The following is a 72,089-nucleotide window of genomic DNA, read 5'->3' on the forward strand; positions in this document are numbered from 1 at the left end:
CCACAACTGAATCTGGTGTAAACTCAACCTTTTTCCCATTCCCATAGTGAGTGATTTGGTAGATGGAGAGAAGGTTGGTAGACAAGTTAGGAACATAGAGAACATTTTCAAAAGTTCCATCATCCATGTCAACTGAACCTTTCCGTTCAACCTCTACTTGTGTATCATCACCTATGTAAATGTGAGGTACCTTAGATGGCTCCAATGAAGAAAACTGCTCCTTTGTAGAACCCATGTGATATGAGGCACCCGAGTCAAGTATCCATTGATGTGAAGAACCTGTTGTAGCCACAAATGCTTGCCCTTTTCCCTTAGAATGTGAGGAAGAGGAAGAAGATGAATCCTTCTTTGTGTAGGCGGATGGCAAGTTGATGTTGTTTTTCTTAAGAAGATTAGTTAACTCATCAACTTGCTTTGTGTGGCATCGATGCTCATCATGACCATACTTCTTGCAATATGCACAAGTTGGTTTATCCTTCTTAGGTGGTGTCCCCTTCTTGGAAGAGGATGGAAAATCGCCTTGTGAAGGAGAAGATGATTGTCCTTTTTCCAGTTGTGGCTTAGACTTGGAGTGCTTCTTCTTCTTGTTGGAATCTTTGCCTTGACTTCCTTGATTCCCTTGATTAGCCACCAAAGCCTTGGACTTTGAAGACTTGAGAAGTCCCATGTTCAACAACTTAGATTGTTCCAATATCAACATTTCTGTGAAAGCATCAAATGAAGGCATAACATAGGAACTCCCCACTGTCAAACGATGAGTTTGGAAGCTAGACACAAATGCTACATATTCTAGTGCAAGCTTGTCCAACAAGTTTAATATCAACTGAGCATCCTTTTTGTCAATTCCACAATCCTTAAGCTTTGCTCTTAGCTCATTTGCTTTGGTGACATAATCTTGGATTGTATCAAAACTCTTGGGATCCAAGTTGGTGAGCTCATTGTCAATTTTGTAACCTCTGATTTCATCAACTTGACCATACAATTTCTGAAACATATCCCAAGCCTCTTTTATTGTTGTACACTTCTCAATGTGAAAAATGAGGTCATCTGATACATACTTGCGTAAAGTTCCAAGAGCCATGCAATTATTAGTGAGCCATTCTAACTGAGCATTAGGATCAGCCTTAGGATCAGGTGGTGCTACTATTGTTCCATCTATGTAATGCATGAGACCTTTTTCCATTAATTTGCTCCATACTTTAATTTTCCATGATGCATAATTATGTGGAGTTAAAGGTGTAAATTTATGAGGACTCATTGCAACAAAAAATGAAAGAGCACAAGGAAAGAGAGGCACAATCACACAAGACACCCCCCTAAATTCACTCAATCAAAGAACCCCCCAAAAGTGATGATTTGACACTTTATACTTAGTGCGTATACAATGGACCACTTGCAAAAAATGACAAAGTGGGCTTCTGATTTCAATTTTACAACTGCCTCAATAAGGCCAAAAGAGACTCAAATTAATAATGCAAGAGATCTAAACTAAGATCCAAGCAAATTACAAGTACCAAATAAGCCAAATAAGACCAATATCTAATAGTACAACTTCTACTCAAAATCTCTGAAATCTGATCATAGATTATGAAAGTAGATGAAAAAACATGCACTTTAAAAAAAAATGACACTTGAAAAGGAGGTTGTATGAGCTTAAACGAGGCCTTTGAAGTTGTAGAATTGGGGATTGGACAGGTACAGCTGAGAGAATCCAAAAATTCTGAAAAACCTGTGCATCAAAACCAGAAAATAACCACACCACTGCGAAGAGCACGAAAAATTAGCCCAAATAAAAAAAATTGCACCCAAAAAGGAGCAAAATTGAGCAAGTTATGAGCCTCCAAAGTTGGCCCAAAAACCCAAATAGCTCAATGAAGAGGGGTCTATGAATTTCCAAAAAACTGACTAGGCGCTGACTGGGCGCCGACTGTGCAAAAAAGTCAGGTGGCGCTGATTGTGCAAAAAAAAGGTGGCATTGACTGTTGGCGTTCGCCGGAAATCTGCCAGTCTGTTCTCGGAAAAGTTTGACGTCGGCCAGAAAATTTTGGTGGTAGCCGGAAAATTTTGGCGGTGGCCAGATGGTTGCCTGAGGGCCGGTGGTGGCTGCCGGAGAGCCGGCGGGAGGCACCGGCGGCAGGGTCGAGAGGTCCGGGTGGCAGGTAGAACTCCCGGGAGTTGGAGCTGGGCGGCACGGGAGCTGGGCAGCACCTACAGACTGCACAGGTGGCGAGCGGAGCGGGCGACGCGCAGACTGGGCGAGCGGCGAGTGCGGCGGGCTGAGTAGTGCCGCTCCGCGGGTTGCTACTGGCGGTGGCCGCTGGGCGGTGACTGCTAGGGCTGTTGCAGGTTGCGATGGCCGGAGACTGCACGGAGGAGACTGCCTACAAAAAAAGATACAACAGGATAGGGTGGGGGTCTACGAACCCCAAAAAAAACAATTTTTTTTTTACTAATCCCCTTCGCCTTTTCGTATTTTTATTTTTATTTTTTTATTTATTTTTCCTCAAAATAAACTTTTCAAAACTGGAAAAAATTTTCAGAAAAAAAATAATTTTTTTTTTAGATCCAAAAATTTCGTATCGTACCGTATCGCCCAACTTGGGCAAAAGATTCCTCCACCCCCAAAAGTCGATTTTCGCCAAAAATGGTCGAATTTATACTCGATTTTAATGGAAACGGCCTCCCAAACACAATGGTGAGGTCAAAAATGCTCTAAGATGCCTCCAAAAAATGCTTGTTCCTCAGATCCGAAAATAGAAGCCTTCTAAAATGTCTCCAAAAACCAATCAATGAAGCCCCAATGGCTCTGATACCATGTAGGATTTTGCCAATATCAAGGGCACAATGAAAAGCATAAAAAGAGAGACAATAGAATCACAAGAACAAACTGTATTCTCATCAATATGCAAAATGATCAACTGGATTAACCAATACAATGAATATAGGCCTGCTTATATAGGCAAGGCCATATGGATGTACGAGCACACAATCATGACATGTGGCTCAATGAGAAACAAGGGTAGGTAAAAAATATTAGGGGTAGGTAGGAGAAATAATATAATATTCCACAAGAGGTGGATGACCCACCGAATGTGGAGTGTAACAGCAAAACAAGACCACAAAAGGTGGACTTTCTCCTACAAGCTCTATCCCTATGTGCACACTTCCCTAAGTGTCTCAAATCTAAACTACGAAGAAATGTATTATCCTAAGTTAACTTAAGTAAAGTGTAATAATATCCATAATGAATATTTATTTACACCAACATATTGCAATGGGCTTTGTCCTATAATGCATGATAGGGTTCTTTGATATATTGATTGCACTTGAGTTATCACACATGATGGGAATAGTATATGAAAACTCTACTTGAATGTCCTTCAGTGTCTTCTTCATCCATAACACTTGTGAGCAACATGTAGCGGCTGCAATGTACTCCGCTTCAACAGTTGATAATAAAATGGATTGTTGCTTCTTGCTATGTCATGACACTAACCTGTCTCCAAGGAAGAAAGCTCCACCACTAGTGCTCTTCTTGTCATCTACACATCCTGCCCAATCTGCATCAGTATAGGCTTGTAAAGTGAAATCTCCTTTCTTTGGGTACCATAAGCCATAAGTAAGAGTCCCCTGCAGATACTTGAATATTCTCCTAATTGCATTGATATGTGATTTCTTAGGAGCTGCTTGGAATCTTGCAATTATGCACACAACTTGAACTATATCAGGACTTGATGTTGTAAGATACTATAGGCTTCCAATCATTGATCTATAAAAGTTCTTATCTACACTAGGTGACTCATCATCTTTGCTTAACTTGCATCATGTCACCATGGAAGTGCTAACCGGTTTTCTATCTTCCATTTCAAATTTCTTCAACATGTCTTTAGCATACTTGGTTTGAAAAATGAATGTGCCTTTATTTTGCTTTGATATTTGCAAACCAAGAAAATATGATAACTCTCCAAGCATGGACATCTCAAACTCTAACTGCATTTGATCAACAAATTCTTTGCATAGAGTATCTTTATTGCCTACAAAGATTATGTCATCTACATATACCACAACTATGATCATGTGGTCTCCATCCACCTTAATGTACAAGTTTCTATTAGCATTTGCCTTTCTAAAACCTTGCTGATGGAGACACTTATCCAGTCTTGAATACCATGCCCTTGGGGCCTGTTTCAATCCATACAATGCCTTTTTCAACCTGTAGACAAAGTTCTCATCTTCATGTAGTTGAAACCCTTCAGGTTATTCTATGTAGACCTATTCCTCAAGATAGCCATTCAAGAACACATTTGACATCCATTTGATATACTTTGTATCCCTTGTATGCTGAAAATGTCAAAAACATTCTGATTGCTTCAAGTCTTGCAATTGGTGCAAATGTCTTCTCAAAGTCTATCCCTGCAACTTGAGCATATCCCTTACACACAAGCCTTTCTTTGTTTCTTATCATTTTGCATTCATTCATTTTGTTCCTATAAACCCATTTAGTTCCAATGACATTTTTGTCAACGGGTCTAGGAACCAATTTCCATGTTTTGTTCTTTTCAATCTGCTGCAACTCTTCCTCCATAGCCTTCAACCACTTTTCACTCTAGTTGGCCTCATCATATGTTTTGGGTTCCATCTTAATCATAAGGCAGAAGTTTAGTTGTTCATTATTTCTTTCTCTCCTTCTTGTTTGCACACCTTCATTCTTGTTGCCAATTATCTGATCTTCAGGGTGATTCTTTTGCACATATATGTTTGGAGCTTTGCTTGATGCTTCTTCTTCATGTTCATTTTTAGATTGCTCTTCATCTTCAACATATGGTACTTCAATCTGATTTACTGTGGTTTGTTTACCTTTATGTAAATCTTCATCAATTCTCATGTGTACACTTTCAACCACTTTCTTCAACCTTTTGTTAAAACACTTGTAGGCCTTGTTGTGAGTGGAGTATCCCGAGAAGATACCTTCATCACATCTAGATTCAAAGCTTCCTAATCCATCTTCATCTCTTTTGATGAAGCATTTGATGCCAAACACCTTGAAATACTTGACTGAGGGTCTCCTATCATACCATAGTTCATAAGGTGTCATATTGCTATTCACCCTTAGTTGTACTCTGTTTAAGGTGTATACAACTGTGTGAACTAATTATTTCCAATAGACATCAGGTAGATTGACTTCATTTAACATTGTCCTTGTCATCTCTTTGAATTTTCTATTCTTCCTTTCCACAACACCATTTTGTTGTTGTAGTGTCCTAGGGGTTGAATATTGTCTTTTGATTTCATGCCTCTCATAGTAGTCTTCAAACTCATTTGATGTAAACTCACCTCCACGACCTGACCTCACGCACTTCAGCTTGTATCCACTTTCCTTCTCAACCATTTTCTTGAAGACCTTGAATCTCTCAAATTCTTGTGACTTGTTGTGCAAGAAGGTAACCCATGTCATCCTTGAAAAATCATTTATAAGCACCATAAAATATTTTTCACCATTGAGTGCTCTTGTCTTGGTTGGCCCACATAAATCAGTATGCACAAGTTTTAGTGGCCTCGTAGTTGAGTATTCTTTTATCTTGAAGCTCACTTTAAGTTGTTTTCCTCTTTGGCACTCATCACAAAAAGTACTTGCAGGTTTGATAATCTGTGGTATGTGCCTAACATACCCTCTCTTGCTTACCTTAACTAGGTTGTGAAAATTGATATGTCCTAGCCTTCTATGCCACAACTAGCTCTCATCAACTTGTCCCATCATGCACTGAGATTCAAAGTATTCTTTCAGATTGTATACATTACCATAAATCCTTTTACCTTCTGCAACAAGTTGACCATTACTTTTTTTTTTAATTTCATATCCCTTTGAATCAAATGTAAACTTATATCCTTTGTCACACATTTGACTCACACTTAGGAGATTGTGTTTTAAACTGTCAACATAGTAAACATCATGAGCTATTAGCTTGCCATCAATGTTTAGTGTACCTTTACCCTTGATTTTGATTGATGAGTTGTCTCCAAGCCTCATTGAACTACCATTCCAATCTTCAAGTTTAATAAATTTCTTCGTGTCACCAGTCATGTGGTTGGATCAACCACTGTCTACTACCCACAAATTTTTCCCTTCAACATGTAGGGCAGTTTGAACAATCAAATTTGACTCAACCTTGTCTTTTTCGTTTTCTACCAAAACTTGTTTTGATTGTTTCTTGCTCTCTATTGTTGTTTCTTGATCTGGATTGACTCTTGGTTCCAAGGTTGACACTACTTTCTTTCGCTTAGTAGTCTGAAGCTTACAGTGTTTTGCAATGTGGCCCAAGTTTTGACAATGATAACATTTAACATTTACATTGAATGATGAATTTGAAAAACTATTGCAGGAGTGAGATACATTTCTCCTACATTCATAACTCCTATGACCATACCCATTACAATGATAACAAACAACATTCATATCCATAAGAGCAGCAAATTGATTTCTACTTTCAAAACTTGGTGGAGACCTATGCATAAGCTTACAGTCAACAATTCTATGACCATAAGTATTACATTTATAGCAGTAGCCATGGAATTGAGGTACATACCAATCATTGTTGAAGTTGTTTCTCATTGGTATCCTTGGAGCAGCATAGTTTGGTTTTCTTGAGCTCTTCCTTCTTGTATCCTTGAATTTTCTTTTGGGATCAACATGCCGGTTCATTGATAGATTCTTTGTAGCAGCAACATATGTCTTCTTCTCATTCGGCTTGCTGACTATGAATGTTTGTTTGACTTCACTTTCACTTGAAGAGGTGAAGTGTATCTCCTCGCCTGATGAATATTTATTGTTAGAACATTGTCCCTTTTCAAATCCAACTCCATTGATGTCCTTGTTGTGCTTCTGCTTACTTAACATTTTGTCTAATGCTTTAGTGTTGCCATCATATGTAATTTTCAAGTTGAGTTCATCTTTATTCTTTTCCAATTCTCCTCTTAAATTTACTAGATCTTCTTCCAATTTTTGACACTCCTTATCCTTCCTTTCTAAATTTAATTTTGTTACTTCATACATCCTCTTTGCTTCTTCCAACTAGATTCTCAAATCAGAAATTATTGTCTTTGACTCCTCAAATGATTTGTTTAGTAGATCTTATTCTTTAGCAACAACATTCTTGTACTTTTTATATTCTTTTCTCACTTTTCTAAGTTTTTCTAGTATACTCACAAGTTCACCTCCAAGGTCTACTTCAACTTCAACTTCCTCTTCTTCATCATCAGAAATATGTTCATCAAATAACTCTTCTTGTGCCATAAAGAGATTGACTTCTTTTTCACCTTCACTACAACAATCTTCAAAGACACTTTCTTCATTAGAGGCATCATCTTAAAATGTGTAAAGACTGCTTTTTCTTCTAAAATTTTATCTCCTTGGCTTATAAGAATTATTCATCTTTTCCTTGCCAAAAGCCTTCATGTCTTTCTTTTCATCTTCATTCTTTTCTCCATAAGGGCACTTAGATGCAAAGTGTCCAGTCTTGCCACAATTGAAACATTTGAAAGACAACTTACCTTTGTACTTTCTTGAACCTCTTTTGAGCTTCCTTGTCAAGTTTTCTACAACAGTATCAGAGTCATTTTCATCCTCATTTGTAGCTTGTTCTTTTCCTTTTTGTGTGGTATTGAAGGCAACATCTCTCTTTTAAGTTTCTCCACTTATTGTTCTCATCTCATAGGCTGACAGAGAGCCAAATAGTTCATCCATAGAGAAGGTGGTCAGATCCTTAGCTTCTTCAATGTCAGAGACTTTGGTGTCATACTTTGGATTGAGAGACCCGAGTACCTTTTTGACAATAACTTCATCTTTGACTTCTTCTCCGAGTCCTCTAATGGTATTTACAATTTCATCTACTCTTTGAATGTATTAAGCTATTTTCTCTTCTTCCTTCATTTTTAGTGCTTCAAAATGACCTCTGAGATTTTGCAGTTTGGCCTCCTTTACTTTGATATCGCTTTCATAGATTTTTTGTAGCTTGTCCCAAGTATCTTTTACTGAAGTGCAGTGCATGACTTTGAGAAACTCTATATCAAACATGCCACTTAAGATAGCATTCTTAGCTTTTGCATTGTTCTCGTATTCCCATTTAGCATAAGGATCAGTAGTAGGAGTGGATGGAACTGTATATCCATTCTTTATTGACATCCAAACATCAAATCCAAGGGAATAAAAATATGTCTCCATTCTTCTACTCCAAAAGGCATAATTTGTGCCATCAAACATAGGTTCTCTAGAAGAGGATTCATTTTTGGCCATTGTGTTCAGAAGACAGGATCTACCCAAGCTAGAGGAAATTTTACCTAAAGGGAACCTAGGGCTCTGATACCAATTGAAGAACACAAATGAACACTGAGAGGGGGGTGAATCAATGTGAAAATACTAAAACTACAAATTAATTAAGAACACACACACACACAAATCAAACCACAACATCAAATTTATGAGAAAAACCCACAGTGGGGAAAAACCTCGGTAAGAAATGCTGCTGAAGTCTAGTGCTACAATCCAACCTCATAGTGAAAAACATATTACAATGTTTAGGGCACCAACCCAAGGAGAACCAACCCTTAATTTTATGAGCACCTACTCAAAGGATAACCTAACCCTGCTTTGAGCATCCACTCAGAGATTTACAATAATTATCAAAGTTTACAATGCAGTGATAAAACCTTGTTACAAATGAGTTTTGTACACTTAACAAATTTCTCATATCTTGAGAATGAATTTCTATGCCTGTTGAAGTTCTTCCTCTGTTTCTTTTTCTTCCTCTGTCTCGTTGTCTTCTTCTCTCTGCTACAACTTCACCTTACAAAATACTTTGTTCTTGCTCTCTCTACTTCTATAGATTTTCTCTTGGCAGCGACAACACACTATCTACCCTTCACTCTTACAGTCGACTAGTTGAGATATTTTTATTTCCACCACTATCTTTGTCTCAATGACCCTACTTTTGTCAAAATCACATTTTCTATCATGCACAATCAACTCTACATAGAAGAATGTTTTTCCCTCCAAATCTACAATTTAAAATTAATTCATTTTTCTCTTTAGGATTCGGTCTATAGCAGATTGGATTTTCTTTCTTGGATCGACCATCTGCATTAAATGGCTTCTCTGATTTTCTAAAATTTCTCTGTACTGGGTTGCTATATTTTGCAAACTTAATCTATCTAACAGATTTGATTCCGTCTTTATCGATTACCTCGAGCCCTTCAACCATCTGCAACTGATTCACCATTAATGCCTTCTCCATCCTCTATCCACCTACCCTGAAAAGATCGACAACTACCATACTTAAATCCATCATTACCAACTTTTGGATATCAGATATTCTCATTGACAAGCTAGGGAGCCACATCTCTCCCTTTTTATTGTCCAGTTTACTCGGTCAAAGTCGGTCAGCTTCTACATAAAACACTGTGACTATCGAAAAGAACATATGTCATCAAAAGTCTTCTTAATTGACATCCAAGTCACCCGATCAACCTTGGAACCTTGGTCAACTGCCATGTGGACTATTAGGCTGCATCGAATTCCATATTGTGACTAACTTTCGTGTTATGCGCATCACAGATATGTTTGTGGGATAGCGGGAGTCACTAACTTCTCTCCTCGTTAGCCCGCATCATCATTCTCAAACCCATTTTGCCTGTTTGGGATGGCGGGATGCACCATCATTTTGTTTTTTACTTACCTTTCAAGATCATCATTTTGTCTCTTTCAATGGTGCGGGATAGCGGGATCCTGAACAACTTCGCTTTTGTTTCCCCGCAGGCACTTTGGAAATCCTTCTTACCTATTGCGGGATAGCGAGAGTCTCCTTCTGCTTTCTCTTACCCTGCATGACCATTTCTCTCCAAACTCCATCGTTTTGGGATGGCGGGGAGTCTTTTTCCACTTTTCTTTATCTTACTCCACATGCCCACTGGCTCTTTCTTCCTCCATCTGTGCATGCTGCAAAAAATTGGGACACCAAAAAGGTCTCTTCCACTCGCCCACGTGATGCATTTTGGTCCACCAATTGTTGTCGTGGAACGATGGGTAGTCAGATGTCTTTATCCGTGGGCCTATTGGATTCCACTTGCTTCAGCTAAACTTGTCGCGGAATAGTGGACATTCACATAGATTTTCCCACGTGCCCGTGAGGTCACCGTTTCCTCACGGGTTCCAGTTGGGGAATGGCGGGGGGCCTCAAATCTCTTATCTCGTGCTCCCACAAATAGATTTGTTCCTTGCTTGTTCACACCACTGACTTGTGGGGGCCACATAACGCACAACCTTCTTGTTATGCACACCTTCTTGACATCGATAATCTTTGTGTTATGCAACTTTTCAATCCTTAACCTTCATGTTATGTGATCCTTCTGCAACTTGCAACTGTTTGACCTAGTTGACCTAGTTGACATGAATGACAACATTTGCCAACAATGGTAGGTTAGCAAATTTGTTGAATTGAGGGTGTTAGAATTAATCATTTTTTCTATCATAGATTTTTAGCTATTAATTCCTAGAGTCATACAGTTAAATTTATTTATTAGCTTATATATATAAAGTAAGTCTAGAGATAGGGGAAGAGCAAGAGCACTAGTTACAGTTCATGTTCTATTCACTCTTTATACACCCAACCCCCCAATTACTAACTTTAAAAAAACTAGAAAACAAATAACTAAAAGTCATTAATAAATTTTACATGTACCAATAGCCGCTCATTTTATAGCATTTTTGGACCATAATTGGTCCATCTGTATACCTTTATTGGTATCCATAGTGAACGACTAGTGGGGCATTCGTGCATAAGTATTGGCAATTTTAAGTGCATGGTTATTGGGGCATCTCTAAGTAGGTATCAGGTGACACTTTGAAATGTGTACTCTTCGACCTTTGAGCGCATAACAGATCCCACAATGTGCATAGTTACTACCTAGAAGCCAAAACAATAGCCATAAGCGATTTAAGTCGCATGCAAAGACAACAAAAAAAACCATCAAAATTTGATGTACCATTTAGAATTTGTGGGTGTGTGAAATTAGATATAATGACTATTGATATGCTTTCCCCCATCAAAGCTTTAATTTTTTAATTTAATAAAGTTAAATTATTTAAAAAATAAAGATTCTTGATGGATGCATGGGTCAAGGGTCTTGACTATTAGGAATATCAATCATGAGACATGCAAATTAAGGAGGTGAGATTTGAAAGATATCGAGAAGGAATCATGAATTCAGTTAGAGAGAGGGTGAAATACAAATAGAGCCAACATGAAAACTTTGGAAGGAATTTGCTAAGTATCGAGAATAGGGAGTGGGGAGACCATGCAAGAATTCACTTACATATGGATTACTTTATTTTGAAGTTTTAGGGATCTGAGATAAACAAAGAATAGAAAATAAAAGAGAACAAAATCAAGAGAGACATGAATTAAGGCAAGTATACATGAATACAAAAGAGAAGACTTCATATCATTGTGAAATTAACAATCTTGAAATTAAAAAATGCATATCTAGAACTACTACCTCAAACCCTACATGCATGTAGAAACCAAATAGACCTAACATAGGAAATGCTTGAACACTTTATAAAATAATTACATAATGAAGAAATCATGGCCCACAAAATTTTTATACATATGTTCTTGTAAAACATTTTTCAGAGCATGCTTTAATATTATATAAGCTCTTCTAGAAATTGTTTGCTAAAATTGTAAACTCTAAACATTGTTAGCAATAAAATAATATCTAAAAATTTGGTTTACTGTCTAATTAGCTTTAAGGTTAGGGTTGAATATGGTTTAGTGTTAGAGGTATGGTTTGATTTGGTCTAGAGTTAGGGTTGAATTAGGTTTAGTGTAAACTTAGGGTACAATTTAATTCAAGGTTAGTTTTAGGTTTTGATTTGGCTTAATGTTAGGGAAAGGGTTCAATTTGATTTAAGATTTACATTAAATTTTCTTTAGGGTTAGGTCTCAATTTAGTTTAGTATTTGATTAGATTTAGGGTTAGGGTTTTCTTTGGTTTAGGGTAAGGGTTCAATTTGGCTTAGGTTTTATGGTTCATTTGCCTTAGTGTTGGGGTTTAATTTGGTTTAGTTTTAAGGTTATACTACAATTTGGTTTAGGGTTAGCATTCAATTTGGTTCATTGTGGTTAGGGTTTAAATAGGTTTATGGGTACCATGGTTAAATTGGTTTAAGATTTGGGTTCAATCTATTTTAGGTTTAGGGTTTTGTTGGTAAACAGATTTGTTGCTTTAAGAAACTTTCTTGAAAAACTCTGTTTTGCCCTATAATTAGCAACAAAGCGTTTACAACAGTTGAAGAATCACAAAGAAATGGTAATTCTTCTCTGCGTTTGAGAGGGGCAGCTCCCTCGTATAATGGGGGTATTTGGATTTTTCAAAAATTTAAAGAACGAACAATAAAGAAAGATTGAACGCCATATAAGGTATGAATCTAGTTTAAAATAAATTCCATATAATCAAGTTTGAGATACCACAACTTGAAATAAACTTCTTCACATTCAATGTTAAAAGGGAAAGCATTAGGTAATCATCAATCAAACATAAGAACATTGACAATAACCCATGAGAATAAGTTGAACACACATCCAAATTGATCTCTATTGCTTAATTGCTTGAATAACACTATCCAAGTCTCTTATACAAAGCTTGTGAAAAAGTGGAATCCCTACATTGAATAATAATGAGGTATATATAGGTGAAGTCGTAACCACCTGAGGTAACTACCCTAACCACATTTATAACTACTTTATAACTTCCTCAACTACTTGAAATAACTTCCTCAACTTTGGAAGAAATAACTACTTAGAAAAACTACCCAAAATGAGAACTTAGGATAACTACCTCATCCAAAGCTTAGAAAAACTACCCCTTACAAATAAGTTAGGATTGACCTAACTTTCACAAAAGAAAAGCCCAAATTCTAACTTTAATTACAATAAGTGACTTAGGTCACTTTTACAAAGATCAACTTGAAACATTAAACCATTAAAGTTAGGACCAATGTAAGGTACTTATCCATCTCCATCTTCTTTATTGATCTTCGTGACCGTCTCATCATCTATTCATATTTATTGACATCAAAAAGTAGTTTTTGCCAACAAATATTCTTCAAGTACATATGTGCTTCAACTATCCCGTTAAGCATATTTGGCTTCCATGAATACACATTCTTCCAGAAACCAAGGAGTCTTGCATCAATGTGACTAACTTATTTCAAAATACTGCATATTTTGTTCACATTTCCCCATAACCATCTTGACATGACATTAAGTGAGAAGAGTTGAATGTCTTCACTAAATGATAAATTTATATAGATCTATACATTCTTTCTCGCATTCTGTCAATCCTTCCTGCACTTCTTTTTACCTCCACATCAGCAAGGTTCTGGAAATTTACTGGGATTTTTTTTTGACATATCTGCTCATAAGCTTTTAAATTCATTCTAACATGTCTTTTGTGTGCAACCTGCTATTATTTCATTTTTCTCCAAGAGATGACATCTTTTGGAGGCATTTGTCAAATGGATATTTTGCTATGCAAATTCTTTCACGGCTTGCAGTCATGTCGGTTAAAGCATTTTAAATTATAATATCAAATGAATTTCTATTATCCGGCGTTCTTCGGTGGGTGTCCATACCATGCAGTCTTGCCTTTAAGCCATTTTGAGAATATAAAATATATAGGCATACATATCAGTAGAGAAGACAACTCTAAGGCTCCTCGTACCGAGTAAAAGGATCAACTATTGGAAAATACCAATAGTTCATTGTTAGCACAATTTTATTCCATGAGCATGAAATAATGTTTCTCTCAAGCATCCTTTTGAATAATTCATGATGCCATGTCTATGTTTGTCTTTCTACCCAGATATCGACCAATGCCTCTCCTTTACTTTGTATGCTTGCGTGACAATGTTGATTGCTAGGAGATGGTTAAAACTAACATCTTTCATAGGCGATTTAAGGAGTATCGATAATGTTTAACTCTTTGTTCTCCCTCTTCATCGACGTTATGGGATGTGTGAGAATCTTAACTTTGGCAACCTAGGAAGAGTTACCAACTTGTTGACGATGACCAATATGCCGCCTTGAAATCTTTTCTTTGCCTTGTCTATACTTACATTCTTTCCTTGTGCTCTAACTGGCGTCCATATGTTGTCTCAAATCTCCTGTTTCTACTGCAATCATTATGTTTCATTCTTTAATGAAAACGGTATCTTTGAGGCACTCTATCAAATAATTCAGATGATGCTTTGATGAATGTTGAAGCGCTATTGCAAAACTCCCGTTTTAGCAAAGGCGGAAGGATGCTAGCTGAGGTTACGGAATTTTTCTTTACACCCGCCAAGTGCATCGACTTGAAAATTTCAAAAGACTTTCTTTTCACAGACCGATTTGTGCATATCCTGCAATCTTTGCTTGTCATGAGACCACATTTATTTGATGTTTTTCCTTTGAAGATGCTTTAGTGAATGACCATACATTGTTGTGAAGAGCCCTACGAAATTGTTGGGAAACATGACATTACTCCTGCAAATTGCATTTTTTTTTTTTTGAAAGTTTCAAAATCTTTTTCAACATTTCCATTTTGTGCAGTCTGCAACTCAAACAGCTCATTCATTTTGTCTATGTTCTTCCACACTTTGCATGCATATTGGCCAAGGTGATAGAAACTAAATCATTCGATGATGGATGTTCTCAACCTACTCTGAACTCTAGCATTAGCGTAGATAGAGAGTTTGCAGAGGCGTGAGTGGATACCATGGCTTGCACTCCTAGAACGTCATGAGACCACATTCCTTCGATGATCATATCAAACAGTTCACATTCCTTGGCTATTCCTTCCGATTTTGTATCGTTCGAAACTTCCATTTTTGCACTGGCGGAGAGGAATGCTGGCAGAAGTTGTTGAATTTGGGCTTTACACCTGAAAATTGCATTTGCCTGAAAGTTGCTAAAGCATTTTTGCCAAGTTCATTTTGTGCATATCATGTCGTCCTTGACACATGAGATGGCATCTTCTTTTGAGGCATTCCGCAAATGGCTTAGGCACTTTGTCTATAGCTTCTCATTTTGCATGCATATCTACCATGGCATTTCCAAGTGTAAAATCTCATTGAAATCTTCCACTATATTAGACGTCTCACATGCAGTGAAGGTTATCTATTTTCTTTGAGTACTGAGGTGTACCATGAGAGGTCATTTCTTTGAGACATCCTATCAAACATTTCAAATGCATTACCATCGCTTCAATGCATGTCCATAGCTGTTATGAGGCTCCCATTTTTGTGCTGTCAAAGAAAATGGAGACAAAGATTGTAGAGCTCGGCTTCGCAACTGTTGCTTTAAATTTTCCTGATGGTTACCAAGTTGTTTTTACTGAGTGCATGCAGTTTCAAAGCAATATAAGAATCGGTTATAATAACTAACTCTTTCTTGAAGAATGCATATGTGCATTCAGAAGCTTGCACAACTTTTCTCAATCATGGATGAAATAATAACGACCTTTTCGCTTAAGAATGCATCAGCTCTTTGGCAACTTGATAAAATTGTCAATAAATGAGTTAGAATAACTAACTTTGAGAGTGCATCGGTGTTTTTCTATACTTTACAAGGTTGGCAATCTTACAAATATTACTTCATTTATCGTCCACATCTTCAGTCAATTAGTGACTTTTGAAAATGCTACAACTTGCCAATGATATTAATGAGTTGATATTTTGGTAACTTTGGAATATTGAGAAATTTTTTAAGTGAAACTTTGAAAATATGTCTCATATAAGTATATTGGCTTCTTTAGAAAATAAGCCAACTTGCCGATGAAGACTTTATCATTGAAAGTGTTTGAACAAACTTGGCCAACTTGTCAAATCTTCGATGAATGAGCTTTAACAACTAAGTTTTCACGAATGGAATGCATGGGTATTTTAACTTGTATTGACAACACTCATCAATAATGAATATTACTTTGGCAAGTAGGAAAGAAGGATAATAAATCATAATTTATTTTTTTCATTTTAAAACCCCTCATTTATAACTTCTTCGGCCATGAGATTATTAGTTCAAGGATTTTAGCACAAAAAGTTTAAAGTTTGACCTAAAAATTTTAAATTTTACTGTTAAAAATGGAGCTAACAGGTTTAATTTATTTGATGGTTAGAGTTCAATTTGGTTTAGTGTTAGTGTCAAGAATAGATATATAATTAGAGTTAGGGTTGGCATTAAAACACTAGACCTAATTTAATAAGGGTTACAGTTAAATCTGGTTTATTGTTTTATTAATTTTAAAGTTAGGGTTCAATTTAGTTTAAAGTTTAATCAAGTTTACAGTTAGGGTTGAATTTTGATTAGTTTAGGCTTAGGGTTTGATTTAGTTCAAGTTATGGTTAATTTTTTTTAGTGTTAGGGTTAGGGTAGAATTTTGTTTATTGTCAAGGTTTAATTTAGTTTATTGTTATAATTAAGACATAATTTAGTTTAGACTTAGGATTAGGGTTCAATTTGTTTTAGGGTACATTTTGTGTTAGGGTTTTATAAGAGTTATAATTCAATACAGATATTGGATTAACATCAAGGTATAATTAAATTTAGGGTTAGTGTTCAATTTAGTTTAATGTTAGGATCAAGATTATATACATAATTAGGGTTAGGTTTAGTATTAAAACACTAAGCCTAATTTAATAAGGGTTAGGATTTAATCTAGTCTACTAATTTAGTAAGGTTTATTGTTAGGGTTCAATTAGGTTTATTATAAGGGTTATGACACAATTTGGTTAAGGGTTAGTGTTAAGGTTCAATTTGGTTAAGAGTTGGGGTTATGATTCAGTTTGTCTTAGGGTTAGGATTCAATTTGGTTTAGTGTTATGATTAGGGTTTTATTTTGGTTTAAGATTAAGTTTAATTTTGTTTAAGAGTTGGGGTTTAATATGGTTTATGGTTAAGGTTCAATTTGTTTTAGTATTTAATTAGATTTATGGTAAGTGTGAAATTTGGTTTATTCTTAGGATCAAGGTTCAATTTGGTATAGGGTTAGGCTTTAACTTGGATTAATGTTCATTTAAGTTTAGTGTTAGGGTTCAATTCATTTAAGATTTGGGTTTGATTTGTTTAAGAATTAATTTTGTTTATGGTTAGGGTTCATTTATTTTATTGTTAGGGTAAATATTAGATATAAAATTAGAGTTAACATTGTGATTACCATAATTTAATAATGGTTATAGTTAAATTTGGCTTATTATTTAACAATGTTTAAATTTAAGATTCAATTTGGTTTACTATTTTATCTAGGGCTCAATTTTGTTTAGTGTAAGTATCCTAACTCTAAACCTAATTGATTACTATTCCTAATGCTTATTAATGATAACCCTAATTGAACCTTAACTCTAATCTTAATCCTAATTAAACCTTGATTAAACCCTCAAACTAGTTGAACTCTAATTATAACTTTGAACCCTAATTAAATGTTGATTGAAGCCTAAGCCTACCCCTAATTAAAATGTGACACTAACCTTAATTAACATATATGTTTATTACACAAACCTTAATAACACATAATGGTATATGATTAATTAGGGTTAATGATATGCATAATTTATTTAATAAGTGTTTGCATTCAATATAGTTTAGAGTTAAATTAGGTTTAGTTTTATAGTTCAATTTCTAGGTTTAGTGTTTAATTTGATTTATGGTAGGTGTTGAATTTAGTTTAGTGTTATGGTCAAGGTTAAATTTGGTATATGGTTAGACTTCAATTTAGTTTAATGTTCAACTATGTTTAGAGTTAAGGTTTAATTTGGTTTAGGGTTAGGCTTTAATAGAGTTTAATGTTAAGGTTAGGATTCCATTTAGTTTAGGGTTAGTATTAAGATAAATAATTTATAAGGTTTAGAGTTCAATTTGGTTTACGATTAAAATTAGGGTAATGATGGTTCCCTAAAAATAAATGGGCCCATTCAAGTATAGCATGTGAAACTTAAGATTGGGTAAAATTTAACTTTAATAAGACATTGGATTGAATAATAATAATAATAATAATAATAATAGTAATAATAATAATAATAATAATAAAATAATAATAATAATAATAATAATAATAATAATAATAATTAGGGTATCATGAGCTATCTATTACAAGGCGGCGTTCCATGAAGACATCTTGCAGTTAGGGTTTGTTTGTTATTAAATCTGTCTAAACCCTAACCAGAAGATCTATAGGAATAATAGCAGAAAGAGAGGGCATGACTGTGGGGAAGCACAGGTATGGAGTCGAATGTGGAGGGGAATAAGGCACGGCTGCGAAACTAGGGCACGACTGCGGGGAAGCATAGATTTGTCTTCTCAGTTTATTTGTATTTTTTTGAACCCATCGAGACTATTCAGCGTTGCGTTGAGGACTCTGTTTTTGGACCTAGAACCAGTTTTGGGTGAACATGAATAATATTCTCCAGAGGTGCACGAAGATTTTCCTGGAGATGTCATGATTGTTGTATGAAGATCGACATAACTTGTCTTTTGCAGTATTAGACAAGGACATGATTAAATAATCTTTCTGATCTACACTTGACACATATGACGCTTGGATTAACCTATCTTATATACAAAAATACCTAAAATTCTAGTTTCATGGAGGAAGCAATTATCAAAGTTGCGAAAGGGGTGGCCAAAGGGAAGCCTAGGGCACAGCTGCGGGGAAGCATTAGAATCGGGTTATGAAAAATGTGGAAGAATAGACAAGACACACAAACCGTTTGACAGAATGCCTCAAACAAAAGGCTTTAGAATGGCCATGGATTGTTTAAGCAACAGAAACTAGGCAGCCAATACAGATCACAAGGACACACAGAGGATGGCGGATGCTGGCATCCAGGGATATTCGAAGAAACCCCTAGGAATGGCGAACAGGCAGATGCGATGGGCAGATGTGCCATTTGACGATCATGATTTGGCTCAATTACAAACTTCTGATCATTCTCCTCAATGGGTTGTCAAGGATGGTCGCTGGCGTGACTTGGCTTATGACAAATTCCTCCCGGCTTCGTCATATTTTTGCAAATTTACAGGTAATTTTGTTCTAAAACCTTCGCGTTCTTATTATAAATCTTCTATTCCCAAGGCATTAATATTTCAGGGCATTCTGGGTCTTCATCCTGTTGATCACCCAAAGAATCCTTTTAAGCATTTTCATTCCTTTTTTGGTTCTTAAAAACCTAGGAAGCATAGATATGTTTTGCCTCAACCACCATTCGACATCTGTGATGGCTCCCCGCGTCCTGATGGTTTTTCCCCATTAGCTTCTTCTGGATCTCCCTCCCAGGATTGTAATCCTTCCCCCCCATCTTATGTCACCTGGCCAAATAACACTTTGGTTTCAAACCCTCACTTCCTTTCTTCCCCGAATGACATTCATGTTGCTAAACGAGCTCCCTTCCATCCAAATCCACTTCCCCATAACTCTCCCTCTGCATTTTCCAATTCGATAAGGGGCAATCCGCATTCTTCTGTGCAGTATAAGGTTATATTCCCCAATTACATGATTTGGGACTCTGTGAAGTTATTGCGCTCTACTGCCCTCATTGGTAAGATTCTTTCTCCGGTTTCTTTTGGTAAATTGTTAACATGGGAAAAGTCTAATTGGGATGGTATGAAGGATTTATTTCTGTTTGATAAAGATTCTCTATATTTCATTGTGATTTTCAATTCTGAAAAAGTATAGGGATTGTGTGCATAGATTTAAAGGGTGGTTTTGTTTTGGGATAGGAATTTTTACCTATGCTTGGTCTCCTCATTTTGATATTCAATTGGCGAAGCCACAGTTTATGCCCTTCTAGGTAACTTTTCTGGGTCTTCCTTTGGAGTATCGTGATATGTATATGGTTGAAATCTTGGCAAACAAATTGGGCATTTTTATTAAGCATGATTTAGTTCCTTTCGAACGAACTCATCTTCCAGTTAGGGTTTGTTTGTTATTAAATCTGTCTAAACCCATTCCCTCTAATATTACTATTTGTTCCAAATATGGTGCATGGATTCAACCTGTGGTGATTCAAGATTCGATCGCTAGTCATTCTTGTGCTCCGTTACTTGGCCATTTCACCTCTCAATGTTGTGGTGATTTTGATGCACCTTTACAAGTTTGTTCAGATTTTTCATCTGATTTTCGCCAATGTTCCCTTTTTAAAAGTAAGGATCGTCAATCTTTAAAGGATCATAATGTTAAGGATTCTGCTCCTTTACCTCTTTCTGTTACATCTCTCATTCCTTTTTCTGGATATACAGTATGTGATGTGCCTTTGATGGATTTTACTTTTCTCTACTCTCTGGTCGTGTTCTTCTTTGTTTTGTCTGCCATTTGTCGGTTTTGTTTTGTTAAGTTTCTTCCTAGTCCTTTCAAGGATTATTGGTCTTCTGAATTTCGTTCTGAACCTTTTATGTTCTCCTGTGCGAGTTTTTTTCAAATTTCTTGTCCTTCGGTTCCGTTTCCAAAATTGTTGTTACCTTCGAATGGTTGCACAAATCATTGCTCTATTAATTCTTCTCCTCGTTCTTCTTTTGTGGGTCTAGCGGATGATACCAAAATTGTTCATAGTTTGATTTTTGATAGTGATTCTTTTTTGCCCATTCCAAGGTCTCCTTCTTCTCTTTCCATTTCTGAAGAGAAGATTCAGTTTATTGCTTCAGATATTTTATTTTTAGTTTCTTCTGATCTATTCGATGAGATTGTTGCAAAGGAATTTCCTGAATTTTCTTTTTCTTCTGCTTCTTCCTCTTTGGGGCCTGTCCATGATGGTTGTCATGTTTCCTCTTCTCAGCCAAATTCAGTTGAAGGTGTGGATACGAATCTTATTGATAGTCCTTCTTCAACTGTTTCTAATGTGTATGGATTTGATTTCTCTCAGAAGCTAGCCTTGGAGCAATCTCCTTCTGTTTCCCCCCTATTGTTAAAACTCCTAAGAAGAGGGGTCGAAAACCAAAATTGGCTAAAATCAAGGAGGAGATTGCGGCTGGTATTCGATCCACTATTGTAGAGAAATTTTCTTCCCATGTCAAAACAAGGAGGGCATGTTGCTCTCCTTGTGATAAATGAGGATTTTATCTTGGAATGTCAGGGGCTTAAATGCCCGTGACAAAAGGGAAAGGAACAAGAAATTTCTTGATTCTTCAAAAGCGGACATCATCTTATTGCAAGAGTCTAAGCTTTCTCAGGATTCTTTTGATAACATTATTTCTAAATGGTCCCTTTGGAAAGTTGTTCGTGTTCCTTCTTTGGGTGTTTTTGGTGGTCTTATAACTTTATGGAATCCTAAATCAGTCAAAGTTGAGATGTTATCTTTTGCTTCTCATTGGCAGCTGTTAAAGGTTGATTGGTTTGAAGTCTCTTTTGTTCTGTTTAATATTTATGGTTCGACTTCTCCTTCAGATAGAACCGACTTATGGGATTCCTTATTTGAATTGTTTTTACAATATGATGATTTTTTTATTGTTCTTGGGGGTGATTTTAATGCTCTCCTTTCCTCGAACGAAAAAAGAGGGGGTAATCCTACAGCTCAGAAGGTTATTAATGACTTTTCTTCCTTTGTACAAAACGGTGCATTATTCGATATTTTCCCTTCTAATGGTTCTTTCACTTGGACTAATAGGAGATCTAAATGCCAGATTGCCTCTCGGCTTGACAAATTTCTTATTTCCCTAAACCTACGTTTGAGCAACTTTTCCTTTTTTTCTGAGATTCTTACCTCCTCAGATTCTGACCATTTCCCAATTTTGCTCAATTTTGATAAATTGGATCATGTTCCCTTTGTTAGACCTTCTTTTAATTTTGAGAAAATGTGGTTCACTCATCCTCATCTTCTTTCTTTATTAAATAAATGGTGGATAAGTGCTCCGTTTTGCAAAGGTACTAAGATGTTCCAGTTTTATTCCAAACTGAAATTTGTGAAATCTCAAATTATGGCTTAGAATAAATTGGTCTTGAAGAATATTTTTCATGAAAAAGAGGCAGTTGCCAATGATTTGAAGGTTGTTAATGAGGAGATTATTAGACATGGCACTAATTCCTCCACTAATGATGCTCAAAAGAAATTGCAAGCTTACTAGGAGATCCTTTGCTCCTGGGTTGAAATCTATTGGCAACAAGAGTCTCGTGAGGTTTGGCTTAAAGAAGGTGACAGGAATACTGCCTTTTTTCAAGCTGAAGCCAAGCTTAAAAGAGCTGCTTCTACAATTTTTAGTATTAAGGATTCTAAGTTTGGTTATGTCCTTAATTTAGATCAACAGACTAGAGAGGAGAGGGTGTCTTTTTTTAAGGAATTGTTATCTCCTTCTTTTTCTTCTTCCTCCATGGATCATCATGTGGATTTGATTTTAGATTCTATCCCCTCCCTTGTTTCCCATGATGATAATGACTTTCTTATGAGGCCTTTTTCTTTATATGAGCTTCATTCTGCTATTTTTTCCATGGCCCCTGACAAAGCTCCAGGTCCTGATGGGTTTACTATCTCGTTCTTTCAGAAATGTTGTGATTTTATTGGTTTTGACTTATTAATGGCTTTGGAAGAGTCTAGGAGGGGTGGGTATATCCTTAGAAAGTTTAACATCACTTATATTGCCCTTATCCCAAAATCTAAGAATCCCCAAACTTTTGCTGAATTTAGACCCATTTCTTTGTGCAACTCTATTTACAAAATATTCACCAAGGCTATTTATTTAAAACTTAAAATTCTCCTTCCTCATATCATCTCTCCCCAACAAGGAGGTTTTATTCCAGGCCGGGAAACTCATGAGGGAGCAATTGTTGCTCATGAAACTTTACATTCCATAAATTCGTCCAATATCCTAGCTTTTATGGTCAAACTTGATATGATGAAGGCTTATGGTAAAGTTTGTTGGGCTTTTTTGCTCAAAGTTTTGAGAAAATTTGGTTTCTCTGAAAGTTGGTGCAAATGGATCAAGAGTTGTATTTCTACTGCTTCATTTTCTGTCATCATTAATGGAGCTCCCTCTGGATACTTTTCTTCAACCCAAGGTGTTAGACAAGGAGATCCTTTATCTCCTTTCTTATTTATCATTATGGCATAAGCTTTTAGTCAATTGGTTATTAAGCAAAGGGATCCAGGATTTTGGCAAGGGGTATTAATTCCTAACTCTGATATGTCAATCACTCATAACCTTTTGGCCGATGATACACTTTTATTTGGGTCTTCTTCTATTCAAGAGGCTACTCATATTAAATTTATTTTGGATACTTATACTACTGGATCTGGCCAACAGATTAGCCCCCATAAATCCAAGATCTTCATTTTTAATACTCCTCAGTTGGTGGCTGATAGACTTGTAAATATCTTAGGTTTCCCAATAGACTCTCTTCCTTCTACCTATTTGGGGATTCCTTTATTTATGGGATTTGCTAAGTCTTCTATTTGGAATTCGGTTATTGAGACTTAAATCTCGTATTTCTGCTTGGAAGGCTAGGTGGTTGTCTCTTTTAGGTAGGATACTTCTCATTAAAATGGTCCTATCTACCATTCCCAATTACTATATCTCAGTTCTTCAAGCTCCCAGATCAGTCATCTCCCAAATTGAAAAGATTATTCGATCTTTTTCTTTGGAAAAACAACATGACAGAAGATAAAAAGATTCCACTGATTTCTTTGACTAAGATGTCTCTTTCCAAGCAAGTTGGTGGTGCTGGGATTCATGACTTATCTAAAAGAAATAGGGCTTTTGGGGGCAAACTAGTTTGGTCTATGTATACTAAGCCCCAATCTTTGTGGTGCCAAATCATGCAGGCTAAGTATTTGGATTCCCAGAATCCTGCTAGGATCTTCATAATTTCTAATCCTCCACAAGGGTCTGCTATTTGGAACTTTATGATCTCATGTAGGGAAGTGGTCTCTAATTTTCTCTCTTGGCAGGTCCATTCAGGGGAGGATATTCTTTTTTGGAAAGACTCCTGGAATGGATTTCCCCCTCTTTCGCAGCATGATTCTCTTGCTTCTGTTTCAGTTGTTCTTTCTCAATCATGGGGAGTTAGATTGGTTGATTATGTAGATAGTGTTGATCTGTTTTCTCAGAAGGTCTCATTGAAGGATCCCTCTACTCTGCCATTGTCCTTGCAGGAAATTCAAAATTTTAAATCTGTTTTGCAAGACCGAGTGGCTTTCCTTTCTAACATCAAAGGTCAACTTATTTGGTGCCCTTCTAAATTGGGAAACTACTTTGTTAAAGAAGGATATTTTGCTATTCAGCAAATGGCCAATCAAAATGCTCCTCAGTGTGCCTTTTTGTTCTGTTGGAATAATTCAGTATTACCTAAAGTTGGTGTTTTTTCCTGGGTCATGCTGCAAAATAGAATTTTGACTAGTGATCATTTAGTCAGATTTAATATTGCAGCCTCCTTTTCTTGCGTCTTATGTGGTAAAGCTCTTGAAGATGTCAATCATCTTTTTCTTCATTGTGAGTTTGCGAGTAGTTGTTGGCATTTTGTCCTCCAAAAGTTATCTCTTTCATTCCCTTTACTTTATCTTTATGGGACATGTTTCAGTCTTGGCCAATTTTGTATTCATCTTCTCTATTTGCTTGTTTGTGGTTTATAATTCCCTCTTCAGTCATATGGGCCATTTGGTGGGAAAGAAACAAGCGCATTTTTAGATGTGACTCATCGGATTTATCGGTTGTTCTTGGGATTTTGGAAAGAAGTGTTATTGAGCAAGTTAATGCTCATGTCCAGAAATATTTTAACATGAATTCAAAGTTCTCTTCTTGGGACAATTTTATGATCTCTTCTTGGAAAAGTATCATTATTCCTGTATCACCTGCCTTTCCAAGGATTCAGAAAATACTTGTAGACAGAAATTCCATAAAATGGCATCCTTCTAATGCCCCTTTTTGTAAATTGAATTTTGATGGATCCTCCCGTGGAAATCCTGGTGATTTAGGAATAGGGATAGTTTTTCATGATCATTTGGGTTCTTTATTAGCATTAAAAGCTATGCCAATTTCTCCTAGCACAAATAATATGGCCAAGGCTTGTGCTCTTTTAGAAGGTCTTGTTATGGCTAAGGATTGGAATTTCAAATACCTTCATATTGAAGGTGATTCAGCTATTCTCATTAATGCTTGCAAGGCAAGAAAAGCTGATAATTGGCATTTTCGGTATATTCTTGAACAAATATGGACTCTTCTTGATATGTTTGAGCACCTCATCATTTCACATGTTTATCGTGAAGGTAATGCATTGGCTGATTGCCTCGCTAATATGGGTTGTGACAAAACTATTATTGATTCCTCTCGATTGGGGGGTGATTTGATGAGCTTCCCAAACCTATTAATTATAGCCTGTAGAGAGTTGAGGATTTAATCTTTCTTATTATATGATTGCATGATTATACGAGTTGATATTCTCTTCTCTTGGTGAGGTATTTCTTTTCATAATTCCATTTGGTTTTGATTTAAGGTACTTTGCTATACTTGATCATCACTTGGCATTCATTAATGATGAGTTGGTTGTTATTGATGTTGTTCGTGTGTTTGGTACTCTCTTCTGGTGTGAAATATGGAGATTTTTATTTTCAGATTGGGAATCCGTCCTTCATATGTCATTTAAAGTTTGACGTAGCATTGTTTTCATGATTATCTCTGTACGTCGCTTCTTTTGGTTTGTTAGTTTTTTTATGATATATCTCCTCTTTCTTTTCATTTACGACATAAAAATTTTGGGCTTCATTTCTCTCTAGCATTTCCGCATTCACCTCTTCTCCTCTGGCATTTGTCTATAATGGTAGACCACAGATCTCATGTCATTGGTGTCAGTCATGTTTTGGAACCTTGTGTTTCTTGTAAATTCTCTGCGTTCTGTAGTATATATATATATTTTGGTTGCAGTTTGTTTTTTGGTGTAGGGGCTTGTCAATTTTGATTGCAGGAGTTCTTTGTTGCAAGGCCTTCAAGATATCCCAAGAACTTATTTTGTAAATAAGCTTGCATGCTCCTATTCTGTAAAACGAGCTTGCATGCTCCTCTATGTAAATGAGTCTGCATGCTCCTTTGTTGATCTCTATTTTGTAACTAGCTTTGGCTAGAGGATTGTTCACTACTTCTCTTCTATAATCATGTTGATGAGTAATGACCAGAGTTTTTCTTGTTGGTTTTTTTCTTGGGGAGCTCAGTTTGAACCAATTTTTAAATATATTGTAAAAAATATTTATTATTAATAAAATATATCAAGTGGCATTGCCACCTTGCCAAAATAATAATAATAATAATAATAATAATAATAATAATAATAATAATAATAATAATAATAATAATAATAATAATAATAATAATAATAATAAATGTCAATGAGCCTTGATCTATTGGTTAATTTTAATGGTTCTTAATGAGCCCACCAAGAATGAAGTCTTGTCGAGTGCATGGCTCAGATATATTGAATAGGGATAGGGATCATGAGGTCAAGATCATGTAGTTCATGAAATAAGCTTCTTTCAATTTGAATGCATATTGAAAAGGCTTCGTTGAAGATGGTTTTTCTCTTCAATCAACTTCAAATTTAAGTGCAATTTCTTTTTTGAGGCACTTGGTCTTTTCTTCCTTTTAGGTATGGATTTTGATAGATTTAACTAAATTTTTTTTTTTTTTCTTTTAAATATAATTTAAACACAATACAAAAAGTGTAAAGTATCAGATAACCACAATGACCAACCGATGCAAGAGAGAAAAAGTAAGAGTACAATCATGGTACATCCTAGCCACCGAATACCAACACAATCTACAAAAATGATACATATATAACTATGACATACTACAACAATGCTTTGTTAACCATAAGAAATCTCCCCATCAGGAGAAATAGAGTCACCAACAATCTCTATCAATGCAAGTCCATCCTTGTGGACCCTTTTTCCAAAGCAGTTCCTTACCCCATAGAATGGGGTCAAAAAACAAGTGAAGGACTAGCTCTTCCATTGGAAGATCTTGAGTTTGCTATTGTACCTCATGTCTCTTCTAGTAATTGAGCTCTCTGACAAAATTATCAAGCCCAAACTCGAAAGGGGATCTCTCATTGGTCCACCTGGTCCACAAGAAGCCATGTGAAATCTCCCAGCTGAAAACTCTAACTGAACCATCCTAAAGAAACCTCTCAAATTTCCCCCTAGAAAGTCTCATGACGTCTGTAACCTGCATATCAATTTCATAGATGATGAGTCTCCTCAGAGACTTAGTAAGAAATCTATACTTTCCACTAAACACATTATTATTCCTGAATTTCCAAATTAGCCACAGTATTTCAATAGAAAAAATAGACCAAAAAACATTAGCATCTTTCTTAAGGCTTGAGACATAACCAATAATAATCTCAGAAACATGTATATTATCACCAATGAGCATACCAAAAATGTTCCATACTTCCTTAGCAAATAGGCATTCCAAAAAAATATGCTCAATAGTTGCGGGCAACCTACATGAAGAACAAATAGTGGGTTCTCCATTAGGTATCCTAGTGGGAGGTCTATGAAGGAAGCACTTCCTATAGGAAGCACTGTGATTCATATTCCAATAGGGGTTAACATGTGAGAAGATGGATTCATCATCAACGTGAAACATATAGATAGACTTGGCTTTAATACTAGGTAACAAAGACCCATCAAGCCACTTGCAAGATACAAATCTGGAGTTACTAATAGTACACAGTTCAGCAAGGGAAAGAGGGGCACTCCCTAAGAACAATGTAGGTCTTCTAGTGGGTAATGGGTATACCATAATTCTGCATAATATTCAATACCTCTCTTCAAATCTTCATTGGTCAACATCTCAAAGCTCAAGAACATGACCAATCAACAACTATCAAGAGGAAAGATAACTTGTGGAGCATCAAATCATGAACCATCTGAAATAAAGATACACAAGATCATACAAAACAATAATCCAAAGTCTCAGCACAAGATCTGATCATATCAGAATATACCGGAGGAAATGCCGGATTTTGCAAAATAGTGATCAACAAAACCAAACTACAAAACCGGAATAAAAACTCTTCCCAAAATCTCTGGAATAACTCACAGGAATATGTTGACATTAATGACAACAACATATTCTAGAAGCAACAATGATCAACCAAATCCAACAAACTCCCCAATAATCCAACAATCTCCCCCTTTGGCATTGATGGCAACATATGAATGTGAAAAATAGTCAATGCAAAGAAAGAAGATATCACCAACAAACTCCCCCTAAGATCAAGATAGATAAAGTAGTTTTTCACATGATCTCTCTCCCCCTTTGACAGCAATGTCAAAGATCACCAAAATAGAAAATCAAACTCTCTCCCAAAATAGAAACATGAACTTGTCTCCCCCTGGGACACACAACCAGATCAACAGACTACTCCAGCAGAGGAGCATCACTAACTCATCAATCCGAATAAAATAATAAGGCTCTGAATTCCACTGGATCGATGCAACTCAATGCATCTAATTCTCATCAAGAGGGGTGGATACCCCTAACTTGTCTCTCAAATAGACAAATGTATCTGCAGGCAAAGACTCGGTGAAAATATCAACAATTTGTTCCTTTGTAGATACATATTCCAGCTTCACCTTCTATTCACTGACTTTCTCTCTCAAGTAATTATATTTGATTGATATATGCTTAGTATTTGAATGTTGCACCGGATTCTTAGACATGTTTATAGCACTAGAATTATCACAGTATATAACAGTAGGCTCATCATAAATAACTCTGATATCTTTCAACATTTGCTTCATCCAAACTATCTGAGTGCAATTACTTGCAGCAACAATGTACTCAACTTCAACAGTAGATAAAGATACTTAATCGTGTTTCTTGCTAGCCCATGAAACCAAATTCTTATCTAAAAAGAATTCTCCACTGGTAGTACTCTTTCGGTCATTAACATCACCAGCCCAATCTACATCAGTGTAAGAACACAACATGAAATCATCATTGTTTGGATACCATAAACCATAATCCTCAGTTCCCTTTAGATATTTGAATATTCTTTTAACAACAGTGACATGACTCTTCTTCGGATCAACTTGATATCTAGCAACCATACACACAACATGCATAATGTCAGGCCTAGTTTGAGTGAGTTATAGCAGTCCACCAACCATAGATCTATACAAGCTCTGATTAGCTTTCGGCGATTCATCATTTTTAGACAATTTACAACCAGTCACCATAGGAGTTCCAACTGGTTTGGAATCATCTAATCCAAACTTATTCAACAATTCCTTCACATACTTATTTTGAGATATAAAGATACCTTTTCATGTCTGTGCAATCTGCAAACCTAAGAAAAATTTCATCTCACCAATCATAGACATCTCAAATTTTTTTTGCATATCATTGACAAACTTCATACTCATATCATCATCACCACCAAAGATAATGTCATCAACAAAGACTTCAACAATCAAAATGTTATCATTTTCAATCTTAAAGTATAAATTACTATTAGCAACACCTTTAGTAAATCCCAATTTTAACAAGAATTTGTCTAATGTAGCATACCAGGCTCTAGGGGCTTGTTTCAATCCATAAAGTGCTTTCTTCAATTTACATACCATGTCTCCATCATTTGACAATGAAAATCCATCAAGTTGTTTAATGTAAACTTCTTCTTCTAGATCACCATTTAAAAATGCAGATTTGACATCCATCTAATATACCTTGAAATCTTTATAAGCGACATAAGCAAGCAACAACCTAATAGCTTCAATTCTGGCAACCAGAGAAAAATTTTCTTCATAATCAATTCCTTCTTGCGTTGAATATCCTTTGCAGACCAGTTTGGCTTTATTTTTTACTACTTCACCGACTTCATTCAATTTGTTCCTAAAAACCTATTTTGTACCAATAACATTTTTATCCTTAGGTCTAGGCACAAGTTCCCAAGTGTTGCTCTTTTCTATCCAATCTAACTCTTCTTCCATGGCTCTTATCCAATTATCATGTTTATAGGCTTCAACAAAATATTTAGGTTCAACTTTAGAAATCAAACATACTTCTTCTGCAAGTAACCTTCTTCTAGTCATCACACCTTTACTCTTATCACCAATAATTTGATTTTCAAAATGATTTAATCTTACATACCTTGGAGTCTTCTGATTATTCTGATCTTCAAGTTGCTGCACATCATCACTAGTAGCAACAACATTTGGATTTACAATCTCTACCGGATCATTCTTGTTAGGCTCTTTAGGCTGAATAGGAGCTAAAACAACATGTTGACCTTCATCATAAGCTCTGATCTCCTTCCCAAGGTTTTCATCCACCTTCATATTTTCACTCTCAACTATCTTTCTCAATCTCTTGTTATAGCACTGGTAGGCTTTTCTATTTGTAGAATATCCCAGAAAGATACCTTCATCATCAAACTTTCCAATATCCTCATCTCTCTTGATATAGCATTTGCTACAAAAAAACTTTGAAATATTTCACAGTAGGAACATGACCAAATCAAAGCTCATAAGGGGTCTTATCGGTATCACCTTTGATATTAACTCTATTGAATGTATAGACTGCAATTCTAATAGCTTCTCTCCACTAGACCTTCATAACATTTCCTTCAATCAACATGGTTCTTGCAACATCTAAAACAATACGGTTTTTCCTTTCAACAATCCCATTCTACTGTGGGGTCCTAGGAGAAGATAGTTGTGTTATGATTCCATGCATCTCACAAAAAGAATTGATCTCATTGGAACAAAATTCTCCACCTCTATCAAATCTCAGACACTTCAATTTCAATCCAAACTCAATTTCAACTTTAGCTTTGAATATCTTGAATTTCTCAAATGTTTCTGATTTTTCCTTCAAAAAGACAACCCTCATCATTATGGAATAATCATCAATTAGCAACATAAAGTATTTGTCACCTTGCACACTTATAACATTTGTAGTTTCACACAGATTAGTATGCACAAGATCTAACAATCCATCTAATGTATACCGTTTACTCTTGAAAGAAATCATTCTTTGCTTACCCAATTGACATTCCTTACATATTGGATTAACATGTTTAACAATATTAGGCAAATCCCTAACAACTTGTGTAGAACTTATCTTGATCAATGATCAAAGTTTACATGACACATTCTTCTATGCCACAACCAACTCTCATCTATCTTAGCAATCAAACAAATTTTCTCACCAACATTCAAATAAAAAATGTTACCTTTAGTCTTAGTTCCAGATGCAATTTATATATCGAAGGCATTCAAGATCTTGAATTTGCCATCTTTGAATTGTAGATCATAACCCTTATCAACCATTTGTCCAACACTCAAAAGATTATGCTTCAAACCTTCAACATATAAAACATCATCAGTGTTATGCTTACCATCAAAATAAATAGAACCTCTACCACAGATTACACAAGCTTTGTCATCACCAAATCTAACTATTCCACCATCATACTTGTCCATACTTACAAATTTTCTTTTGTCACCAGTCATATGATGTGAACAATTGTTGTCAATCACCCATTCACCCTTTTCTTCTACCTTTGCAACCAAAGATTTATCCTCAACAAAACAACTAGTGGAATCAATAGGCACAGGTCTATCTTCTTTAATGACAATAAACACAACTTCATCTCCTTTTGATTGTTCATCTGTAACACCTTCATCTACAACATAATAACATTTCTTGTGGTTCCTAAACTTCCAGTTAGACTTATAAGGCTTATCATACTTCTCATGCTTCTCATATATATCATTCCTATCAAACTTATCATGTCTGTCATACTTAGCCATTCTCTCCGAACATCTAGAAGCAAAATGTCCTATCTTATTACAAGAAAAAAATTTCAGGGGAAAATTTTCATCATACTTACCGACACCTTTAGGCAATCTCCAAACAATCAATGCTTCAAGCTCATCAAGATCTCTTTCTTGCTCTGCTATCTCTCTTCTTTCTCTTTCATATCTGGATATCCTGCACTCATCACGATTATATTTTTGCTTACTGGAAACAGATGCTGATGCTTTGAATGTTGTCTCAGACTTTCCATGTGATTCTCCAAATTCGTTTAGCTCAAATGCAACAAGTTTTCCAGCCAACACATTTCTTGTCATTGTAGTTACACTCTGGATCTCACCAATAGCGGCAACCTTATGTTTATAAGGAGACAAAGATCTCAACAACTTAGCAACAATCTCATCTTCTTCAATCTTTCCACCGACAGATCTGATACCAAGGACAAACATTCACCTTAGCCATGTATGAATGTATGTTCTCATCATCTCCCATTTTCAATGTCTCATACTTTCCTTTTAAACTTTGCAACGTAGCAACTTTCACTTGACTATCACCTTCATACAGGATCTCAAGCTTCACCCAGATCTCATGTGCAGTTTGAAGTTCCATAACATTTGTCATTTTAGAATCAGTCAGGGCACTAAGCAATGTTTCCTTCACTTTGATGTTATATTCAGATTTCTTAACCTCATCAGGAGTGGATGGTCCATTTTGAGGAACAACATAGGCATTCTTAGTAATCTTTCAATAATCTTCTCCAAGACATTTCAAATGCACCTCCATTTGTCTCTTCCACACGGTATAGTTGCTTCCATCAAACCTCAGACTGTCTTTCTTGAAAAGAATACCTTGAGCTGCTATCTTATATCTCCTCAAACGATTAAGATTCTACCAGAGGATCTAGCTCTGATACTAATTGTTAGCAGAAATCAAGAAGGAAGACTAAGAGGGGGGGGTGAATCAATCCTCACTAGATCACAACAAATTAAACTCCAAAACATAAATTGATAGACTATAGCAATAACATATAAGAAAATTAACAACACAACACACAACACCAATATTTTGACGTGGAAAAATCGGTTAAGGGAAAAACCATGGTGGGAACATACCCATAGTAAGATGATACTCTGCAGTAGTATGTGAAAATATTACAATGGGGAATGCACATGCATTCAGACACACTGCCTAGAGTTCACTGCTCAAAAGATAAGTGCCCAGAAGGCTACAACCCTTAGAGAAGTCTCACTGACTTACAATATGATTCAGACTACAATTCAGAATGAATGAACTACAATGATAGCATCTACAAATGCCCGATGACAGTTCCAGTTAAGCACAGTTATCTGCTCTGCAACACCAAACACACCTCAACACTTCATTGATTGATATATCCTTGTTCACACATTCACCTCTCTCTGATAATGCATACACAATACTAACACCTAAAATACATAAGCATCTCACCTATATATACAAATCATCAACCTTGATGACAAGGTCAGCTAAACCCTCAACCCTCAACTCACAATTACAAAAATTACAATGCACGATACAAAGATCGACCAACAGACCAATATTATGATTTACATTACATAGCATGGACCTAAATAAAATTCCCAAATGATTACATCCACCGGAAATCCTGCCAAGATCAACCACAACACGTTATACCGCCAAAAATACCGCATAACACAAAAATCATCATCGGTTCATAGAATTCACTAAAAATTTGCACAACTATCAATGTGGATCACCAAAAAAAATAGGACATGACTAGCAAACACCAACAAGCACGTTAGAATCATCCATAATAGTTGCACCAACACCTCTTTTCAAATCTTCATCGGTCAACGTCTCAAAGCTTAAGAACACAATCAATCAACAACTGTCACGAGGAAAGATAACTTGTGGAGCACCAAATCATGAACCATCTGAAATGAAGATACACAAGATCATCCCAAACAATAATCCAAAGTCTTAGCACAAGATCTAATCACATCAAAATATACCGGAGGAAATACCGGATTCTGCAATACAACGATCAACAAAACCAAACTACAAAACTGGATAAAAAAATCTTCCCAAACTCTCTTGAATAACTCATAGGAAGATGTGGACATCAATGACAACAACATATCCTAGAAGCAACAATGATCAACCAAATCCAACAAACTCCCCAATAATCCAACAAAGGCTTCTATTGATTTCATCACCTAGAGACCCCTATCTATAGCTTTATTATAAACTTGAAGAAAATCCTCTCCTATCCAATCTATACATTCCTTGTAAAATTCCATAGGAAACCCATCAGGTCTAGGAACTTTATCATTATTAAGTGCCAGAATGGTCCTCTTATTCTCATCCAAAGAGATCTCTTTATTAAGCATATCAAAGTCCTCACTGCAAATTTTCTTAGGAATGATACCCTTGAACTTTTCCCTTGCCCTTAACTTATCATGGTCATTGTCTTCTAAAGTGAATAACCGTTGGTAAAATTGTGCAAATGCCTTCAATATATCTGACTGATTTGTAATAGTTTCCTCATTGTCCCATATACTATCAATAGTCTCTCTATCTTCCTTATTTTTAAGAAGTTGAAAGAAATATTTGGAGCCTTTATGTCCACTCTCTAGCCAATTAATTCTAGCTCTAGTCTTGGCTCCTTGAATCATCACATTCTAAATTCTCGTAAGTGCATCTTTAGCCTGACATGGGGCATCCAAGGCAATAACATTGGAGGGATTGTTTTGAATGTCTTCCTATAACCTCAATAGCATGAGATGAGCCTCAGTCTCCACTCTCCTGTAGTCCTTGGCTCTCTTCTTGCCCATTGTTTGGAAAAGGGCCTTCCAACTATTGACACTTTCATTCCACCTAACAATAGATCTCTCTTGTTTAACAACCTATTTGTTGAACTGCCTAATAATTTCAGAACTGCTTGTTTCATCTCTTCTTTTCCTAACAGGTTAGTATTGAGCACAAAAGCTTTCCTCTCAATACAAGATCTCTAAGGGAGCTCACTATGTGAGATAATAGTATGAATAGGATGGTGGTCAGATAGGGTATATGGGATGACTCTCACATAATTTCCATCAAGGGCCTTCTTGGTCTTAAAGAAATCCATATTGAATTAAAATATATCCAATCTACTATAAATCCTCCTATTCTCTTGCTGGAAATTGCACCAAGTACACTAGGTGGCTTGAGAATATTTCTTTTTACCTGGCAAAGGATCCATAAGTCTAAGCTTACTCAACATCCTACTCCAAAAAAATCTTTCATCACCTTTCCATTTGAATTTATCGCCTCCACTTTTATCTAGAGGATCTTCTATCATATTAAAGTCATCCCCCAAGAATCCACAAAATCTCCTCGAACTGATAGATCCATTTCCAAAGCTCAATCATTTCCTTATGATCATTGGATGCATAGATAGAGCATACCCCAAATTCAAGTTATTTATATTTCATGATGATCCATACAAGCCTATTACAGGGTGTGCAACCCCATCTAGCAATATATTTGTTCCACCTATTACTCACTAGGATAGTTGCACCACCTTTTCCTTTATCATGCCTGGTAGTATAGTATTAAGCTTTCCACCAAATGCATTTCAAGTTAATGTCTAGACAAAAATCAACAACCTTCAATTCTTGGAGAAGTAGAATGTCAATATCATTCTTCATTTTTAAAATCTTTCACTAGTAGAAATATAGCCAACAAATGACTATGTGACCAAAATTTTTAGTCACGACACCAAATTTTAGTCATTTTTTACAAGAAAGCTATAAATGACTAATTTGGTCATCGGGTGAGAAAACACTTTTAAATATCAATTTAGAAACTTCTCATAATTGAAATGATAAGATATAATCATTTCTAATTTTTAAAAATAATTTAATAAAAAAATTAGGATAGTTTCTATTTTTATTATAAACAAGATTTTTTTTGTGTGAATTTAGAAACTTACAATTAAATTTAAGATTTTTGAGTGCATTACTAATTTATCATTGTTTTTTATATGCATGGATTTTTATTTCTTTTAGGGCAATTGAATTTTACTATAGCTTCAATTTTAGGAAGCTTAAAGTATTTGTTTTACTTCCCTTCAATTCAGCTTCAATTGGTGAAGCTTAACCAATCCAAAAAAATATATTTTATACATAATTAATATATTTTACTTATACGTGTTTATGTTTTTGTTTAATATGTTATTATATGTTTTTTATTATTATAATCTCTATTAAAAAATAATTAGCTAATTTCATGTAATATATAATAATATCCCTTAAATTCATAACAAAATTATTCTCAAATTAATTTATTAATAATAAAAAATAACACTTAATCTTTACATAGATAATGCATATAAAAAATTAGAGCAAAGCTAACCCTAAAGATGTGAAAAGGGCAAAAAAAACATAGAAGACTAAAAGTCTTTGAAAATACATATCGTTTTCAAAAAAAAAAAAAAAGGCAGCAACCCACATTGAGAACACTCTGCATGAAAAAAAAATTACATGATTTCTCTCTGCCATTCGAATACAGGTAAATGCTTAAGTATTTCTATATGCATGCATTCTTTATTGGGTTATTTCACTTGTGTGATATCTTTTTCCTCTGTGAGTGAGAAGGGTTATAACAGAGATGTGTTTGTCTTTCTTGCCTTCTTCTGGTCTTTTGGTGGCCATGGATTCACTCATATTCAACAACTTCTGTAAGTTGTTTTGCTGCAACAAACATACATAATATGAGAAGGTAAGTTCTTTTTGGGCTTTCTCCATTTTGATTTTAGTTTTCAAAAAACATCAAGCTATGGATATATCCATATTACTTCTTACTGCTCTTTTTGCTTGCTTAATGCAAAAAAAAGTATTGCACAAGCTCTAGAATCAAAAGCCCTGAATGGGCACTTACGGCTGGGGAAAAACACTCCATCTTTTTGTGAGTATTCAGCCTTATACACGGATCTGGGCAAAATGTAATAAGAGCAAAATGTTTTGTTTGCTGTAGCCTTCTTTATACTCCTTTTTGCATATAATTTTTGAAGATTATATAACTCTCGGACTAGGGAACTTTTCAGAAAATATACGAACTGGGTTTTTGTGATATTTAATGGGGTTTTTTAAATTTATTTCCTCAAAATTATGTGAAAAGATCAGGAAATTTAGCATCTGGGTTTTTGAGAAAAGACTAAAACACGTGGCGGTATTTTCACTGTTTCACAGCTGAAGGTGATTTACTCATCTCTTTTTGATATCAGACATCTGTCTTTTACAATTTGGCTGAAGATGATTATTGGTTGTCCGTTATGCACATCTCTGTTAACATCTCATTACACAAATCAATATGATTCTGAGATGAAGAATAATGTTCTTTTCTGCTACTTGATAATGTCTTCTTCCTTTGATTTTTTTGAAAATCATGAAAAATGATTCTTTTTAAATGCATTTTTAAGTCTTCAATCCACATGAGATGCATACCTATGTTATGAAGACTTTTCTTTGAGCAAGAACATTTTGTTATTATCCTTCTTATGCATCTTACTGGAACACTTCTCTTTTCTGCAACATTTTGAGGAGATAAGAGGCATCTGTGAACATTGTTGCATTTAGGAGATGCATTTGATACATGGCTTACTGAAAACAAAACACAACACATGTTTGCTAACTTTTGATATCTGCAGATGCATGCTATATACTTGGGAAAGTATATAGGTCATTTGTATTTAACTTGCCGATTGTAGATATCTCTATTACATGTTTATGCACCTCTGTTAACATTATTGCTTTGACTGTTATTGAAGCCTGAACAAACTTATGAGTGCTTATCAAATCATTTCCTTTTTAAAGTACAACTGTACTTTTTCCTTTTCCATCTATGCATTCAATATTATGATAATGAGTTGTAGATCACTGTTGGAGATACATTTGATTGGAATCTTTCATTGTAGCAACACTTGCTAGTTGTGAACAAATGTTTATATTCACATGTGAAAATGAGTAGCTCACTTACTTTGCATCTTGAATCGTGATAAAGCTTTGTTGTTTGATACTTATGAAGCATATGTAGAATTAGAACACAATTTGAGCATGTAGTCTTACCTCTTTTAGTTGAAAGATGATAGCATTGTCTCTTCAGATTACTTATTGATTACTGTCTTGTTCCTTTTCTGTGGATACATAATAACAACTTGAGTTCTTTTTATGCTCCTTTTAACAACAAAATGCTCACTCTTTAATCTTCTTCATTCTTGAGCTTTCAATGAGAAACATGAAAAGATGTATAAATACATTGTTATGTGTCATGCTTTTATATCAAGAATCATGTTGTTTTTACTCTTTCTCCTTCATTGCTTGATGAATTTTGCACTTAGCCATAGATAACTTTGTCTAATAGGATGCATACACTGATTCTTTTCTGCATTTCTGTTGCAATAGGACTGAGAATCAAAATAGTACTTCATTGTTCAATTTCAGTTCTCCATCAGCTAAGAACATAATCCCAATAGTGCTTCATACCAGATCTAAAGGAGGTTTAGGAAACCTTTGAAACAATAGGTTTCCTGAACTTTCTTCAGATTTAGTATGAAGATACTAAAGAACAATTCAATCATACGATATGCCAGCTCAAGCCGAACAAATACACTGAATGAAACAATAGGTTTCATGAAGGTATATGCCTCTCATTTGTTTCATTTTTCTTTGTATTTTGAATGATCTCGTTGCATTCTGATAATGCACACCATGATGAGTTGGGCTCAACCCTTGTGGGAGCCCCATTTACTCCCACTCATACATGGAATCTTATAATCTGCAAATAATACTTTTCTTGTTCCTACACATGAAGCAAACAAGTTAATTAAAAATGTATGATTATTTTTATGCATAGTACTTGTCTCTCCTTCCTAGGCATGTCCTGCATCTCTTATATGTGACTGATTGTACACTTTTGATGTGTGGTAACTTAGTATCTGAATACATACAACAATGTACATGATATGAATGCAATCAGTCATTGCTTAGAACTAGAAGTTCTAATTTATTACATCTTTATTATGCAAGTACCCAGGTCACAGGCAAGCTTGGAGAGGACAATAGCTAGGCTTAAGGACAACAACATTAACGGAAGACAACAAAACAAGTTCACCAGTCATTTAGGCAATGCCTGGTTTCATACCTATCGTGTTTCCCTTTTTACATTCATGTATCTATGCATATGTTGTGTTTTCATACATTCGCAATGTACTCATGGCTCATGTGTGAGACAAATGTGTTTGAAAATCAATAAAATGTTTCTTTTTAGAATGATATTCTTTCTTTTTGTACTTGCACCATTGTAGTAAACTTCATGGTTGCTTCTCCAATTCTAAGATCTACTTCATATGAGTACATTGTCATATTATGCCAGTCAAATGTTGAATTGTGGCACCTTGAGTGTAATTCCACTTGTATTAGTTGCCAACGAGTTAGATAACATAGAGAAACTAAAATAACATATTTACATTCTATAATTTGGCGATGGCCTTGTATTGTTTCTAAAGAGAAAAGAGTAGAATTATTTCTTCTTACATTCTATAATTTGGCGATGGCCTAGTATTGTTTCTAAAGAGAAAAGAGTAGAATTATTTCTTCTGCATTATATTTTTATTGCAGATTGTCTTTATTTATCACGACGTTGAATCAATATTTTAATTCTAGCATGTTGTAGTTTGTTCGCATATGTAATATTTTTATTTGATTTTATGTTTTAGTTCAAGTTTAATATTATGTCATTTTTGCATTATAAAATTTATGGTATTTAATAAATTATTCATGTCATGACTATACTACCAATCAAAGGAAACTAGTAAATAAAAATGACAATATACTACCAATGGACGGAAATGGGGTGAATAAAAATGACTAAATATACTACCATTTGATGACCATTAATTATTAGAATGACTAAATAAATGACCAGATAACAACAATCAATGACTAAATTAATGATTAAATATATGACTAAATTAGTGAGTAAATATATGACTAAATTAGTGACTATCATGACTAAATAAATGTCCATATAACAACAATCAATGATTAAATATATGACTAAATATATGACTAAATTTGTGACTATCATGATTAAATAAATGACTAGATAACAACAATCAATGACTAAATTAATGACTAAATTAGTGACTAAATCAATGACTAAATCAATGACCAAATTGATGACCAAATCAATGACCAAATTGATCAATCAAAACAACCAATGGTCACGTGATCAAAATTGATTTATGGTTGGCAATAAACTACCAGTGGTCACGTGATCAAATTTAGTCATTTATCTACAAGTTTTGTAGTTTTTTTAGTCATATATTGTTGTTTTTGTACTAGTGTTTTCACTACATACTTCCTATCTGGGGACTCAAGCCCCCTAACATTCTAAGATGAAAGATTCAATTCCATAAGAAATTAAGGGTCAATTTCCATGGGCGCCCTAAAGTTATAACATTTGGGAAAAATCCCTTTGGGGGATTTATTTTCATGAGTAGGAGTAGATGATCCACTAATCTTCCCCTTTTCCTTTTAAATTCAAAGATATGATCAACCCCCAGATGGGGAGTACTTTGTTTTTTAGTCTTCCTCATATTCTTCTTTCTCTTTGCTTTCCTAACCCCAAACTCCTTCATGGCTTTCTCAACAAGGTCCTTATCAGGATCTCCCTTCAAGGGAACAATAGCTCACTTGATAGCTTTATCATCCACGACTTCAGTCTCATCATCTAACACTATCTCCAAACTCTGTATCACTTCACTAACAATGGTACACCTGGTGCTCTTGTCAGTTACTCCTAACTCTCTGCTAAATCTCTAGAAAAGTCTGAAGGGTGGGGACGAGGGTTACTTTGAGTGTTATTGACCAAAGAGACTTTTGGGCCACAATTTATAGAACCGTAATCCCTCTTGATGGCATTAAGGGCTTCACCCGTGTCTTCTACCACCATGACAGTTCCTTTATTGGGAATTTAACTGAATTTCACAACTTCCTTCACCCCTTCAAGCTTCATCAGTTCTCCAATAGAGCCATGAGATTTACTCACATGGGCTCTATTTATATCACTGGTAGGAGAGTTCAAATGGGTTTGAGACATATCCTCATTCTTATTAATATCACAAATATTATGCATCTTCTTACCACCATCAAGGATATTTTGGACCCTTGTATTGGTGTCTACCATCTTCTTTAATTTCCCCAGAATAAGTTGTTGGGCATTAAGAGTTTTGTGCTTAGGAAGGTTTTCTCCCTCCCTAGAGGGTGGGACTCTGAGACCATTAGAATTAGCTAGGGATTAAATATCAGTAGAGGTTCGAGTGGCTTTTCTAATTTCAACATTGAAAGCATCAAGTTTACTAATCAAAGAGTTATTAGGTATGAACTCATGGAAAGCAATTGTGTGGCTGACTTGATCAACCATGGAGGGTTCTTAAGCTACATCATTTGTCATCTCAATAGATTTAGGATTAACATCTTTAGTAACAACGACCAGAGGCTCTTGGGGGATCATAGAATTGGGACTAGCATTATCAACAATATCAATAGAACTAGGGCTAGCAACAGTAGCATTCACAGACACAGGCTCACAGGGTGTCAAAACATTATTATTAGCATCATTCAAGATAGGCACTTTAGGGTTAAGAGGATTAGCAGACTTAGAGTTAGGATTACTATCCTTTATCTTCTTCTTAATCAAAGGGTAATTCTTTCTAACATGCCCTTCTCTTCTAAGCATGTGTTGATTCACCCCAAAATTCATCAGGACAGACTAAGATCTCATTTTTTAATTCCACTTTGAGATCACTTGAGAGATCCTTCCTAGGGTTAATCAAAATAAGCAATCTTGCATCCATATGCAGAAGCAAGGAATCCGTCTCATCCACACGAAGAACATTCCCTATAGGTTCCAAGGTATTAGGGATGGTATTCCATAAAAAAGGAGGGATATTGTGCACAATTATCCACCCAGGGCTCGAGAGAACCAAGATTTCTTTAGTATTTGCATCCAGCTCCTAACTAATAGCCCTAAAGCATCCAGAGCCAATGGTCAAATATTGCCTTTTAATGGCCTCTTTTTGATTACTAGGGTTTTAAAATAAAATAAAATGATCCCTTTTGTATCATTCTGCAAAAGGTATAATTAAGCCCTAGCTTTTTCCCCCAAGTATTTTGCAACCATGTATTCATGTAATTCTTAGAGGGTACTTTGTTTGTGTCCAGAGCTGCAAGGAATATTGCCACATTTTTTAACCTAATCTTTTCACTATCGATAGCCATAGCCATTTGCTCATTCAAAATGACAACAAGAGCAAGGTCAACGATAGACTTACCTCCTCCTCTTCTGCCATTCAATTCCTCTACACCTGATGTTTACTTCACAAGAAATCTTGCTTAGGCATTGCGACTCCAACACCACTTGTTTGAAGGTTTTCTTGCCTTTTGCTCCTGCACTAACATTTGGATCAACACCATCTTCAGGTGGTTTAGGGCCCATATAACACTCCCGAACCAATGAACTTGCATTAAAAGAACCATGCTCTGGCACTCAGGATCCAACGAGGCATGCCATCCAATGCCCGTGCAAGGCAAAGCTCACACAAATGGACCAACCTCCTCCTTAATTACATAGAGCCTCCGCCATCTTAGAGCCTTTTTTTTTTTCCCCTGTTCACGAAAAAAGAATTTGATAAAATATTATAATCTATATTGGTGGACATAAATAATTTATAAATCATATTTAATAAATTTAAATTGCGTTTTCCTTCATATATTATTCTATGCTTATGTTTATTATTTTCTTCCAATGGAATATGTTTTTATAAGTACCCTTTCAAAAGAATTTTAAATTATCTATGATTTCAATTCTTTTGATTGGCAATTCTTTCAATTTTGTAATAAATATAATTTTTTATGTATATCGATATAACAATCTGGATATTATATTATTTTGATAGTCATTTTAAATTATGTGTCATCATTTCATAAACTCATACAAATAATTTATTAGTTTTTACAATATTGTAATGGTAAGAAATGTATACTATGTAGTTTTATATTTCATTTTAGACCTAATTTGACAATGTTATCTTCTATGCAAATAATTGTGTACATAAGTGGTGTATTTTGCACACATCTTCAAGGAGCAATGATTTTTTTTAATTTAGTCATCCATCATCCTAGGTCAAATGAACTAACTCAAGTTAGTTTTGTGGTATAAAAATAAACCCAACATTTTAAAAGGTCAAATTTAAATTAAATGTCTCAAGTTGAATATCTCTAGCTAGTTATTATGTGCTGACTTGAGTATGAAATTTGTGAATTTGCATGCTAGGGTGAATTGTATTTAAGTATAAACTAATTTATACCAAAATATCAAACACAAAATTTATTGGATTTTTTAGACACTTGTTGATAAACTCTAGAGTTGCACATTATAGAATATAATAGCAATATTTGTCATACTAAAATTTCATCAAGCTTAAAGCTAAGCATCATTGATTTATTTTTTGAATTCTAACATTTATATCAATTCATTAATTATAGAGTCAATGAATTGTTTCTTTTGATTATTTGTATAGATTAAATATTTTGAAAATGATTTTTATTAAAAGTTCTATGTAATAATATTTTTTGTTAGTTTTATTATTTTTAATAAAAATAAACAAAGTAAAGTGACTTGAAGAAGCCATAGATGAATCTCTACATTTAAGAAATAGTGAACAAGATTGGAGATTAAATTCCCATGAATGGTTGTATTTTTGGGATGAACATCCATTAGAGTCAATTTGTAATGCAGCCCAGTGACAGTTGAACTCCTCCATGATGCACCAATGCTTAGTTCTCCATTTCAAACACTTGGAATAACAACCATCTTTCCAATGATAAGAAAACAAATTCTTCAACATCCTTTATATCACCATGAAACTGTAGAGTCTACTCATGCAACGCCCACAAGAATAAAAAATAAAATAGATTGTATGCACAATAAAAAGAAATAATCTACCACTTCTTTTTAAAGAAAGGAAACCATGGTGTCTCGTCTATGTCGTCCAACACAATCCTTGACCAGAAAGTTTTAATCAAATAAATTGATTGTATAAATTCAGAGCTTAAGAAAGAGAAGCATATATATAAAGTAAAATGCAAGCAAAAATAGGGACACATGTTGGGCATTTGGGATTTTACAAAAGGTGCATTGAGGAGTGCCTCCATCATTATACAACGAATTGAAATTTTCACACATTCCCCCCTAACTCGAGCTCTCATAAATAACAAAGATTGCAGGCTATACACAAAATGGATTGCAGGCTACCAACAAGATTAAGAGATATAAAAAGCTATGGCTTGTTGCATGACTCGAAGAAGGACAATGAGTATCAGTATTAAACAATTATGCTTGTTTAGTGATATATTAAACAACAAGAGAAATGTAGGTGAATAAATATAATTTTCACATATTAAGATAATAAATTTAGCATTAGTTCAACCTATAGAGTAGGGATTTCAATTTCAATTTGTTCAGCCGTCATTAAAAACATATACTATTTCTTACAAATAAATAACAAATCTCAAATTTTTATTCCCAAACTAATGAGAATATGTAATTTTTTTAGTTGATAATAATTCAAATAGATAATTTGAAGTTTGCAGATTCATTATAGCCATTCACACAATGTTTTACAATCGATAAACTCACAAGTCACAAATCCATACCGACAGTTTATTCTTTGTATTCTTTGTCAGCTCCTTGTCCCTGTTAATGGAAATAACTTTATTTTGCATGAGTCCCTATGTTTATTGGCTCATTCACTCAACATTACAGCTATTATTACAATAAATGACAAATAGTAGAGTAGGCGTAAATACTAAGGATTAGGTTGGTAATGCACATTCTTGCCTACAAGGATCATCATTCCAAGTAAAACAACTTTATTGGCATTTAAACAGTTTTGTACATCTTAATGTCTGGGATTTCAGACACTATGGTGGAAAACATCACAGGGCAAGAGGTTGATCTACTAATAGACTTCTTAGATGACAAAGAGGATGATCACAATGCCTCATTAGAAGAACTTGAGGAAAGATGTGACATGAGGATTTGAAAGGAACGCGAAAGTGTGCCTCAGATAGGTAGGTCAATGTCGTGTACCACAAATTTCTCAACAAGGAGTCTGAAATCTCATGTCTGTACACAAGGAAAAGTTCCAAATGTAAGGTAAGGACTTACATTTGTTAATGCCAAGCAATATAAAAGGATTTTACAATGAAGGCAAGCCAAAATAGTTAGGAGGTTAAGTTGGCTAGGGCACACCAAGTTTATCACTATATTGGCAAGGGTCTTAAGCTTCAACCAAACAATAGTTAATCATGAGGTGCAACAAGAGCAAGTAAAGATAGATAGAAATGCAAGTGGATCATGGAAACCTTGAAAATCAAGCTGAAAGAGTATGCCAATAGGATCATCAACTCAAATGCATTGAGGGAGTGATGTAGCAAAAGAAAGAAATGGGAGAGGAGATGGAAGGTGAAAGCAAGCTAGACCAATGCAACCCTAACTCAACTCCTTTAACTTGGTCCTCGGATCTGTATGTTAAGGAATTAATGGGTTTAAAGAGGAGACTTGAAGGTCTAGAAGTGTTGGAACGGAAGAAGTATAACAAATGACAAGAGATCAAGGACACTAATCATAAAATAATTCAAGAAAACAAGTTTCTTAAAGAGGAAATCGTCAAACTGCAAGATAGTTTGAAAACAACAGCAAGAAATCATGATTGTGAAGGTGGAACTAAAATAGATTAAAAATGGAAATCTTGCTAAAGTAGCAGAGGAAAGAGATAGTTCACATCTACAAGAGCTCCAATAAAAAATAACAAACATAGAGATCAAAGAAGCTAAACTAAAGGAGCAATTAGAGTAGGCAAAATCGTGGGCATAATTAGAAAAAAGGGTCAATAGAAAGTCAAAAGGAACTCATAGAGAAGCATATTAGAGTGCAAATAGGGGAAGAAAGACATTGGGAGGATAGTGCAACAAATATAATAATAAAAAGTTTGAATGATTACGAAGAAGGTGAGGATACCGATAGGTTAATAAAAGGCTTTTTAGTAGACAAGTTGGAGTGGATAGGACATATTCATCAAGCAAGCAAAATTGGTAGAGTGTGACAAGATGCCATAAATAGAAATGTAAGAGTAACATTGAAAAACATAGAGGACAAGAACAAGAATTTTGAGGAATAAAAGGTTTCTCAAAGGTACACAATTATTCATAGATGAAGATTTAGCCCCTTTATACTTAGAAGAGAGAAGGAAGGAATGAGAAAAAGTAGTAGCAACAAGAAATGCAAGTAATGAAACATGGATGTATAGAGGGAAAGCCCAGTTCAACAACAAAACAGTACATAGTAAATAGGAAGGAGGGCCCCCTCGAGCACACCTCTCAATGGTAAGCTGGAATTGTAGAGGGCACCCTTGGAGAAGAGAGCTTGGGTTAGGGCCCATAGTGGATGTGATGGACGTGATTGTCCTCCTTGAGACACATGAGCATACAGGATGTAAGGTTTCAAATTTTAGAGGGATATATGAAGATATTAGTATGGAATGGGCTAATTGGAAGTGGAAAGGGTCATGAAGGAGTAACAATCTTAGTAGGAGAATCTTGGGAAATAATTATACATGTGGAAAAGGAAGACCCAAATAAGAAGTACATATAGATAAAAATAAAGCTTAAAAAGCTCATGATCTATCTTGTAGCATTCTACTTTTCTCCTCATGGTTTAAAATTCAATAAGAAGAAGAAATTAGACAAATAAAACCCTTTTGAGCCTTGAAAAAGGATATATCAACATACAATGATAAAGGTGAAATCATCTTAATTGGAGATTTTAATGCTAGAACAACCAATAACCAATCTCTTTGCCTTAGTAATGAAGAGGGGATAAGAGAAAATCCTTTATGATTAGAGGAAGAAGGGATCCAAAATGGAAAGAGTGTCTCGAGATGAAAAGGCTGCCATCACACATTATGGGGCATAATTGCTAGGAGTTTGTAGCTTATATGATCTGATTATATGCAATGGTTTTAAAGGCTTGGCCAAGCTCAAAGAGTATTATGTGCCACACATACAGTGGTCAAAGTGTGGTGGATTATGCTATAATCTCAAAGAAAATTATGACAAGTTTAATAGATTCCCATAGAAATGAAATTAGATCACAACCTAATATATGCAAATATTAGCTTGAAAAAACATAATCAACACCGAAAGAAGATACAACAAATAGAAAAATAAAGAGGTCACTCAAGGGACAATCCTTTTGACACATGAAAACCAATAAATCTTTTGAATAATGCTTAAAAAATAGCTACATGAAGTGGGAGCCAATGAGTCGGTCAATTCAAAAAAAGAAATGATAGGCAACGTGAAGTTGACCTCTATAATCCTTAGGGCTCTCAACTCATGAAAAAGATCTAAACCTAAAAGGAGTAGCAAGAATAGCTTCCCTGAAAACTCATGGTATGATGAAGACTATAAGGCAACAAAGCGAATGGCCAAAATATGGGGTAATAACAAGGAATATACAATGCTAGTAAGAATGAAAAAAGAGGATTACATGCAAACAAGAAGAAAAGAGATAATTTTGCTCGGGAGGCACAACCCAAGAGACTTTGGGAAAGAGTTTCAGGAAAGAGATACAATAAAAGAAAATAATATCACAAATCTTCAATGGCTAGAATATGGAAAGCAACTATATGAGAGAGCTCAAGATAAAGACATCCCTTTGATAATCAGATCAAGAACTAAACTCTCATCTTCGAACAATATTAAAGAATGAATTAGAAAGCTTGTGGTGGGTAAAGCTAGAGACATAGATGGCCTACAAGTATAACACTTAAGATGGGGCTTGAAATTCCTCATGCATCACAACAAAAGAATATTCAATTGTGTTTCTAACAAATTGGACAACTGATGTTGTCATCCCCTTGCTCAAAAGTGGTGACATCAATAACCCCTCAAATTAATGCACTATAATGATCAATCCTCTTTTTGGTAAACTTTTTGGGAGCATGATAGAAAAATGAATCAGTATTGGGCTGAAAAGGAGGGAAAGAGAGTGAAAGGGAAAGTGGGCTTTAGGCCAAATCATTCTACCATCGATCATTGCATTACACTCAAACACTTGACTAAAAAGGTATGGGATGAACATATAAGGGAAGTCTTTTGCTTCTTAGTTGATTTCAAGAAATCTTTTGACATGGTACCTCGAAGAAAATTGTGGAGTAGAATGAAAGAATTGAAAATTACAAAACAATATAGAGTTGTTGTTCATAGATTGTATGACCATGTAATGCTCGCCAAAATACCCTAGAGAAAATAACTAAACTAACCAACAAATGGAGATAATTTTTCATTTTTTTAAAAAACCTTTACTATTGCAGCATAGTAAACTACCACTACTTCAAGCATAGATTAACTTCACAAGAATGCATAAAACATCATGCACATAACTATATCCTTAATGACATATAACACAAGCGGAAATAATATTATAACCATTATCATTTCAAAACATACAATTGTCCATTCATTATTTCCCTAGGGTATCTTAACATCAGTACTTACTAACAACATCACAATAACACATCCATATTATGAAATCATTAACACCCTTTTCATTTAAGTTCTAATCAATAGTTATTCCTATTATGAGCTGCCAATGCATAACTACATAACTCCATTAACCTTCTAAGTTCATTTTAAAGCACCAAATCAAATGTTTCTAATTCCCATAATACTCCATCATATATCTATCACACCTTGAACTACATATATTCTTCTCCTATGAATGGAACTAGATTATTTCATTGAGGATAATCATTGCTCATCTCATCAAATTACTCTCCGCATGCATATGCAAAGATTATAACAACAAGTACTATTCTACTTCCTAATAGGATTTCATGCTACTAAACAAATTCAAGAACTATATGATATAATAAGAATGCACGTGATCTATACATTCAATTTCCTAATCCACCATAGAATTCTCAATCTTACACATAACAAACATTCCATTACAACTTAAATCATATATCAAATACAACATCTTATTTCATTACAAGGTCATAGTCTCTACATCATCAAGTCCTATTACATAAGAACACATGATACAAGTACACAGTCTCCTTTACATTTACAAAGTCATCATGATAAAATATACTATCTTCAAATACATAGAAATCAGCTGCACATCCATATGCATAATGAAGAATCATAGAATCCATAGCCACGCACGCTAGCATCCAATGAAGGACATCCCAATGGAAGAAGGCATAAAACCACCCGACCATGTGGAACCAATAAGGAACCACCCCCTGTGCTAGGAGATGACACAAGGTTCCAAATCACACTCTAGAACTAGGCTAACACCTAACAACCAAGAGATAAAACAAACTCTCAAACTACCAATCACAACCATGGAACATCTAGAGACTTACCAATAATGATGGCATAAGGAAACTAGGACCAACATGTAGGGAAGAGTGTCATCACATGCTATCACCAATAAGGATATCCTAGAAATCAGCCCGAAATTCATGATACACATTCGGAACTATCTCAACCTTTGAGGAAATCAAGGGAGTTCAGTTTATCCGGTTACTAGATCTACCACCTCACTCTATCTGCACTAGCAATCCATCCATGAGATGGGGAAACCACATACACATTTCTTATCTTATTAAGATGAATTACTTATACCCAAATCACCTATGATTAATTTAATTATGTTATCACTTGATTATTACAATAAACCTCCAATGAGCTATCCAAATAGTCTAGATCCTGGCTCCACAACACCAAGAATCCTAGCAGTCCATTCCTCATGACCTCGATAGACTTAGGGAAGTCCACTCCCCATAATCATGTTCCTAGGCCTTAGGATGAAACATATGTCCAAATACAATCATATGAACAACATCATGAAGGCTCACAACTGACATAAATACAACCATAACATCACTGAGAACATATTGAGAATAATAGGATACATATGGCCATATACAAGGCAAGATCCTTCACCAAAGAAATGCAAATAATGAACCAAAGCATAAAAATGATTCAAAGGATAATCCAAAAAAAATTACAATCCTCGATAGTGAGGTAATAAAAATTCCACTGGAGCTCTGATAATCATTCCTCGATGGTGAGGCATTCTCCCTCTCGCTGGAGCAAACCAACATATATGCAAACCCCTCAATGGTAAGGCACAAATCCTCTCATTGGAGAGAAAAATCAACATGAAATGGTCAAAATGAAATCATACACACCACTGAGGGACTCAATTAAATCATAAAAAGCGTCTAGTAAATACACAAAATTTGAAAAAGAGACCCAATTGGGTAAAATCATCAAAACTAGCCACTCCGGGTAGAATAGTGCAACAAAAACCCAAACTAGCATTCTTGGGAGACAATTTAGAATTTCCATGAAATTATATAGCATTTTTGGGTCATCCTTTAGTGTCTTGGTTCCATACTTGGCATTTTGAGGTCATCTTTTAATGTTTTGGGTTTCGAGAGCAAAAATGAATAAAAACAGAGGAAATAGGTGATGAAGATGCCCAATTTTGAAGATAGGCTCACAAAATGACTAGGCAAAGCTCCCAAAAGGTGTGGGGGGAAAAAATAGAGCAAAGGAAACACTTAGATGAAATATTATGATCATACCCAAGAGGATTCATCATCAATCTCTAGCCACAACTGCACTTAGAAGTGCACATAACTTCACCAAATTCGCACAACAACTTAGGGAAATACAACAATATGAAGATAGGTTCAATGAATCATTTATAAGGCATTATAATTCCCATACAATACACAAACCATCTATGGGAGATGCTATGATAAATGCAACTTCATAAAACATCTAGAAACCACTCCTAGCAATGCCACAAAAAATCCAAACTTGCAAATGCACTCAGGACACAAGGTAATGCAAAAAATATATGAGGATACAAATATCAATCCCAAATCTTGGAGAAACTCCACAAAGTCTCAAGAAAGTGTAAATCACATATTCAAAGAGGAAAAGTGCATATTTTGCATTCTCGACAACACTCCATTCCCACATTTCACAATATTCATAATACTTTATCAATAATAAATTTCTCCCAAAAACCAAAAAGGAAATCATTAAACATAAAATTTCATTCCCCAAACAATCTTTCCACAAACACATAGAAGACAATATTTTCAAAAAAAAATTGCAGAGAGAAGCAAAGTTCCAACCTGGAAATTGCAATCCAAGGCAAGAACATTGACGAAGAGCAACCAATCTAGATACTCCAATCCCAATCTAGAAACTCCAATCCCAATCTTCAATCCAAAACTCCAACAATCTAAATTCAAGTTCAACAAAAATCCCAAGCTTTCAAATCCAAAATTTTGCAGAGATGACAGCCACAACAACACACAAAAAAATCTATTAAATAAAAAAATTAAACTCAAACTATAGAAATCCACTGGCCAATCAGAAAATTCCATAAAACTATATATTATACCTACCATGCGTGAATATGAGGTAGGTAATATGAAAATATATTAATTACTTACCCTCATAGAAAACAACCAATCAAAAAGGAGGGTAGGTAACTTTACAATTTAACCAATTATGCAATTAATAATAAAGTAGTAATATAAACATGAATGTGAGAAAAATTAATCAACTCTCAATAATAAATAAATAAACAAAATCTTATATAAATAGAAACTAATAATTGAATATAAAATCAAAGCCAAATAATAAATAATAAAATCAAATCATAAATAAAACATTAAACAATAAATTAACCAAATAAATAAATAACCATGCTATAAGATAAATTAATTTAAATATTAATAAATTATATTAATCCAATTATTAATTAAATAATAACCACATGCCCACAACACCTTAACCAACTTGACATAGGGTCAAAAAACAACACAAGACTCTAACCACTAACTTATGCCACAACACAACTGACAAGGTGAACAACTAAGCCTAGAGTATAAGAGGGAAACACATGTCAACTCCAACAACTTATCATTGGGATAGGAAACACTCAGACTTGTGAGACTAGGTGGAGTCGATGTCCAGTACTTGAAATCCTACATCCACCACTAAACAAAATACAACATATATACGATACATATACATCATAAATGACCAGACAAGTGAAAGAGAATCGTGACACCATATTATGCTAGCAATGAGTGATATGTGTAATACCCTAAAAATGGTCATCTAGACCATGAGCCCCTAATCTCGACAACATCACCAAGGTCCTAACCAAAGGCAATTAAATAAATCTTGAGCACACAATTAATTCTTTAGTCATCAATGCCACATGGCAAAATTAATCAACCAATATTAATTAAATATTTATTTAATTAATTGATCATTCCAAGCAAATCATTTTTAAACAATTATCTTATTTATTTTATTAAATATCCTAGCATATTTAATTAAATAAATCAATTTGCCATAAATATTCAAAAAAGGAAACAAATCAAGAAAGAGGAGTTGGAAATTATGAGCACAAATCTTCAAAAAAAGAAATAAATCAAAAAAGGAATTAATTGACCAAGAAAGAATTAAAAATTGAGAAAAGAAATCAATTGGAGATAATCTTAAAAAAAGCAAATTAAAAATTGATAAATAATCTCAAAGAAAACAATTAAAACAATTAAATCTTAAAATTGAATGAAATAGAGAATAAATCAGTTTTTTTAGATTTTATCTTAATTTTAGTTCAATTTCCTTTAAAACTGAGAAAATCATCCAATCAAATCAATTCACCTGGATTGTACTTCCTCTTGGAAAATCTTGACCGCTCATCATCATTTGATCTCAGCCTTTGGTTTCTTTCTGAATTTTCTATAAATTCAGGCTCTCATCTCTCATTAAAAAATCCTGGAGAGTATATTGTTATTATACTATTTTTTCTCTAGGTTCATTGATATATTACATATATATTTAAATTATTTATCTCATTTATTGCTTAAATCTTGTTAAATTAATCTTGCATCCATCTAGCTAATATCATGCTCATATAGATTAAATCCTTCGTCTTGGTGTCGTCTAGTCACTGGTATTGCTTATAATCTGAGAGCAATCTTATACTTGCATCTTTTAGAAGGCAATGGGTCGATTTGTTATGGTCTTCATATTCATGCTTATATCTGTTTAACCATACATGTAATGACTTGATTGAAGTGTTGTGTATTGCAGATACATATATAGATCCACTTTTCACACACACATTTCTGGCGCCCATCGTGGGGCAGAAAACTACTTTTTCAGCCTTAGAATCATTCTTTTTATCCTGCAGGTTTCGTCCGTACAATATCTGCGAAATATCGTACGAGCAATTTCACTGCATCATACGACATTATATTGAAGCCTTCATTTTATCGTATGACACAATATTATATCCTGTAAATTGTTGTACGAATCATAATATGGACTCGTACAACATACTGATTCTGTTATCTTCTGTCGTTCTTTATTGATTTCTGACTTGTACGATAAAAGTTTTTTGTTATTCCATTTTATGAGAATTGTCGTACGATCCTGTTCTTTGTTAGATTAAAAGCAAGTTTCACTTTTCGGGGTTTTTCTTGAATTAAATTTTGATTATACTGATGCTAAACCCTGAATTGTCTTTTTGTCTGCCTGGTATTTTCACAGCCTGACCAGTTTCTTGTAGGATGCTTGTCAAAGAATTTATCAATCAAACATACGCCTATCAAAGAATAAAAACAACATGACTATTGATGCGTTATTTTTGCAGGTTGCCTAAAGAAAAATCAATCAAACATCATGTATTCTTTAATTTTTTAGGCACCTAACTTGCTATCTGGGTAACGAACAAATCTATCTTTTGTGTTTTTTTGGAAAATTCAGAGAGGTAGGAGAGTATGCTCTTGTCTTTCTAAGACAATCAGAAATCTAGATCCTTGAGGCTTTTTCTTTGTTTGAGATTTGTACATCTTTAGCAGGTTTGCCCTCCCGAGGGGTTGAAAAACTCTTAAAGCTGTTACGGCCAGTGTGAGGGGAACGAACTAAGTGGGAATGGCTAAACACAAAGTACTCCAACCCACTATAAAATAAATGTGATTTGATGAAAATTGAGTCAATGGCAGTGCTCAAGAATAGCTCTCCTTAGTACCTTCGGGTATATTGAACCTTGGTTTTCAAGGCTGGGAGACCTATTAATTGAGTTTATACCTCGACACGCTGAACAAAACCCTTACTAGATCCGATTAAAATTAGAAGCTACCTGATTCACCTCCAAAAGGTTGATAATCTTTGAGCAAGAGAGATAGTAACTCTCCCAAGACACTTGCCATATCATGCCCCCATTAGTGTTTGGAGTCGGCTAATATGGCGTTGAGAATCCATTGCATGAGACTCAGCGGCCGTATTTTGATTAGCTATTGGATGTGTACCTAAGTCAGCAATTAAAGGTTTTCTTCTCTAAGCCAGCTTCCATAGGGTTTACATGTTGTGATTGGAGTTACTATTTATACTGCGTGTTTTCTGTGTTTTCATCCCTGAAACTGAAACTGAAATACTAAAACCGAAGAAAACAAATCAACAACTCAATGATAAAACTTTATTCGTGTCAAAACTAGTCTATACTAGTCAAAATATCAGTCCACCTCAGATTTGGTCATACGCAGTTGTCATACTCAACTATTGAGAAACTCATAATTTTTGTCTTTGTCCTGTTAACAGTCGTACGAGTCTACTAATTTGTCGTCCTAATCTCAATCCTCTATCGTACAAGACCCAACAGTCTATCGTTTAAGCTAAATCCTGTGTCGTACAAGACAAAATTGCACCGAATCTTTTATCGTTCGGGACCTACCCATTTGTTGTACGGTACTAGGCAACAACTCATACAAAAAAGAACTGTCATCATCCTGAACCTGTTATACTGTTGTACGGTTTCAGGAATTCTGTCGTACGGGTCTCTGATTTTGCCAGTTCTAAATAGTCAAACTTGATAGTTCTGATACTTAATGTTAAGTATAGATGCCAAACTAATAAGATGAGGGGGGGGGGGTGAATCATACAAACTTAATCTTCCATAAAAACATCAGATTCAACCTCGCTAACATATACTTCAGTAATATAACCAAAACTGCTAAACATGCAAACTCAAAAGCATATAAACATCATAACACTCATAACACCAGATTGAACGTGGAAACCCAAATAGCGAAAAACCACTGTGGGATTTCGGACCCACTAAGAAATATACTCTTCTAGAGTATGCTCGGTTAAAAGGAAATCCTGTTAAAGATTACAAACACATTGCTAGATGTGACTTGGTTAAGGGATTTCCCTAAGATCTGTTAGGATCTTCACCTTGTCAAAAGTGACCTTGTTAAAGGATTTCAAACACTCAATCAGAATGTCACCTTGCTAGAGGGTTTTACAAATAAGACTGTTAAGTCCACTCGGTTAAGAGATTTTCTGTCACTTTACAAAATAACAGTAATAAAAATCTATCTGCAACTTCACATCTAAAATGCTAAAGCAGATTGTTATTTGCTCAATACAATATAGACATAGAACTAATCTTGTCCATCTGCTGGGCTCTATACTCTATTATTCAAAACAGGTCTTCAAGCTTCTGTGCTCGGTAATCACTATGTAGCATCCCTGTGCATACACTTGCCCACATACGTTGTTTATCAATAGTTCCTTATTTATAAACAATAGCTAACCAGTTAATCTCCTTGATCACATTTCCCATGATCAATCATAGCCATCAGATCTTCAAACTTTGTCCAAGTTCAATGTATCCTTCGATCTGAAAAACGTTTTACCTCGCCTAAGAACTTGCATACATTTCTTGGAACTTGTGCTAGGGTATTGCAATTCAATCTGAGCTGTAGATCTTCCTACCGATTTTCCTTTGCCATAGATTCTTTAACAAACTTTATTCACGACATACCAATCATTTAATCATAGCCAGCTCATCAGCTTCCTTCATTAAATAATGCATGTAATCATTTAATGCATTCTGTTATTACTCGGTTGCAACTCTGTAAATACTAAACTTCAATTGGTAGACATTCCGCCTTTATTAACCAATAGCGATAACCTTAGGGTTTACCGACTAGGTTCTTTGCTCAGTAACATAGTATAGTATTAACCTTACAATCCATAACATATGTATGATATCAAAACAATCTAAACATCATGATCTCATCATTGTCTAACTCGGTAATAGTTGCCCATTGAATAACTTATTCTTCCCCTTATTCATCATATTCTTTCTGTGTCTTTTACAGACTTCTTTATACTCATCAAATCATACTTCTCAAGATATGGCAACATCATACTGAATTAGAAAATCAATTTCTTGACATCAATGACAAAATAATAATATTAAGATAGTAAATATCCTTAATCAGTTATATCCATAATCATCAACAACCTTCTCAATATCCTTATTGAAATGCCAACAATCTCTCCTTGTCTGTTATAATGCCAAATGCCAACAATCTCCCCCTTTGACATTGATGGCAAAACCAATTGATTTGACCTAATTGATTCGGATTGCTGTGAGATTCTGAAATACTGAAATGCTCTCCTCCTGTCATTAGAATTCTCCCCCATACATTAGTCTTATCCTCTTTTCTCAGTCTTCTCTAGTCTTCTCCGGTCTTCTCCCCCTTTGACAACAATGCCAAAAAAAAGTAAAGAACTAAAACATAATTTCTTCTGCTGAGAAGTGAATTCCTGCTGTTATGTGTCAACTTAGTCTTGGTCAGAGAATTTTGTCTTCAATTCTTGTTCCCTATATTTTTTCTGTATTGTTTCTTGTACACCTTTAGAAAACATCCTAAAGTGTGTAAATCAACATCAACTCCTAAAAGATATTCTATAGAGTCATCGAATTGATGCTTTCATCGAACTCGATCAGTGAGTAGAAGATAGGGGTAGGACCCCTAACTTACTTCTGAGATACTTAAAAGTGTCTCTTGGCAGTGGCTTGGTGAACATATCTTCTATTTTTTCCTTTGTGCTAACATATTCCAACACCACTTTCTTCTCTTGAGCTTCTTCTCTAAGATAATGATATTTGATAGAGATGTGCTTTGTCTTAGAGTGCATAACAGGATTCTTTGAAATGTTAATGGCACTAGTATTGTCACAGAATATAGTTACTGGCTCGGTAACTTTCTCATTTATACCTTCCAATAGTTGTTTGATCCATGCTATGTTGGTACAATTCAATGCTGCAGCAACGTATTCAGCTTCTGCTGTTGACTGTGAAACACATCCTTGTTTCTTGCTAAGCCAACTCACTAGTCTTTCTCCTAAAAAGAAAACTCCTCCACTTGTGCTTTTCCTATCATCAATGTTGCCTGCCCAATTAGCATCAGTATAAACTTTTAAATAAAAGTCATTTCTTTTCTGATATACTAAGCCATAATCCTCAATGCCTTTCAAGTATCTAAAAATTCTCTTGATTGCTGTCATGTGTGTTTCCTTAGGATCTGCAGAGAATCTTGCAACTATACCTACTGCATGTGCTATATCTGGCCTACTGTGAACAACATATTGCAACTTTCCAATCATGGATCGATAAAGTGTCTCATCAACAGATGCAGATTCATCATTCTTTGATAATTTGCAGTTGGTAGTCATAGGAGTACTTACTGGTTTTGAATCCTCCATTCCAAAAATTTTCAAGATTTCCTTTATGTACTTGGATTGAGTAATGAAAATCTCATTTTTCATTTGCAGTATCTGTAAACCTATAAAATACTTTATCTCACCGATTAATGACATCTCAAATTCTTTGCTCATTTCATTTCCAAAGTTCTTGCATAGAGAGTCATTTCCACAAAATATAATATCATTAACAAATATGGCTGAGGTCAGTATTCCATTTTCATCATTCTTCATGTACATGTTACTGTTTTCACTTGTTCTTATAAAACCAATCTTGATTAAATAAGAGTGCAATCTTTCATACCATGCTCTAGGTACTTGTATCGGACCATATAAAGCTTTGTTCAATTTACATACCTGATCTTTATTCTTGTCTTCAACAAATCCTTCAGGTTGTTCAATAAAAACTTCTTCTTCTAATATACCATTCGGAAATGAAGATTTGACATCCATTTGATATACCTTGAAATTTTTGAAAGCAGCATATGCCAACAATGTTCTTACTCCTTCAAGTCTAGCCACAGGTGCAAAAGTTTCACCATAATCAATTCCTTCTTCTTGAGAATAACCTTTGCAAACTAGTCTTGCTTTATTTTGAATGACCTCACCTTTTTCATTCAGCTTGTTTCTGAAAATCCACTTTGTATCAATTACATTTTTATCCTTCGGTCTTGGGATTAGAGACCATGTGTCATTCTTCTTGATTTGATCAATCTCTTCTGTCATAGCATTTATCCAATCTTCACTGTTAAATGCCTCTTTCACTATTCTCGGTTCAAATTTAGATATCAGACATGTGTTCTATCTCAGTTTGTTCCTTGTCATCACTGGATTATCCTTATCTCCTATAATCTGACTTGATGCATGATGTCTTCTGACATACTTGGCTAATACAGGCTCGGTAGGCTCTGTATGATCTTCTTCATCACTCGATAACTGGATATTTTCTTCATTTCCTTCTGCAGTTTTCTCGGTAAGACTTGTCGGTTGAACATAGACAAATTCATCATAATCTTCTGGTTCCTTGGAATTTCCTTCTTCATTTCTTTTTGCAAATTCATCAATTTTCACATTTGCACTTTCTACTATTTTGTTAGATGATTTGATCAGACATTTAAATACTTTACTTCAAGAAGAATAACCAAGAAATGTTCCTTCTTCACTTTTCTAATCAAACTTGCCATTTCTATCATCTTTGTGTACATAGCATCTACTTCCAAAGATTTTAAAATAACTTACATTAGGTTTCTTGTCATGCCAAATTTCATATGGTGTCTTCAAAGTTCCTTTCTTTAGTTGTACTCGATTCAGGGTGTAAACTGCTGTGCTTATTGCTTCTCTCCAAAATATTTGTGGCACTTTCTTTTCAATCATCAGGGTTCTGGCACAATCCACAATAGATCTGTTTCTTCTTTTAGCAATTCCATTTTGTTGTGGAGTTCTCGGTGCAGAGACTTGTCTTTTTATACCATGATCATTGCAGAATAAGTTGAACTCATCAGATGTGAACTCTCCTCCTCTATCTGGTCTAAGACATTTCAGTTGTCTTCCTGTTTCATTTTCAACTCTTGCCTTGTACCATTTAAACATTTGAAAAGCTTCTGATTTTTCTTTTAAAAACATTACTGACATCATCCTTGAGTAATCATCCACAAATAATATGAAATATTTATCACCATAATAACTTTAAACTTTCATAGGACCACAAAGATCAGTGTGCACAAGATCTAAATTTCCCTTAGAAGTGTAAGACTTACTTGTAAAGCTTGATCTTGTCATTTTACCCATTTGGCATCCTCAACACATAGCATTCTCAGGTTTTTCCAAACTCGGTAGACCTCTTACTCGGTGCTTCTTGCTTATTTTGATCAGATTATCAAAATTTACATGACAAAACCTTTTATGTCATAACCAGGTATCATCCATCTTTGCATACAAACATTTATTCCGAGTTGAGTCAAGGTGAAATGTGTTACCTTTTGTTTGTGTCCCGGTAGCAGCTAACTTTCCATGCTTGTCATGAACTTTGACAATTCCTTTCTGAAATTCTATTCGGTATTCTGTATTGTTTAGCTATGCTACACTCAACAAATTATATTTCAAACCTTCAACCCAATAAACATTATTGCACTTTGCATTGTCAAGAAGTGTTATGGATCCTTTACCTTTTACCGGACATGGTGCATCATTACCAAATCTTACATAGCCTCCATCATAGTCTTCTAACATAACAAACTTGTGTTTATCACCTATCATGTGATGTGAGCATCCACTATATATGATCCAAGAATCATTAGTATTTATGTGAGATATTAGGGCTTTTTCTTCATACCTTTCTTCATCTGATCCATCTTTGATAGCCACATAAACTACTTCCTCTGTATCAGTTTCATCTGATTTATCATCATTGAATTCCTCATCAACTATTAAGCATGTCTTTCTATCTCTTCTTCTGTCTATCATCTCGGTAATCTCTCTTTTCAATAGAATCTTTGTCAGGACAATTAGAAGCCATATGTCCTATCTTATCACAATTGAAACATTTCAAAGGTAGTTTTCCTTTATACTTACCTTTGCCTCTCGGTAACCTTCTGGCTAATAGTGCTTCAAACTCTTCTTGCTTTCTGATTTCCTCATACAGTTTGCATACTTCTTCCATGTTCTTGCGAAATCTTTCACTTTTTCCACTATGATCTCCTTCAGAGTACTTATACTTTCTTTCATTGTAATCATTAGATTCATCAAGATGAAAAGAACTAAATGCAGATTCAACTTTATTTACCGATGACCCACTGCTATCAAAGTTACTTAACTCAAATGCATGTAGCTTACCAATAGTAGCATCTAAAGAAACTGGCATATTGGGTACAGACCTTAATTCATTGATTGTAGAGACTCGGATTGCATAAGCTGGTAGAAGGGTTCTTAACAACTTACTTGTTATATCCTTTTCTTCAATAGTTCCACCTACTCCTTTGATTTGATTGACAATCTCCTTTAGTCTTGTATTGTATTGGGTTATGTTCTCACCTTCATTCATCCTCAAAGATTCAAGTTGTCCTCTTAGACTATTTTCCAGCCCATAAGAATTGGCAGGACAAAACATCAAACTCCTGAATAAAACTGGAACGAGCAGCTTGCACAAAACTTCTATATAGAGGAAGAGTCTGGATCATTGACTTAAGTAGAGTAATGCAACTGGTGGCAAAAATCCATCGGTGAGTCCAATGGGATATTCTCTTACAAAATCTATCCAAGATATCTTGCCAAAACCCCTTAGGGACCGAACCAATGACCAAAGGAATGCCAAGGTACATGAAAGGGAGAGAACCAACCTGGAATCTAAGAATTCTTGCAATCCTATTTTGTATCAACTTAGGAGTGTTAAAGAAGTAAATAGATGATTTATCTTCATTAATCCTCTTCCCTAAAGTAGCCAAATATACGTCCAAGGTTGATCTAAAACTCATAGCTTCCTTAACCTTAGCCAGACCGATCAAGGCAGTTTCATCTACAAACTGCAAATGTGAGTGAGGAGGAATTCTATTACCCCAACTCCAGCCCTCAATGATTCCATGACTTACCTCAGAAGAGATAAATCACCCCAGAGCTTCAGCCATCAAAATGAAAAGGTAAGGAGAAAGAGGGTCACCTTGGCGCAGGCCCCAAGAATATCCAAATAACTTAGATGGTTCCCCATTAATGAGCACCAAGAAGGAAGCTAAAGTAACACAACTCAACCCACTAAACTCACTCTCGGAAAAAACTGAAAGCACCAAAGATTTTTTCCAGAAATACCCACTTAACATGATCATATGTGATGCAGAGCATCTATCACAAACCATAAAACCTTCATTCAAGGGTAGACTTTAAACTTGAATCAAGAGGAATATAAAAAGATAAAACCCTCTTCTCAACTTCAAAACAATTTCAAAGGTTATATTAAATCCCTACAGACCTTCATTCAATATTTCAGATCATAACATTCACCATAACATGAGAGAACAAATTCTTATTTGCCACGGAATACCCTAGTTCAGGGTTTCAACCCTTAAAAACTTTTTTCACCAAAAATATCACAAAGAATTTAATTCTTAACCAAATTAAGTAGTGCAAAAGGAATTGGAAAGTGGATTGGCAGACCTTTCAAAAACATATATATTTTATTCATTACTATTCCTCATGTGACCACACCAAATGCTGCAACCAGACTGCTACTGCCATCACCAGTCTGCCTTTCACCATGAACTATAACAAACAATCATCAATAACTTTTAAAATATTGATCCTAAAGAAAATATATTCAGTAAGACTTTATAATACTGAGTTAAAAGAAAATTCTCCAAATTTCAGCCAGATCCAACTGTTAAATCAAAAGTTATGAGCATTTTCCCCAAAACGAGTAACCCTTGGCAGGGTTTTGACAATTATTGTAAAAACAAACATATCTTGCCAAATACTCCACAAAAATGCATAAGAAAAGATTCATCTGAAATATATTTCATTAATCTATTATTAAAAAACATCTACATATAAAAATTACACCATTTTGATCCTCCATGGATCTATGATAGCCACAGATTCCTTAAAACCTCATGACAGTTTGAGGGTTTGATGGATAATTTTTGTCAAATCCCCTCCAAACTGATCTACCCTCTTGATTTCGACCAAAAATGGTTTTATAAACCATTTCCAACTCATTCCTAACTACTTTAACCACCTCATGACCAATGGATTTCATTTTTACACTTTTGTTGTACTTTTTGGCAATGTTGCAACTTTGCAATTTTTGCATTTTTGACATAAATGACTCTAACCCTTACATGGACACTTTTAACACTTAAAGATGGACCAAATATGATATCTTTGGACAAAATAGCTCATTTATCCTTACATATTATGATTCAATGGACTCAAATAACCTTAATACATTATGAATGACTCAAATACAATAAAATTGCTCATATTATGACTTTTGACCTCAGGGTATGCTTGTGTGCTTAGGTGCCTCTGCACCAATATGCCTTTTCCATATCAAGCTTAATGATCATGGCATTTTATTTTAACATTTCCATATAATGAACAAATTTTGTAGAAACAACCACCCCATCAATAATTTGTCTCCCTTCCACAAATCCCCCTTGCTCTTTCGAAATGAGAATACCAAGCCACAATTTAAGTCTCTCAGCAATCAATTTGGTGATAATTTTATAAACAACATTACGTAAAGCAATATGCCTAAAAATATTCAAAGAGTTTGCATCACCTCTTTTTGGGATCAAACCAAGGAAGGTATCATTCATGGCCTTCAACATCTATTTGCTTTTCTAGGATTCCATAACCACCTCCAAGAGATGTAGCTTGACTATTTCCCAATATTCTTGAAAAAATTCTGAGGGAAAACCATCAGGTCCTGGGGATTTACCCTTCTTCAATGGAAACATTGTCCTTTCCGACTCATCCAAGGTGATAGGTTTTATTAAAAGCTCATTAATCTCATTCAAGACCAACAAAGGAATACGACCCAAAATGAGACGCTCCTCCTCATCAGCAACAAGAGAATCCTTAGTAAATAAAGTGGAAAAATAGTGAACTACCTCACAATAAATATGCCTATTAGAAGATAAAAGGTCTCCATTTGCATCTATAAGAGAAGCAATATGATTACCTTGTCTTCTATCCTTAATATAATTATGAAAGAAAGCAGTATTATGGTCTCCCTCCTGAAGCCAATCCACCCGAGACTTCTTCTTCCAAAACATTTCCTCTCAGAGCTCCCACTTCTCTAAATTCTTAACCACTTCAACCTCTAAATGAAAGTTTTCATCAGTGAGGCCTTGATCCCAAATAAGACTTGTTATCTCATTCAATTGAGATTGGGCAGTAGTCTTGGCTAAAAAGACATTCCCAAAACATTGCCTGTTCCATTGCTTCAACATGTACTTCACAAACTGTAGGTGTTTTGTGAAAGAAAACATTGTTGTCCCAAAGGTGGGTTTCCCCTAAATCCACCACTCTGCAATCAACTCATGTAATGAGGAATCCCAAAGCCACATCAATTGGAACTTAAAAGGGGGATTTTTTGAAGACCTGAACATTATTGTAAAAAGATTGATCAGCCAATGATCAGGGCCTCTCTAATCTAAAATCTCAGAACTAGTAATCCAGCTATCACCCACCTAGTAACTTGACATGAGAAACCTATCTAGCCTCTCAGAAATAGCCTCCATGCCTGTTCTTCTATTATTACATGTGAAAAAACCACTAGCAGGCTTTACATCCACCAAATTCAAAGCATCAATGTTCTCCCTTAGAATCCGTGAGGACCGATCAAGCCTACCAATTCCACCTCGCTTTTCCTCCATACTAAGGATTGTATTCAAATCCCCAGCCAGGATCCAAGGGAGATAGGGAGAATGAGATCTAATCATTCTGATGAGAGACCAAAGCATAAATTTTCTAGTTGTATCAGAAGGAGCATACACAGTAGTGAGAAGATTGACCTTACCATTATCCAAGCTAGAAGCATCCAGAGTGAGTGCAAATCTATCTGAAATCCACCACATTGGCACAATCTTGTGTTGGACCCAAAACCAATCTAGCCCACCTGAATTTCCAGTTGCCCCAACACACTGACATTGACCTCTATTCCAAATCCTTAGAGAAAGGTTCAGCATATTTTCCACTGTCATCTTAGTCTCCTTAATGAAAAAAATATTGAGAGAATGAAATTGAATCAACTCCCAAATAGCCTTTTGTCGAGGGATTCTATTCATACCCCATTCTATGATATAAGAATCATTTTTGAGTTGAGTTAACATGGAAATCAATGGTCTTCACAGAGCCTAATTCAACTAAGGTCTCCCCAATTAACTTAACTTTCTCTTGATCTTTCTTCCTTCCAACTTTACAGGTCTTCTCCGGAGCACTTTTCTTAAGAAATTTCTAGTGAACTCCCAAGGAGAGAACAGTCCCTTTCCCAAAACCAACAATTTATAGATTTTGAGAAGAAATGTCCACTACACTGGTATCCTCAAATCCCTTAGGGGGAGAGAAATCAATGCCTTATTTGCATCTAGTACTCTCCATCATCTTAGAATTTACTAAAAGAGAATCCATCTCCATCTGTGCACCAGGGCCACCATCCTGAGGCTCATAAGGAGGATCAATAACTATCTCAGTAGTTGGTTTCCGAATAACCATGGTTGCATGCACAATGGGTATACCCACTAGGGCCTCATCAACCTGCTCCTCAACCCCTAACACATCAAATCTATTAAAACTCTCATCTCTTTGTCTATCATTCAAGGTCCGTTTCTGACCTCTTCCTTTATTTTTGGTTTTGACCAGTATAAAACCCTCCTTATCCTTGTCTTCGACCATGAAAGCTTTCCCTTTATCTTGCCTGGGAGGAAGATGAGTATTAGCATTACCATAATCTCTTCTAGGATTGGATTTCGGGCACATTCGCTGCAAATGGCCATACTCATGGCAGATCCGATACCAAAATGGAAGAGTTTCATAATTAAGTTGTTGGATCCAAGAATTGGAACCCAAACGAATTTCCATGGAGTCCAACAAAGGTTTACTCAAATCAATTTCATCACACACACAGACACAAGTGATTACCTTTTTATCTAAAGTCTAACACGCTTGGTCAATAGCTTTCTCAATTAATGAAGCAACTTTTTGAAAAATATCCTCTCCAGAACTCCAGTGGGAACCATGGTAATCGCACCCAGACTAGAACCCGTGAAGGAAGCTCTTCAAAAGGATTAAAGACAACATGCCATGGTTTAAGGAAGAGACCCACTTGATTATATAAGTATGGACCACCCTCAAAAGCCTTGTTTCCATTAGAGATGCTAGAGAAAATAACCAAAAAGTATCCATTAGTAGCAAGCAATACCTCTATATCCCCTTCTGGATTCCATGTACGTTGAACCCAAGGTTCTAAGAATGGAAGAGAGACACGAATCCCCATGAATTTATAGATCAACACATGCTTAGACAAATAAGAAACATCCTCCTCAACAACATCAGGATAAACCACTAAAATAGGTCTATCTTCACTCCTAGCCAGACAACCATTCACCTTCGAGGGCCAAAAATCTCCCTTTTGAGAAGATCCTTCACCCAAACTAGAACCATTCATTTCGAAGATAGAATTTTGGTGCATAATTAGAGAAGAGGATCCTCTTGCTACAACATCACAAAAAGAGGGCACATGCATTGTCGGGATCTCCCCATGCAATGCCATACCAGCCTCCACTAAGAGAAAGGCACAAACCCTGGCTGAAAAAACCACCTTAGAAGCACTCTTGCAGCATGCACATGAACAAAAGAGGAAACACGTGGGACCCAAAACCGAGATCCCACACAATACCAAGGACCCCATCTACCACCAAGCAACAACCACACAAAAGGTAGGATCGCCAAAGCCCCATGACCCCCACAAAGCCACACCTAGCGTACTTCTGCCCAACAAAAAGCATGCACTCTATACCCATGACAAGAAAAAACCCCTACACGCGTCTATCAACAACATGCAAAGGAGAAAGAGCAGTGTTAGGGCTTCTCAACCCTAACCATAAATGTAGAGAGAAAACCATGACATCTGTTCACCCAAGATATCAGATTCCTCGTGGAATTTCCTAAATTTGAGATAATTAATAATATGATTTTTTTTATAATTTTAAGACATATAGATATATATTTTTTATATAAAAATTATGCATACCATTCAACATGCACTTATTTGATGATTCATTTCCTTCTTTTAGTTTTAGAATAAAATTTGAGATAATTAATAATATCATTTTTTTATAATTTTAACGCTTATATAGATATAGGTTTTCTTTTGATATAAATTTTTTATAGTAGCTTACTTGGCAAGTCCCCTACTTATAACTAAGGTTTTAGGGTTACATCATCAAATATGATGCCATATCAGCATAGTTTTTGCCAAGGTGTCCAAAACAACCCCCCAAAAAGTGAGACCAATAGGTGTGCAAAAAGGACCCAATATTTGTGCAGTTGTTGTGGCATCACATGATTGGTTTCTTTTTACAACAAATGGTATATTTCATTCAATTATTGGTACTCATCATAGAAATAACAACTTTAAAGTCTCAAGTATTGGTGCAATGTTTTACAAAAATTGGACATTAAATCAACAAGTATGAGGGTAATAAATCAACAACTTTTATCACAAGAATTGGAACGCGCTGAACTACTGGGTCCTTTTCCCTAAAATGTGGCATGGTGACAAGTAAAAATCAATGCCCCATATGTTTTACAATTTTAAACAATAGATGCCCCACTCACTTAAACACAAAAGATAAAAATTTCTCAATCCAAATGATAAAATGACAAAGTTTACAATTTTTTCCACATAAGAACACCACATCAATAAGCATGTTCTTATTAAGTTAGAAAATTTTCTTCTTGAAATATCATAAAAACTATTTAATCCAAATGAATTCATAATGAAATGATTACCTAAAATCTAATTTTTATAATATGAATGCATTTAGGCACACATATAGTCATAATGAGTCAATTATACCATGGACTTGTAACCTTCATCCAATGTGTATACATGTTTCATTTTTTCTTTTAGTTTTATAATTAAATTTGAGATAATTAATAATATATATATATATATATATATATATATATATATATATATATATATATATATATATATATATATATATATATATATATATATATATATATATATATAAATAAAGTATCCATACCATTCAACATGCATTTATATGATGATTCATTTCCTTCTTTTAGTTTTAGAATTAAATTTAAGATAATTAATAATATCATTTTTTTAATAATTTTAACGCTCATATAGATATAGGTTTTATTTTGATATAAAAAGTGTGCATACCATTCAACATGTATTTATTTGACTTCTAGAGCATAGATCTACTACTAACTAGGAATTATAGCCATCACATTGATACCTCTTTTTCCATTCAATTATAACTTTGCTACTAGCCATTTTTTGGGCATTTGTCTCCTTTAATTTGATAAGGTTAGCCTAGGTTATGAGATGGATACACCAATACATTTTCATAGCTCCCAAAGGCAAATGGCCTTTTATGGTTTTATCACTGACCATCGATTGAAGGTGGTCTTCTTGGCTCCTAACAGGGTGATGATGGAGGTTGTTAAGATGGTTTGGGGGTATAATTTTTCACAGTTGATGATCACCATTGTGTTAATATAGACATATCTTCTATATTTATAGTCTCCGTCTTGGATTTTGAGGAGTTGAAGGGGTAATGGTGTAGGAGCACCTAGGCTACCATCAAGTCTCTATGAGGCAAATTTTGAATCTTTTGTGTTTTGAGGTATCAAAGTTGTAATTGAGGTATTTTAAGACATAATTTGATGTAATAAGTTCATTAAGATCATTGAATGTTAGATTAAGTCCTAGTAGGGTCATGTTGTTAATATGGCTCAAGTATTGTCAAAATTGTCAAAATTATCATTTTGTGGTAAATATGTTGTAATAGGGTCATACATGGAATTTTATGATGTATGAAGGTATTTTAGTCCTATTGGGACCTATTAATATTTGTTGTGAGTCATAAAAGTCTTGGTTTAAGTCTAGGTAGCATTTTCAGAAAAAATGTCAATATTGCCAAAATGTTGTCAAGGCAATTTTTGCATTGTAAGAGCAATTAGGAGTTGGTTGGTTGAAACAAATCCAAAAGGTGGTTATTTAAGTTGGGATTCCTTGGAGGGATTAAAATATTCCATTCCCACATTTAGTTGGAGGTTGGATGGGAGTGTGTGTAAACAACTATCAAAAATCAATCAAAGTTTCATTGTTCCTTGCCCTTTTTCTGAGTTTTCCATACATAGCAGTATGATTTTGGATATCTTTCAATATAAAATTTGATTAATTTGTACTGAGAGATCATTTAAAATTTTCTAGGAATTAATTTACCATATTTTCCATTTTGCGACATCTGATTTCATTGTGTTTTGAGAAAGATACAAGAATTTTGTTGAAATCAGTCCAAACCCTTACCTAGGATAAACCGAGACTGCTTAAAATGCTTTTTTTTTATTCCATGTCAAATAAACCACCTCAAATGGGTGAAAATTATTTTTATATATGTTCTTTCTATCTTCTATGTTTTCAGGTTACCATGAAACATTTGGCACATGCAATCATGAAGGAAAAGGACTGAAATTCATTGTCTCAGTCTGAGAACAAAGTGTGTGCATGAGTTTGGATGGTGTAAAGGCAAAAACGGTGTTTGGAAGGTTTGAAAATGAGGAGAGGTATGTTTGAAGGACCCCTTGAAAAAATCCAAGTGTGTTATGAACAAGGAGGGCAATTAATCCATGGGAGTTTATGACTGTCTTGACCCTTGGAGTTGGTTGTCATAGTTTGACAGTATGTTGAAAATCACTGCATTTACATATTTATAAGTGGATTTGGTGTTGGTTTGAGTGTCAAGGGTGTGGTAGTGTGGATCCCCATCCTCATATTTTGTATTTGAAAGGGTGGTAATAAAATAATAATCCATTCAAACATGATTGTCCCTGTCTACTACATGAATGTCCCAAAGCACGTTTGACTGTCCTAATAAGCAGTGTGTTGATTGTGAGTGAAGGGTAACCATGTTGGGTTGGTTGTGTGGGTATAGAGTAAAAAGTATGAGTGTTGTGAATTCCTTGAAGGGGATTCCAAGAGCATATGTGGTTGGAGTAGTCTTTGTATGTTGACATGGAGTTTGGAGTCCTAATTGGGTATGGTGTTCATGAGTGACTAGTAGGGATACTTAAGGTGTTTTAATGTTGGATGGTTTGGATTTGGGTTCATAAATGTTGGAAAATTTTATGTGAGAATGTTCCAATGAGTAGATGAGGGATAAGAATCATGAGTAAGCTTGTCATGTATTGTACCTTGTGAGTATTAATAGCCTTGTGAGGAGTCCTGTGAGGTTTACCGGGTTATCAACTTATTGTAAAGGTGAGCTGGGAGAAAGATCTCCCCTATTGGTTGAGTTCCTTGGATGCTCTGCGACAAAGTGGTATCAGAGAAAGGAAGTAGATTATTTAAGGGAGTTTGAGTAGTTGAAGGCAAGATGCCTCCAAAAAGTGGACCAACAGTTGCTAGGGAGTTGAAAGCTTTGAGAGAGAAGGTTGCAGCATTGGAAGTGAGAGATAGGAGAAGAAGAACCAATAAAGTTGAAAGTGATCAAGAAGGAGAAGAGAATGAGAATGAATCCCCTCAAGAGGTAGAGTTGGATCCAGAGGAATCAACAAAAGTTAGGCTCCTGAAGGCAGTGAAGGCAGGTGACCACAAAGCCAAGGTGGATCTACCAATGTATGGTGGTAAATTAGATGGCGAAGAACTCATAGATTGGATTGGAGCATTAGAAAACTACTTTGAATGTGAAGAAGTGGAAGAGAATCAAAAGCTGAAGGTGGCTAAGTCAAGATAGAAAGGACTTTCCCTTCTTTGGTGGGATTATGTGCAAACAGATAGGTGGAAGAAATACAAGCTAAAGATTTATTCCTGGGACAAGATGGTGGAGAATTTGAAAGGAAAATTCTTGCCTAATGACTACAATGTTAAGTTATACAAAAGACTACAAAATCTGAAACATAAAGAGAAGGATGCGCAAGCATACACCGAAGAATTTCACAAGTTGGATATAAGAGAAACACATGAGGAAGATGATGAAGAGAAGGTGGCAAGGTATCTAAATGGGTTGAGATATAACATTCAAGATGAACTAAGTCTCACAAAACCAAGAATAGTAGAGGAGTGCTATATGTTGGCTATGAAGGTTGAGGAGAAGTTGCAAAGAAGGCAAGAGAGACAAGGAAGAGGTAGAGGAAATACCAATAGAGGAAGAGGAACAAGAAAAACTCAAGAAGACCAAGGAGACACAAGCAAAGGTAAACAAGAAGTTGATGATTTTACAGGAGGCTTTAGAGACACAAGAGGAAGATTTGGAGGAGGAACGGGTTTAACTACATTCACAGGAAGGTGTTACAACTGTAATGAAATTGGTCATCCAGCATTCAAGTGTCCAAAAAGACAATGTTTATCATCAAGAGGTGACAAAAGAAGTGAGAAAAGGGTACAACTTGTGAAAGAAGAGGATGAAGGAAGTGTCCAATCTCCAAGTCAAGGATGCTACCCCAAACTTGGAGAGACATTCATGCTAAGAAGAACACTATTGCAGGAATCCAAAGAACCATTGTATATGAAATATCTCTTCAAAACCACATGTAAGTGCAAGAATAAGGTATGTAAGGTTGTAGTTGATTTAGGTTCTACTGAAAATATGGTTTCACATGAAATCGTTAGTAAGTTTAATTTACAAAGGATTCCTCATGAGTTACCATATAGGGTGTCATGGTTGAATGATAAGCAATATCTTTTAGTTAATGAATAAGCCATTGTTGATTTTTCTATTGTTGATTATCAGGATAAGGTGCTTTACTTCTTGGAAGACCCTGGTAATATGATAGGCATGCATTGTATGATGGGAAAGAAAATACATATACTATAAATAAGGGAGGAAAAACATATACATTGTTTCCACTTCTAGAGGATGATGAGGGTGCAGGTACAAGGAATAAAGTGATTATGTGTGGGAAGAAGGAACTTATCCCAGTTGACAAAAAAGGATCAGAGTTTTGTAGTAGACAACCTGAAAACAAAATCAAGTGTAGAGGATGAGTGGGTGGTTGATTGGAGGGATAATGTTTTGATTGGAATGGTAGTGTTCCCCTTGGTGTAGGGTAAGTTAATTAAACCATATGATAGTGTAGGTACATAGGTACAAGGTTCTATTAAGACAGTGCATTTGATGATAGATATACAAGGACAACTTGGTCACGAAGATGAAGAACATAATGCACATGAAGTTGCAGTGGAGAGGAAGACAAATGACATGGTTTCTCATTAAGGTAAGTATTTTTTTGAGTGTAGGAGGACAACTCCAATTCCATGTCTCAGTCCAAGGACAATGGACAACCCTCATTCTAATTTGATCATAAAAGTGCAGTCCCATTTACATGCCAACAAGTATATGACACCAAGAAGGAAGCCACAACTTAAAGGCTTGGACCCATGGAGAATACATGTAGATGATAATTAATTTGGAGAGAATAATGGATTGGATATTAGTTCTTACTCATGGGACATGAGTTCTTTTCTAAGGGGGTTGTATGGTGCAAGAGCACCTAGGCTACCATCAAACCTCTATGAGGCAAATTTTGAATCTTATGTGTTTTGAGGTATGAAAGTTGTCAATAAGGTCTTTTAAAACTAAATGTGATTTAATAAGGTCATTAAAACCATTGAATGTTAGATTAAGTCCTAGTAGGGTCATGTTGTTGATATTGCTCAAGAATTGTCAAAATTGTCAAAATTACCATTTTGTGGCAAATGTGTCTTAATAGGGTCATATATGGTATTTGT

The 72,089-nt window shown here is 35.1% G+C and overlaps 1 long non-coding RNA gene across 1 annotated transcript; it reads left to right on the plus strand.

The window, feature by feature from the left end:
* Positions 1–36,246: 36,246 nt before the first annotated feature.
* On the plus strand, positions 36,247–39,142 carry LOC131060561 (uncharacterized). Its single transcript, XR_009110393.2, has 3 exons — positions 36,247–36,380; positions 36,467–36,590; positions 38,904–39,142. It is a non-coding gene; the product is annotated as an uncharacterized LOC131060561 (long non-coding RNA).
* Positions 39,143–72,089: the final 32,947 nt, after the last annotated feature.

The sequence above is a fragment of the Cryptomeria japonica genome, chromosome 8 (genome assembly GCF_030272615.1).
Source record: "Cryptomeria japonica chromosome 8, Sugi_1.0, whole genome shotgun sequence".
Classification (NCBI taxonomy): domain Eukaryota; kingdom Viridiplantae; phylum Streptophyta; class Pinopsida; order Cupressales; family Cupressaceae; genus Cryptomeria; species Cryptomeria japonica.